At 43.0% G+C, this 60384-nt stretch overlaps 1 protein-coding gene across 2 annotated transcripts; it reads left to right on the top strand.

The window, feature by feature from the left end:
- Positions 1 to 4972: 4972 nt before the first annotated feature.
- On the top strand, positions 4973 to 54337 carry ZNF143 (zinc finger protein 143). Of its 2 annotated transcripts, none has more exons than XM_072619472.1 (16): positions 4973 to 5064; positions 21908 to 22027; positions 22822 to 22914; positions 24136 to 24219; positions 24717 to 24800; positions 26887 to 27083; positions 28403 to 28477; positions 30927 to 31049; positions 33075 to 33150; positions 33689 to 33814; positions 36812 to 36991; positions 38390 to 38617; positions 40612 to 40760; positions 44995 to 45156; positions 47022 to 47168; positions 53302 to 54337. In XM_072619472.1, exons 2-16 carry the CDS (start codon positions 21916 to 21918, stop codon positions 53383 to 53385), a joined length of 1920 nt encoding a protein of 639 aa, XP_072475573.1. In that variant the 5' UTR covers positions 4973 to 5064; positions 21908 to 21915; the 3' UTR covers positions 53386 to 54337. The 2 variants fall into 2 exon arrangements, with proteins under 2 accessions (XP_072475573.1, XP_072475574.1); XM_072619473.1 differs by having other exon boundaries at positions 4981 to 5064; positions 24720 to 24800.
- The last annotated feature ends 6047 nt before the right edge of the window (positions 54338 to 60384 follow it).

Raw genomic sequence — 60384 nt, 5'->3', positions numbered from 1 at the left:
ATTGGTGATATTAGCTGTATGAAGCAAAACATAATTTATAAGACACTTTAAAAACCTTTTATTGCCAAAACAATATCGCCTATAAAAATCTCTTTACATTTTAACTTCAGAAAATTTTTCTCGCTTGTTTAAAAAACTTCCAAGTGTTCCAAGTGTTCAAATACACAACTGGCATATAATAACTGATACCAAGTAAAATGCAACATTTCAGTTAAAACCCTTTACATATTGGTAGATGAATTTGAAAAAATGAATACTAAGATTCATAAGCACAGTCCATAATGCACTTTTCCCATTTATTAAGAGCCTACTCTTCATCAGGCAATATTCTGGGTACTAAGAATATTAAGATAAAGGAACAATTCCTATTTTCAAGGAATCTACTGGAGGGGCAGACAACATACACAGATAGATGATGATACTACAGCTTTGTCTAAGAGATGGAGGGGGAGGAAGAAGTGCATTTTGGGAATGGGGGATGGCCAGTACAGAAAGGAAGGATAGAGGGGCAGCCAGTTTAACCTGGATTCCAGAGTTTCTGAAGGAATAACAGACAGTGAGGTGGGAAAGATCCGCTGAGGCTGTGTGGGGTGTTGAGCTACAGTTTACATGGGATCCTAGAGGTAAGAGTTTACTGAGCAAGTAATTTGTGTTTAAGGAAAATCACTTTGGTAAGCATGCCAGGGAAAGGATACATTAAAGTAAGAGCTACAGGCACACCAAAATTTGGCAAGCCATTGTCATCATCTTTGCTAAAGGTGATAAAGGACTGAATGAAGGTTGTACTTTGTATGGGAAAGATGTTAGAAGGGAAAGGAGTCAAGGAAAATGCCAAGGATGCTATGGAAGAATGATGGTGCCTCTGAAAGAAATAGTGAAGTTTAGAAGATAGGTACTGACAGTCAAGATGAGTTCTCTTCTGGCCATGTTCCGTGTCTCTGGGATATCCAGTCTGAAATGTGCAATGGAAACTTGGGAGAGGGGGAGACTACTAAGGTCTGGATATATAGATCCATGAGTCACCTGTATAAAGATGCTAACTAAACCCCACCATGGGTGTTGATGAGGTCATCAAAACAGTATAGATAGAGAAGGCCCAGGTCAAAGTCTGGGGGAACATTTCAGGTACAGAATTATGAGATATGGACAATGGAGACTAAGAATAGGCAGGTACAAAAAGAACTAGAAGAAAAGTAGTGTCATCAGCAAACAGTATTCATAAAAAGGTAGACAGCAACCTGTCAAATACGGCAGAGTGAGTGAGGGCGGCAATTAAGAGATCATCCGTAGCGTTGGATAGAGCAAGTTTCAGTTAAATGAGGTCTTAAACCAGACTGAAAAAGGGTGGAAAAGAGAGGAAGCACAGATAACTTTTACTAGGATTCTGGCTGACAAAGGGAAGAGAAATAAAGAACAACGGTTAAAAAAGACAGTAGAGTCTAGTGAGTTTTTCTAAGGGTGAAGGAGACAGGCATGTTAGAAGGCAGTAATGGTGAAGACCAGAGAGAGGAAAGATGACTGAGGTTATACTGTGCTCTGCTATCAAGATAGAAGACACCCTGTTTTCAAGAGCTAAGGTCCAGCAAGCAAGCTGTGCCCTGAGCTTGGCATAACCACAATCCTTTGCACTCACCTTCTGGCAAAAATCACAATTACTGTATGGCTCTGAGCTTGGACAAGAAACTGCTGCAGTCACGTAGTTCTGCTATGAATCAAACTTGTCTCACTGCTGCTGTTCCCCCTCACTGTCCCGGCTACAGCTCACTTTGGAGCCATAGGTGTAAGTACTGAGATCTCCCCACACCTCAGGTCCCCAGCTCTAATAGGAGACTCTAATCTGCCTCCTGGCTTGCAAGCCTTTTCTCTCACTTTGAAATTTAACTTCTGTTTGATTCTTGCCTCTCCTGTTTCTACCTGCTGTTTTTGGCTCTGGTCACCCATAGGTGAGAGGCTGGTTCCATCCAGTTGACATCAGATTTTTTTATGTGATCCTTTTCAGCTGCACAGCCATTAAAATTTAATCTTTGAATCAATGTATCATGGCATTAAAACAAAATTTCAAAGTAATGAAGCAATAACTTTGCTCTCACTAAAAATACTACTGTAATAACTTAGTAAAAAAGGCTTTTATGCCATTGATAAACACAATAACCTATTTTTAAAATTCTTTTAAATTTTTTTATAGTGCACATATTAAGAGTGGTAAATGTATATAATTCATACATTTTATGCGCACACACACAACGTGCTCAAATAAAATAATGTCCTCTGCCTTCATTAACAGAAATACAAGAGGTACTAATCTTAAGAGTCTTAACTGGAGTAATATTCGTTCACAAAGCTACATTATAGGAAAGGCAGTGACAAGTTGGGAGTATGTCTCCAGGAAGGGGACCAGGGAGCTGTGTGACCACAGAATGACTGACAATGAACTTACTGCTGAAGAGTCTGAAAACACTTAGATCTTACAAGAATGAGAAGGGCTTTCAACAGGCATTTATTCAGTCTCTATCATCTTTATAGTTTGAGATGTTCAATCCCAGAGGAACTCATGTCTTAGGCATTCTATTCATGGCCAGTAGGAAAGAGGGTGATGAATGGCCAGGATGCCCTGACCTTCCAGAACTCCGCTGTTCTCCCTCTTCCTGCTTCCAAGTCCCGTCATCTCCATAAGCTTCCAAACATCTGCAGGCACAATTACTTCCCTTGTTTGAATCCTGCATCACTGAAAGTCTAGCCCCTTACACGGTTCTTTAATTGCTTCGTGTGTTAGTCATCTCTTCCCAGTAAAGCTCTGAGTTGTTCCATTCAAGCTGGTCAAGACCTTAAGAACTTCTCGGCCCAGTGAGCTCTGGTTTCTCCCACATTTCACAGAACATACCGTGCAGGGGGCTGAGGACATCGTGAAATACATACACATTATGCCTGGTTTGCCTAAAAAATGAAGCTCTGCTGTCCCGTCTCCGGACTTCTTAAAAGCCAGCGTGTTCTTGTGCAGGTAATTCGATGGTTTTCTTCGCCTCAGCGGGGCCAGAGGGGAGGCTAACAAACGGGCAACGTTCTGGAGCAGCAGTTAATGCTACTTGAACGCTGACGACTCCCTCCCAGTGGCTGCGAAGTACCACTCCTCTGCACGTGCGGGCACCTGCCAGCGCACGTAAACCCTCGATGCCCTTCCTGCTCCCACTCTCCCACTCCTGGAGCTGAGCACAAAGGCACCCGCTCCGCTCCTCCTCCGGCTTCACCTTCCAGAAGCCCCGGGACCTCTGGCCTCTGCAGGGGGCCGGCTTCCCAAACGCTGCCGTAGAAACCCGTGAAATCCATCGCTTCTCAGGACAGATCCGAGCCACGTCACCTAACCTCACCTAAGAACACCTCCTGTTTTAGCTAAACCCAAAATATCAGTGCGCCATGAGACTTCTTTTTGAACCGACGATCACTGCGGAAATGGGGAGGGCTGTGCGGGGCGTCCTCATCAATGAAAGTCAAGACCTTTACAACAATCCTTCCTTCTACCAACCCCGGGGCTGAAGAGATCCGACAGTCTGCCCTCCAACACCCTCAGGCGCCCGGGCAGGCTGCGGAGAACGCCGAGCGGGCGGCCTCCCGTTATATCTATGTACATCCATCTATCTTCTTCTATAACTTCGCTCCCTCTGGATGTACACGTGCATATATGTATATATGTGTGTAAAACTTCTGTGACTTCTCTATGTAAAACTTGCCCAAAGTCCCCCCCACGCAGAGACAACACCCCTGCACCCCGCTAAAAGTGCCCGGAGAACTCACGACGAGGTGGCTTTTCTTCGTGGTTCCTCACACCAGCTCCCCAAGAACTCGAGATCCACCCCTCGGCTTCCTGCCGAGCTCTCCAGCCCCCCAGCCTTTAACCTTGTTAAAAGCTCCCAAAGCGCCTCCCTGAGCACCGTCCCGCGGTCTACGCAGCCCTCCTTCTTCCGACTCTGCCAAAGCGCTCCGGCCCCCAGAACCGTGGCAGACACGACCGGGTTCGATCAGCACAAAGGCCACCAAAGGGGCGTTGTTGCCAGGGGGCTTTCCCCGCTGACACTCGGACGTCTAAGCCGGGTCTCCTCCGCCAGCCCGGCCCCGTCCTCAGGACGGGCTTTGTATCTCGTAGGCGCTTAATAAATGCTGCCTGCATTCCTGCACCGGCCTAGCTCCCAGGGGCCGCGAGTGAAGGGACTCAGACTCTGGCTACCACTGATTATTGTTCCTAATGGGGGCCGGCACGTTGGGCGGTCCCCTCCTCGGGCCGCCACCCCACAGCCCACCCCGCTGCCCCGTCCTGCCAGGCCCCCGGCTCGCCGCTCCCGCGAGGATCACCCACCGCTCGTCTCCGGAGGCTGGCCCTGCTCCCGGGCCCGGGGGCTCGCACTCCGAGAAAAGGCGGAAACGGGCCGGCGGGGAGGGAGCGGCCTTCGCTCGGTCAGGCTCGCCTCCGGCTAGAGCCCCCCGGGAGCTTCGGGAAGCGGCCGGCCCAGCTCCCCGCTCCTCTCGGCCCGGCGCCATCTTCACTAGAGCGCGGGCCCCGAGGGCTCGGCTCCCGGGAGGCGGAAAAGCCGCTGCCGGCAAGTCCACGGGGAAAATGGCGCCCGCCGCCGCTTCTCCCTTCTCAGCTAATATCAAATGCCAGCCTCTCTCCCTCGCTACAAAATGGCGCCTCCCGCTGAGGCCCCAGAACCGGCATAATTCACACTCCGGAGAGGTGTAGTCCGACGGGAGGAGACGGCTCTCCCAGCCAATCATCCTGTGGATTCTGTGTTCCGCTCCTTTGGTCAGCCACTCAGCGGCAAGCGCCCAAGCCTGGAAGTGTCTACGTCACGGGGAAGGGCCCAGAAGAGACCGCCTCCTTCCCGGTCCCTGCCATTTTGACCAATGGCAATCACGAGTGGCTTCGTGAATGACGGGGCGGTGGCCCAATGGAGTCTGGGGGCGGGCCTCGGGGGCTCTATGCGTGTTGCGGGGCCCTGGGGCCGGGGCGGCTGTTTCCTGTCCTGGTGCATGGTGGTCGGACGAAGGAATTGTTGGAAAATTTTCTCGGAGGTTCGTATATAAATGTGTTTTTACCCAGTGTGCATTATTCTCCACCCGGCCGCCGCCCTCAGCGCAGCGGCGCCGGCGAGGGCTCCGGCCCCGGTCCCCCGGCTCGGGAGCTGGGCCCTGGGGGCCGGACGCGGAGGGCGGCGGCCTGGGGCAGAAGCGGAGTTTATTAATAACTCGCGGCGGCGGGTGCAGCTCCGTGGGACTCCCGCCTCGTCCGCGGGCCGCTCTCGCGCCCTCCCCCTCCCCTCCCCCCGGCCCCGAGGGACGGCCGCCCGCCCGCCGGGGAGGGCGCAAGAGCGAGCGGGCGGGCGGGCGCGAGCCCCGGGGGGAGCCCGTGCCGGAGCCCGAGCCGCGGGAGCCCGAACGCCGCCCCGAGGCCTTCCCGCCCGCGGCTGAGGCGGCGGCTGCCCCAGCGGGCCATGCCCCCGGGGCTGTGCCGGGGATCGGGCCCCGCGGTGGGTGGGTCGGCGGCTGGGTGGGGGGCTCCGCGGTCCGGAGTAGCTGTTGATTATCACCGTAATTACGGGAGCCAGGCGCGCCGAGGTCCCGGAGGCATTAGCCCCAGGGGCCGGGGCCGCGCCGGGCACTGCCCGGGCGGGTCTGGCCAAAGAGTGGAGCCGACTTGGCTGTGGCCCTCCCGGGCGGACGGGACGGGGCCGGAGCCGCCACGCTCTCGTTTGTTCCTTTACAAAAGGAAGCCCCCCGAAAACTTGCCGCCCCCCACCCCTTCCCCGAAGCGTCCGTCCGCTGGGAGTGGGGGGCACGCTTCGGCACTGGAGGGGCCCGAGTTGGTTTAGTTAGGAGCTCCCGAGTGGTGACCGTCAGTCCACGTGGGGCCGGCCGGGAGGTGAGGTCCCCGAGGCTCGGCGCCTCCGCCCCCTCGGCCGGTCCTTCGTGGCCGGCAGAGAGGACGGCCAGCCGCCTGCGGGTGATCTGTGCCGTGCCTTCGGGCAGCGTCCGCACGTGGAGGTGACGATCGGCTGTGTTAGTCTGCGTGGGGGAGCTCCCGTCTGATCCCCCCTCCGGCCCAGGACGGACCCAAGGTCCAGCCCACTCACTCAGTCAAGGCCAGCGAACCCCACCATTTAAATGGGAATACTTCGTGTTAATGCAGAATGTGTACGTCAGGTGCCAGGGCTTGGCTCTGGGTGAGCTCGCACCCTGGCTAAGGAGATGGTGGGCACACGTGAGGGAAAACCATCGTATGTCCGAGGTGGTGCAAAGTGACAGAATAGATGGCCTAAGAGTCGGCGCTGACCCAGGGGCTGGGTGGTGAGCACACTGTGCCACAGTCTAAAAAAAAGGCTGAAAGTGACAGGCTGTGATGCTCTAGCAATAAAGAAAGCTTTCCCGCTGCCCTGACAGAGGCTCTCCTACTCTCTTATACGTGCTCTACAAAGTGCATATGAAGGAGGGAGGTTGTTCTCGGGTGGGAGAAGGTAGGCAGGCTGAGGAGCACAGGCGCGTCCAACGGGAAGAGAAGGCTAGCCGCGTGCCAGAACAAGTACCAGCCAAGTGCGTGGTGCGGGCCGGGCAGACCGGCCTGCCAAAGTTGTGGGCTCGGCTCCGTACTGTCCTCTAAAGGTCTGGACTGATTCTCCTCGTTACCTCCCGTGTTTTACTTTTGTGTGCTTGTTTGCATTGATCTGTGCGCATAACCCTTCAGTAACATGTAAATGAGAATAGGAGTGGTTTTTGTTTTGTAAAAGACGATAGATAGGGAGAGGTTTTGGGGTTTTTTTCCCTTTGTTTCTCGGTTGCTCTTGGCTCTTTGCTGGGGAGGATGACTTGATTAAAACTGTTTTGAAGCAGATAAACATCTAGGTAGAAAGAATGGGAATCATCCCTCTTTGCTCAGAACTGAAGGGTGGAGAGCTAGAACCAGGAAGGCAGATTAGGAAACCCAGTGGTACAGAGAAACAAAGTGGTGAACTGTTAGCCAATAGTGTACTTTATTTAATGAATGAAAACCAGAATAAGAGAGAGGTTTTTGATTTTTATTCTAAAGAGGTGAAAGAATTCGGTAATCTTGAGGGTACAACATGGGATATCACAGGATCAAGAAAACTTTGAAATTAAAAAAGTTAGAAAATTTGAGTAATCATCTAGTGTAATACCCTCCAGTTTTAAAGAACCTGAAGCACAGAAAAATAATTGGCTTCCTACAGTTAGCATAGTTGTTAGTGACATCAGGGACTAGAACCCATCTCCAAATCCTTTCATCCAAAGTTGCACATATAAAAACAGGGTTTGAAGATGAGGGTAGGAGCTATGTGATGAAATATATTGATTTGGCTTTTTCCTGTAAAGGTGAGTTCATAGTGATTCTACCACTTCTGTTCCCAGGGTATTTCTTTATTGTATATATTTTTATGATTTTATGTACATTGAAGGATACCCTACAAAATCCCAGATTTCCAATAAAATGTAAGCTCTTTGAAGGTAGGAATTTTCTTGATGTCCCTATATATAGCATAATACCAGTGCTGTATGTGTTCTAGGGATAGAACCCATGGATTGAATATAGGGAATTTATTTCTACCTTCCTTTCAACTTATAGAGAGTGGTCTAGAGCAGTAGGGTCAAACTCAGATAGAAATTTGATAGTCACATAATAACTTAGAAAACTACGAATTAACCACGTTTTTCTGTTTTTGTTGATTTTTGTTAAATGTTTCCCAATTACATTTTAATCTGGTTTGGGGGCATGCTCCTTAATTTTGCTGGTGCCTGCAGGGGGCAAGTGTAGCACTTCTGCTCTAGAGCTCAGAGAAGTCAAATGACTTGTCCAGGGTCATGTAGTAGGATTTACATTGGGGTCTGCTGGCTCTGTCTACCGTACCATGCTACTTCTCCAGTGAGGTATGCACCAGTCAAGGTCCACACCTGTCACTTCACTGGTATGGAGGACCTTCCCTGAGGAAACTCCCATCACCCAATGAAGATCAGCATTTGCTTCACAGCTTCTAGTCTTATAGAGTTGCCTGAGTAGTGAGGTGAAACCACCCGGTTTAAGAGGCAAGACTTGGACCCAACTATTCCCAACATCTTGATCCTGGCCACCTCTCCACCATGCTCAGTGTTTTTGAATTGAGCAAAATTTAATGTGAACATGTGAGCCATAGAAAGGTGGTTGTGTCGGCAGGGCAAGCTATTTTTGGAGGGTACTTATTTGATGACTTTTACAAGCAAGAAGATAAAGGTGTTCATTTTTTCTCTTCTGGACTAGATGACCAGAGATGACCCTTTCAGCTCCACACATCTGTGACTTGGGTTGTGGTCATGTTGAAAGGATGCTCATGCTGGATTACTTTTCTCCCAGAACTTTGAGGATCTGATGCCCATATGTGGGCAACAATTATGAAGGGATTTACCTTCATAGAATGGAAGTCCCTGGACTAAGAGAGTTTGGGGAACCAGGGGAGTCCATGACTCTCTTCCAGGCTCTGCTGCCACATGACTGGGACTTTTGGACAGTTACTCTCTACTTTTCCTGTTTCCTTGCCTGTAAAAAAAAAAGGTTGGATTCAAAAGACTCAAAGAAATACGTTAATAACAACTTGTTTTAAAAAATTCTTGTTGGATCAATAAGACTAAAATTAAAAGAAAATCATTTTAATGGAGTCTTTTTTTTAATGTGTCTGTAATGGAATCCCTAGCTCAGGGACCAGTTTATAAACTTATAGACTTAGGATCGCAAGAAGCCATCTATTACAACCTGAACCTAACTTTTACTCTACAACATCCCCCAAAAGTGGACATTTGGCTTACTCTTGAAGACCACAAGTGAAGGTCCTCCTAAGATATCCCCTTCTACTTTTGGTAACTCAGATTGGTACAAACATGTTTTTTTAGGGGGTGGGGGGATGGTACATTCTGCTTAAATGTGTCTGCAATTTTTGCCCATTGCTTTTAGTCCTCCCCTCTGGAGCCAAGCAGAAAAATCTCATCTCTTTTCCTTGTGACAATTCTTTGTGTGACTAGTGATTGTTATTACGCCTTCCCGCAAGTTTCTTGTCTCCAGGTCCTTTAACTGCTGCTTGTGTGCCATGTTGTCCAGGCCCCCTCATCATCTGAGCTGTCCTCCTGATGCTCTCCAGTTTTTCAATGACTTTCCTAAAGTAGGGTGTCTATAATCAAGCAGAAAAATATGATCTGAACAAACTGACTGCTCAGTTAATTGGCATCGAACTCCCATAACCTGCATATTCATCTGCATTCTACCTCAGACACCCACTGACAGGGATGGTCATACTTTGGATCTCATCACCACTAATTGTATTACTTCAGTGATGCTGAATTCTGAAATTCCTCTGCTCATAATTCCTTATCTTTCCATATTCCTCCTGTCTTCTAAAAATGCCCCTTGTCCCCACTCAGGCTACCTCTCCTGCCCTGTGACCCCCAGGTCATACCCCCTGTTTTGGCTTTATTTTCCTTCATTCTGTACATTGGGAGACAACATGTACAGAGGGAAGAGCATTGACTGGAGTCAGATGGAGTAGCTCTGACACAGCCTTGGGCAAGTCACTTCATTCTCTGTCCCAGGCACCCTTGGTTGTCATTTTTCTTTTGAGCTGAATCAATCAATAAGCTTTTATTAAGTGCCAGGCACCATGCTAAGGCCTGGGGACACAAAATAAAAATAAACTGTTCCTGCCCTTGAGCAGTTTATATTGGAGAAGACAACACATATATGTCAGAAGATACAGTATTAGTATGCAGAAAATAATGTAATGCAGTATAAATAATTATGACAAGCACTTTAAAGTTTACACAGTTCTTTGCATAGGCTAAATTTATAGGCAACCTTAGAGGAGATGGTACTAACTATTGGGAGGACCAGAAAAGGCTCTCTGGAACAAATAGCATTTGAGTTGAACCTCCAAGAAGGGCAGAGGTCCTAAAAATCAGAGGGTGAGAATTCCAGCCCTAGGGAATAGTCTATGCAAAGACATGGATGTCAGAAGTGGAATGTGCTGTGCAAGAGTAGCAACTGTGGCTGGATTGTAGTGTACATGGAGGTGGAACAGAAGGTAAGAAGGCATTTTTGGGTGCCCCCCCAAAAAGGAGGATTATCATATTTGGTAGGGAGCCACTAATGATAGAGATGGGAAGGGATGACTGCCTTTGACAGCAGAGTGGAGAATAAAGTGAAGAAAGGAAGACAAGGTATAGGACTAATAACTGTTAAGCATGATAGGATCAAGAAAGATAGTTAAGAATGGGGCATACAAGAGCATATCTATAAATACCTATAAGTGGTAGGAAAGGAGCCAATAGACAGGGAAAAAAAACAAATGAATTAGTGTATATAGGAATGAAGAGGGGACAATCTGCTGGAGAGGATGAGATCAAGGGTACATGTAAAGGGGTTGGCTTTGGCAAGCAGAAGATCAACCTTGTCATCAGAAACAGGAATGAAGGGATATTGGAGAATGAAGTCAGAGGAAAGAAGATGGCACTTTTGTTGAATGGCCTCCATTTTTTTTCTGTAAAGGATGCAATGAAGTCTTTAGCAAAGTCAGCAAGTATGGGAGTCTTGAGGAGAGAAGAAAAGGTTTGAAACATCTACCTAGGTGAGTGGTATAGAGGATCACTTAGGAGGAATAGGATTATTCATCCTATACACTTGTGCCAAAGTGATTTTCCTTATGTACAGATCTGACCATGAAGTTCTGTTCATCTGACTCTGGTGGGTTCCTATTGCATCTAGGATCAAATGTAAATTCCTCCATTGGGCTTATAGAGCCCTATACAAACTATCCCCAACCTACCTTTCAAACCCCACTGGATGTCACTTCCCCTCTGCAATCCAGCCAAACCCTACCTTCTCTCTGTTCTTCACTAGTGGCACTCCATCTCCTGGCCAAACGCTATAGCTGGAATGACTTTCTTTCTTGCTTTTACCTTGGAGAGAACCACTCTTTAAGATGCAACTCAAGTGCCATCTTGGGCATAAAGACTTTCCTGATACCCACCTGCTACTGTTTTCTCTTCGAACTACCTTATATTTAACTACTTTGTATATACTGGTATTTATTCACTATGTATTTGTGTTGCATTTATTTTTATATGTCCTTGTCCCCTCCATTATAATGTAATGTGAGTAGGGGATGTATTTATATCCCAGCGCTGACATATAGGTGCTTACTAAGTGCTTACAGACTGATTGTGTGAGCTGTAAGGTAGCTCAGTTAAGATTAGCTATTGTATGTAGTGGAATGTACCAGACACTGATAAAAAGACAAAGAGGACATAATAAGATAGACAGTCCTTGTCTTCAGGGACCTTACCTTCTATGTAGAGAAGTCCCTACAAAGTAACCAGTAGGGGAGTTGAGAGAGTGAGTTCAGGAAAAGTCTTTGGGAGGCACTCAGTCACTATGTGCCAGGCACTGTGCTAAGCACCAGGGATGCAAAGAAAGTCAAAAGATAGTCATCTCTGCCCTTGAGGAAGTCACAATCTATTGGGGGCAACAACGAGCAAACAAATGGGTTTAAAAAAAAAAAAAAAGCTGTAGGAAGTAATCACCAGAGGAGAAGCCGTGAAAAGCACCACCAGGGATTGGGAAAGGCTTCCTGCAAAAGACTGGATTTTAGCTGGACCTTGATGGTGGCATCTGAGCTAACTCTGGAAGGAAAAGAGCTAGTTTCTTCATCTACAAAATAGAAATGATAGCTATAATTTAATTATTACCTAGCTCATAGAGTTGTCCTGAGGAAACACATTGTAATTATTGAAGCACTGTAGAAATGTGAGTCATTAATACAGATTTTATGTTAAAAACAAAAAAAAGTCTAATTACCACTTTGTTGTGTGTAGTAGTCCCATTATCTACCGTTCATTTAGAAATTCCTAATTTCCCTTCTTGCCTCCTTCCTTTTTTGGGGGACTGGGTCATTTTATCATTTACGTTTTATCAGTTCATTTTAGCTCTCCCAGCGCTAGCCTGGTTACTTTCCACCTATCTAAGCCTTTTGGTAATGGGGTTATTGTAGACATCTGATCAGCATAACCTGCTAACAACTCAGAATTCGGAGCTCAAGAAAACCACCAGCCCTCAGCCTCTCAGGTAGCAGGAATTTACAGGCATGTTCGATCATACCCAACATTTTAAAATATCTTAGACTTCAAGTATTTTAGCACACAAACCTCCCTGTTTAAGGTCCTGTCTCAATATTGCTTTCAGGAGAATGACATATCTTAACATTGGGGGCTAAGAGATATGTGTAAAGTACTGAAAAAGATTCCTCTCTTCCTTTCCTTCTCTGTGTGCTCAGAGTTGACCCTGTGACAGAGCACAGTAGCACTAGCCCCAAAGCATGAAACCCAGTAGGAGTGTTCATCAGAGTTGGAGAATATCATGGATGACCAGGGTGATTATTTAAAAAAAAAAAAAAGACTAGCATATAGCACATGAAATGCCTTTTGGAGAAAGTAACATCCAAGTTTTGAATTTTCATTAAGACTAGAAATGTTGCATATTTAAATTGACTTGACCATGAAGCAGTTTCAAAGGTAGATGGCATCACATGCTATTCCCAAGACATCTTCTTTCTCCTCATCTCAATGAAAGAAAGCCAGAGGACATTACTTACCTTTACCCTCCTCTCTTGACCTCCTCATCTCTCCTAATTCTGGTTCTTGACATACCTGCTCATCATAGAACTTTCCCTCCAAAACCCTGGATTCTTCTCTTGCCTTGTGGTCCAGGATATTCCTTTCTCACCCATAAGCATTTGTCTTCAAGCTTCTTGATTCAAAATTGTACTTCCTCTGACGGGAGCTTGGAGCCCAGTTCCCCGTCTCAGCCCCTACCTGTGCTTTTCCTCCCAGGCTGTCACGTACATCCCAACTGCCATTCCCAAGCAGCAGGTTCCAGCTTCCCATTTCTAACTGCCAGCCTGTTTCAAGCATCCTGTTTCTGAAGGGTCCTAGAATCTTACACAGCCTTCTGGTTCTAATATTTCATCCTCCAGTTAAAGGGCCCCTCCCCAAATTAATAAAGAAATAAATCCACTGCTTGCCAGAAAATTAGGTTGTATGATTGTTTTCCGGCAGCTTGTTTTCTGGTGTCAGAGTCTAGTCAAGTCTATGGAAACCTTCTACTACTTCTGCTAGTGTATTCTCCTTTGCTGCTCTTGAGTTAAATTTCATCCAGGTGATGAAGGAACTTCCACTCTGTCCCTTTATATATTTAAATGTACTTAGGGGTTTTTCCTAACTCTGTCATGGGATGAGCAGTTGCTCCCAAATGAATGAATTTGTGCTGGCCCTCATTTCACCATACTAGGAAACTGATTCCTCCGTTCCTGTGTAAGAAAAGACATCTGCAGAGCTATACTCACAATTGCATTGTCATGATTAAGTTAGATATAAGAGAGGATTTGCCAGTAGTAAAAGCTGTAAAACACTTAATTGAGTAACTAACAGGTGGAAAGATGCACTCTGGCTAGACTGTGTGAGGTGGACAGCCTGAGGACCAGTGATGAAGCATTTTACCCGTCTCTGCCCACAGAGGTGATGGACTCAGGCAGCAGAATGAGACATAGATTATTTTGGCTACGACTGATACAGGAATTCATTTTGCTTGGCAATATGTATTTGTTACAAGGGTTTGGATACTTCTTTTTTTTCCTTTTTCAGTGGGGGAGAGGGTTAGCGATGAGAGGGTTAAAAAATAGATTTTTTTCATTGAAAAAATTCAAATGAAAAAATTTTGATAGAATTAAAATATAACTGTTAGAATTTTAAAATTGTTTAAAAAGTTGTTTGGGGTGGGGTGGAGACCAACAGAAGGGAAGGCAGATTAGGGGAGGTGCTAGACAAGTAAAACACTGGTGAGAGGGAAAGGGAGAAAGGAAAGGACTACCAGGAGGAAAAAGTGAGTTACAGGCATTGTGAAATGTAAAATAGATAATTTTGATTATATTAAAAAGCTTTTGTATAAACAAAACCAGTGCAACCAAGATTTGAAGGAAAGCAGAAAGCTGGGAAACAATCTTTATGGCAAGTGTGTGGTAAAGACCTCGTTTCTCAGATTTATAAGAATACGAGCCATTTCCCCAGTTGATAAATGGTAAAAGGATACAAACAGGCAGTTTTCAAATGAAATCCAAGCTATCTACAGGCATCCAAAAAAGTGCTCTAAATAATTTTTGTTTAGGGAAATTAAAACAACTCTGAGGTAGCACTTCCTATCTGTTAGATTGGCTAATATGACAAAAAAGGAAAATAATAAATGTTGGAGAGAATGTGGAAATTGGGACACTTATGCATTGTTGGTGGAGCTATAAACTGATCTCTGGAGAACAATTTGAGACTATGCCTAAAGGGCAGCCAAACTGCACACATACCCTTTGATCCAGCAAAATCACTCCTAGGTCTGTAATCCAAACAGGTCATAAAGAAGGGGAAAGGACCTACATGTACAAAAATGTCCATAACAGGCCATTTCATGGTGACAAAAAAAATAGTAATTGAAGGGATGCTTGTCAATTGGAATGGCTGAACAAATGTAATAGAATAATGTTGTGCAATAAGAAATGATGAAGACGCAGATTTCAGAACAACCTGGAAAGACTTGTACAAACTGATGCAAATGAAATGAGCGGAACCAGGAAAACACTGCACATGGTATCATCAACACTGTGTGAGGATCAGCTGAGTGACTCAGCTCTTCTCAGCAACATAGTGGTCCAAGACAAGTACAAAGGACTTTGGAAGAGCAATGCTGTCCACATCCAGATAAAAAATTGGTGGTCTCTGAGTGGAGATCAAAGCATATTTTTTCACTTTTTTCTTTTTCATTTTTTTTCCTTTTCTGTTTCTTTCACAACTGTGACTAATAAGGAAATATGTTTTACATGATAGCACATATATAACATCAAATTGTCTACCATTTTCAGAATGGGGGAGGGAAGTGAGTGAGAAAAATGTGAAACAGAATCTTTTAAAATGAATGCTAAAAGTCTTGAAAAAACAGTATTTTGAAAAATAAAAGAAAAAGGAAAAAAAAGGTTGTTCAGCCTGCCTGGTGTCATGGATCTGCACACAACCTTTCAACTTTATATTTTTCTAATCTTGTGAGTTAAGAAAGAGAGAGAACATGTACAAGAATGGTCCAAAATGAGATGTTGAGGTTCTTGTTTGAGGAGATGCCCGGGATGAGGTGGCAGAGTGTCACAGAGAGACTTGTGATTCTAAGGAAGACCTTTCAGGCTCTGGCTTTGCTGCCAGTGATCTATGGGGGTCACTCTGGGTACCCCTCTGAAAAAAGAATATACGTATTAATTAGGCAGAAGGCACTTTGTAAGTGGTCAATCTGTTTATAGACATGAGCTATTAATATATGTGATATGTTATAATGTAATGCAATAATAATGTAAGGGGGCCAGAGGCCCTGTTGGAATGGCAGAGATACCAGCAGAGGATTCATTAGTGATGCCCAACCTGCGGTGTTTTATCACCTTCTTGAGGCTTAACAGAACTTCAAGATAATTTTTTTTATGACATATCAATGAAGAGGATTGTGTGTTTATCCTGAGCCTCAGAAAACATAGACCAAATAAAAATGATCACTATCTCCAAAATAATGTTTTCATCACCTAGATACTCAGATTCATGATTCCCCTTCCTCCAGTAGCACAGATCAAAACTCTTGTCCTTGCCTTTTCATCCTGCGTGATTTTCTTCTGTCTCTGCATAAATTCTCCATTGGCAACTCCTCCAAATTGCCCTCAGTTATGTTTCTGCTTCAGGAGTAAGGCATAGTCCTTAGCCCTGTCCTCTGACTATAGGACCTTCATTCCTAGTCTTGTGTGTCTGTGATGATTTTATATTCTTATTAAGTCTTAAAATAGAAATCCTTCCATTTTTATTTTCTATTCTTCTGTTTTAGAGACAGCATGTTTGCCAGTCCTCTTGAAATGAGTTGTTGATCTGAGCCATAAGTTGCCTGGTACAAACAAAAATAACTTCATGAAGGAGTCATTATTCTCTGGCTTTTTTTCTCAGTCTTCATGCTAGTCTAGACTGTACTTTGATACAATGTAGTTGAATATTGGACCTTGGTCAGAGAAAGATGTTTCATCTGTTAAATTAAAACTGTTACCATTTTTGCTGTGGTTGTTACTAGGAATATAAATTAAATACTTAATTGGTATGATTGCAAGCTAGTAGTCTTAAGACAATTTGCAGAAAATAGCTGCAAATGAATTTGAAATTGATTTTAAAGCCAGTGTTGGAAATAGCATTCTTAAAAGTCCAGACATTTTGAATTGAGCCCTAGCAGCCATCCTGGCCACCAGATGGCTTCCAAAAATGCTATTTTTATGGGATGTGTCTCTAAAAATACTGGAAAATATATTAAAAATTGTAATGCATCAAATCTCACTGCAAACCACCAATTTATTTTCTATAACTCAGTGCTTAGATTTGTTCCAAAATGAAGGTTTAAGGGGGCAGAGTAGAATGACTCACATACTCTAGCTCTTCCCCCACAGCCCATAAAATACCTGTAAAGAAAGACTCTCAACAAATTCTAGAGCAGCAGAAACCACAGAACGATGGAGTGGAGGAGATTTCCAACCCACGGTGACCTGGAAGGTCAAGGGGAAAGAGCAGAATGCAGCCCAGCCTTGAGCAGCCCTGGGGGTGGGGGGGGCAGGGGCAGCAGTGAGGTCTGTTGTTCCATTGTTGGAGCCTCAGCTTGAAGTCCCTGGGGGAATAGACCAGCTGATCTGAACCTCAGCCCTGAATGATGACCCTGCCCCTGCCTAAAGCCCCTGGAGGCACTGAGTAGCTGACTTGAATCTCAGCCATGAGCCAGCCTGGGAAGTAAACTCCTCTCCCTTTATTGTGCCACCTTGGAGGAACTGAGAATTTACAGGTCCCCAGAGTATACCCTACTCTTGACAAAGGACCCAAAAGTCAAGTAACTGGTTGGGAAAGTGCACAAAAAAGGGGAAAAAAAATAAGACTATAGAAGTTTACTTTCTTGGTGAACAGGTATTTTCTTCCATCCTTTCTGATGAGGAGGAACAATGCATACCATCAGGGGAAGGCATAAAAGTCAAGGCTTCTGCATCCAAAACCTTCAAAATAAATATGTAATGGTCTCAGGCCATGGAAGAGCTCAAAAAGGATTTTGAAAATCAAGTAAGAGAGGTAGAGAAAAAATTAGGAAGAGAAATGAGAGCAATGCAAGAAAATCATGAAAATCAAGTCAACAGCTTGCTAAAAGAGACCCAAAAAAATACTGAAGAAAATAACACCTTTAATAATAGACCAATTCATTTGGCAAAAGAGGTCCAAAAAGCCAATGAGGAGAAGAATGCTTTAAAAAGCAGAATTAGCCAAATGGAAAAGGAGGTTCAAAAGCTCACTGAAGAAAATAGTTCTTTAAAAATTAGAATGGAACAGATGGAAGCTAATGACTTTATGAGAACTAAGAAATTACAAAACAAAACCAAAAGAATGAAAAAATGGAAGATAATGTGAAATATCTCATTGGAAAAACAACTGACCTAGAAAATAGATCCAGGAGAGAAAATTTAAAAATTATTTGGCTACATGAAAGCCATGATCCAAAAAGGAGCCTAGACATCATCTTTCATGAAATTATCAAGGAAAACTGACCTGATAGTCTAGAACCAGAGGGCAAAATAAATATGGAAAGAATCCACCAATCACCTCCTGAAAGAAATCCAAAAACAGAAACTCCTAGGAATATTGTAGCCAAATTCCAGAGTTCCCAGGTCAAGGAGAAAATATTGCAAGCAGCCAGGAAGAAACAATTTGAATATTGTGGAAATACAATCTGGCTAACACAAGATCTAGCAGCTTCTACATTAAGGGATCTAAGGGCTTGGAATATGATATTCCAGAGGTCAAAGGAGCTAGGATTAAAACCAAGAATCACCTACCCAGGAAAACTGAGTATAATACTTCAGGGGAAAAAAATGGTCTTTCAATGAAAGAGAGAACTTCCAAGCATTCTTGATGAAAAGACCAGAGCTGAAAAGAAAATTTGACTTTCAAACACAATGATCAAGAGAAGCATGAAAAGGTAAACAGGAAGGAGAAATCACAAAGGACTTTCTAAATTTGAACTACTTAAATTCCTACATGGAAAGATAATATTTGTAACTCTTGAAACTTTTCTCAGTATCTGGGTAGTTGGAGGGATTATGCACACACACACACACACACACACACACACACACACACACACAGCACAGGGTGAGTTGAATAGGAAGGGATCATATCTAAAAACATAAAATTAAGAGGTGAGAGAGGAATATATTAGGAGGAGAAAGGGAGAAGTGGAATGGGGCAAATTATCTCTCATAGAAGAAGCAAGAAGAAGCTTTTCCAAGGGAGGGGAAAAGGGGGAAGGTGAGAGGGAAAAAGTGAAGCTTACTCTCATCACATTTGGCTGAAGGAAGGAATAACATGCACGCTCAATTTGGTATGAAATCTTACACTGCAGGAAACTAGGGGAGAAGGAGATAAGTGGGGTGGGGGGATGATGGAAGGAAGGGAAATGAGAGGAGGGAGCAATTAGAAGTCAATACTCTTGGGGAGGGACAAGGTTCAAAGAGAGAATAGAAGAAATGGGAGCTAGGGTAGGATGGAGGGAAATATAGTTAGTCTTACACACCATGACTATTATGGAAGTCATTTGCAAAACTACATATATAGCTTGTATTGAATTGCTTGCCGTCTCAGTGGGGATGGGTGGGGAGGAAGGAAAGAAGAGAAGTTGGAACTCAAAGTTTTAGGAACGAATGTTGAGGATTGTTTTTGCGTACCACCGGGAAATAAAAAATACAAATAATGGGGTATAGAAATTTATCTTGCCCTACAGGACAAGAGAGAAGATGGAGAGAAGGGAGGGGAGAGATGTTAAAAGGGAGGGCTCATTGGTGGCAGGGTCGATCAGAATGCAAGGCATTTGGGGGGGAGGGGGGCGGGGAGAGATGGTGAGAAAATTTGGAACTCAAAATTTTGTGGAAATGAATGTTGAAAACTTAAATGAAAAAAAAGAAAGAAAAAAAGGAAAAAAACCAAAATGACGGTTGAAGTACAAATGTACTTGCTGGTAAATAACTTCTCCAGGGATTCTGAGAGGTGGAGGTGAGAAGGGAGGGCAAAGGTACAGAGATGGGAGATGAAACATAGTATGTAAGGAACAGCAAGGAGGTCAGTATGGCTGGGCTGTGGAGAAGAATAACATGTAAGAAGCCTGGAAAGATAGGAATGGGCCACGTTGTAAAGAGCTTTAAATGCCAAATAGAGTTTACATTTAATTCTAGAGATAATAAGGAGCCTCTGGTGTTCATGGAAGGCAGCTGCAATAGTCCCAGGTGTAAGGTGACAAGGGCTTGTACTAGAGGAGCACCTGAGTAGGTAGAAGGGGGCTTCCACTAGCTGAGTTCTGGAGAAAGACTACGCAAGAGTTGGCAACTGATAAATGTGGGGCGAGGGTGTAGAATGGCACTAAGGTTGCCTGGTCGGACCCAGTTGGATGGATGAACGGATGGACGGACGGACAGATAGATAAGATAGACTGATCCAATAGATGAGAATAAAGTAAAATGGAGTAATTTCAAAGAATTGATTCAAGGTACTGTTCAGAAAAGGTAAAGGTCACTTTTGGCCTGAGGTGAGAAAGTGCGCTGTCAGGAACAAGGATGACTTAAGAAGGAAGCATCAGATGTGAGCCTTGAAAGACGGTAGAGCTTGAGCAGGATAGATGGGAGAAAGACATTTTGATTGTGGGAACCATATTCCCTTCCTTTACCTAAAAAAAGTGTTTAGTAGTTTCTAATTTTATTAAAAGATCCAGTGCTAGGCCTAGAATCAGGAAGACCCAAGTTCAAATCCAGTCTCAGACACTTACTACCTGTGTGACCCTGGGCCAGTCACTTACTTCTATTTGTCCCAGTTTCTTCGTCTGCAAAATGAGCTAGAAGAAAATGCAAATCAGTCTAGTATCTTTGCCTAGAAAACCCCACACAGAGGTGGGATCACAGAGATTCAGACACAACTGAACAGTGGTTATATTAAAATAAGTAGCTTATACTTGGTAAATATTCTTTGTTTACTGTATTTTTTTAAAGTTTTATTCATGGTTTGGTATCAGTCATTTCCAGACACAAGTCTCCACCCCTGGCATAGAACTCTTCCAGTAACAAAGAAAAATAAAGCAAAACTAACCAGCACAATGACCACATTGACATGAATGCAGTTTGCATTCTGTACCTGTTGTCCCCCTCCTTTCTCCTGAAAGTATATCAAGGTGTGATTCATTATCTGTCCTTTGAGACTGAATGAGGTCATTGCAATTACTTAATTTAGTTTAGTTTTTTTTCCCATTTATATTATAGTAATCACTCTATTATCCTTCTGGTTCATTAGTTCATAGTTCATAGGACTGCAGCATCCCACGGTCCTCCCCTACAGGACTTCTCATATTTCTTTAAGTTCGTCTGTGGTTTCCTACAGTCTTTACTCCTATAAGCTTTACTGGATGCTTGTTCCATGCGAAACACTGTTAGGTACTGTGGATGTAGAAACCAAAATGAAACCACCCCTACCTTCGAGAAGCTTTGATTGCATCATGAAGACACGGTATAATATGTATTACACAGTAAATGCAAGCTAATGTATGTGGAGGGGGAGTGCTAGAAGTTGGAGGAAAGAGGATTAGGGAAGGCTTCATGTAGATGGTGGAACTTGAGGTGAACTTGGAAGAAAACTAGTTTTAAATGGCAGAGGTGAGAGAGAGGGAGTTCATTCCAAGGATGAAGGATAGATGGTCAATGAAAAGGTAGGACATGGAGTGTCACCTGTGAGGAAGAGTAGCGAAGCCAGGTCGGTAGGACTGGAGAATTCATGAAAGGGAGTTAAAGTGATAACCCTGAAAATGTAAAGTGGGACCAGGTTGTGAAGAGCTTTGAATACTAAACAGAGGAGTTTGTATTTGACCCTGGAAGTGAAAAGAGCCACTGAAGTATATGGGCACCCTCTGTAGTGGGTGGTTTGGAGCTGAGGGAGACTTGATGATAGAGAAAGGGGCTATGGAGGCTGACCTAATGGGTTCAAGCATCCAAGACGAGCCAGGCCATGGGGGGATGGTGCCATTAACAGAAATATGGAAATTTGGAAGTTTAGGGGGAAGGTTCTGTTTTTGACCATTACATTCATCATCATCGTTGTTACTGTAATTATTGTTTACCATGATCCCTTCTCCAGTTCTGGAGCTGCTGTAGCAGTGAGGAGCAGTGGAAAAGGTGGTTAGGGCTGCCCAGCTCATGCTCTCTTCTGCCTTCACAAATGGCTGGGGCCAGGCACTCTGCCTCCCCTCAGACCCTTCAGGCCCTAAGTGAGCCAGGAGTGCCATCTTTTTGGCCAAAGACCAGGGAAGCTTTTGGGGAACTTAATACCAGGGTGAATCCAACCATGGGACGAGACTGGTGAGGAAGATTTGGGGGGAAAGTTCTTGGGATCTCCTCAAGTCATGCTATAGGAGAGGCTTCTGAAGACTCAGCCCTGACTTGCCAGCCTAGTGAGTGTGAAAGGGAAGATGAAAATCTCTATAGATCTGTTGTGTTTAGAATATTATTTACAAGATCACTGGGTTTTGTTTGAGTGCTCCAAAAGAATGTGACCTGGGATTTGGGGCTCATCCGCGTAGCTTTGCATATTAAGCGAAATTGTGGGTGAGGTAAGAATCTTTTTAGACTTGATCGTTTTTCTCTTTACCTACATGTGTTAGTGTATATACTTTCCTCTTGCTCTTCTTTTGGTTCTAAGGTGACTCTTTTTATTTCAGAGTAAACCATGTTACTAGCCCAGATAAATCGAGATTCTCAGGGAATGACTGAGTTTCCTGGAGGGGGAATGGAGGCTCAGCACGTCACCCTCTGTCTGACAGAGGCAGTAACTGTGGCAGGTGAGTAATCTTGTGTTTAACATCTAATGCAGCTCAGTAACACAGACAGTACCAAACAGAAACAGAGACCTGGGGCAAAGAGATTGGCAGTTTGATCAGCAAAGTGCAGAAAAAGAATATGGAGACCTGAACACATTTCCAGATATAGTGAGGGGAGGGGGGGAGAGGGAAGGGAGATACTACTTATTCCAAAATAGTTGTTTAAAATGTTACACACCTAGTCCTCAGGACATCGGCGTTGCAGTGTGTTCTATGAGGTCCCCCGATGGTTAGAGTTTTTAGCCATGTCATTGCAAGTTGTTTATGGGAGTTCTCCCCTGACTCTGTTGAGAGATAATTCTCTAAGTGGATGAAGATTGCAGAACACAATTTCTGCCCGGTCCTTAAATGAGAGCCATTGTTATCTACTTAGAGGAGTACAACTCAATGTATCCTCAAATTTCAGAGCAAACTTAAGCCTTTCAGAGCAACTCTCCCTGGTTCCCAGGTGTCCCAGGAAGCTTCCCAGAGCTCTGCCCACTGTAATAAAACAGTGAATGGAGCTCAAGAGCTTGTGGTCTGAGCCATTTATTTTTTGTGTCCTTGGTGAGGTCTATAGACCCAGTTCCCCTGGTGTTCTCCAAATGAAATAACTGGATGCTGTTGGTTGTTTTTTTTTAATTTTAAATTTTTTCTCAATTACATGTAAAAACCAATTTTTAACATTTATTTTTTATAATTATTGAGTTCCATATTCTCTCCCTCACCCCTTTTTAAGAAGGCAAGCACTTTGATGTAGATGTTGTTTTTCATAGATGGTGACAATTTGGAGAACATGGAAGGTGTCAGCTTGCAAGCGGTGACCCTGGCAGATGGCTCCACAGCTTACATCCAGCACAATTCCAAAGGTAGGGGCAGCCTCTCACTGAGGGGCTAGCTCTGCAGGTTGGCCTCCATCAGGGGGCACTACCGGGCTTCTAGTTTCGTTGCCCTTTTGGTGGCAGCTTGATTTCGAATACTGCTTCAGATACTCACTAGCTGCGTGGTGCTGGACAAAGCATTTAACCCCTGTCTGCCTCGGCTTTCACATCTGGAAAATATGTACAATAACACCACCTACCTTAAGGGGTGATTTTTTTTTGCAGATCAAATGTAATAATGTGTAACGTACTTTACAAATCTTTAATTGCCATACAAACATTAGCTTTGTATTGTTGCCATTAATGTTGTTATTATTAATGTTTTCATGACACATCTCTTGCTCCCCAGTGGTACTGCATAGCATATGCATGGAAGTGGATTAAAAATAAATTTTGTTTTGAAAAAAGTTGTTACAACTTGAAGACATGCTGGGATATCAAAACACCAGGTTTCAGGAACTCTTTGCCATCCAGACATTTATGAGGGGGTAAGGCAGGGTAATCTCTAAGGTTCCTCTCAACCGCCAAGGTCCTGGGTATCTCTTGGATAAGATTATGCCTAAGAATATGACAGATAAACTTGAGCATAAAAATATGTGCAATTTGCCAATGTCTGGTTTTTATGGTACTGAAGACTAAAGATGATGTCTGTTTTGTGCCTCCTGAATCATGAGAGCCCAGTCTCCCACAAATCCTCCAGATCCTAGTGAGTATTCATAGAAATTCACCTAGGGAAGCTTGTCCCCTCTGTTATGTATGGGTTGATAGAAGGCCTTCAGTATTCCTGTAGCCCCAATGGGGTCACGGGGGACTGGCCCTTTCCAGCCCAGTGATTCCTGCCTCTGAAGGCCTGTTGGAGCAGAAGAAAGTTAGCAGAGGAAAGGTTTGTTCCTTCCCACTTTTCCACAGAGTGCATCCCTTTTTTAAAAATTTCATTTATTTCAATAAACAGAAATCCCCTTCTCTCCTTCCCATATACTCCCCCTATGTAAGTGAACCCCTTGAGCAGAAAACAAACAAACCAAAAGTCTTGTAACAAACAGCGTCGTCGAGCAAAGCAGATCAGTGCATTGACTGCATCCTCTGGCCTCTCATTCGCACTCCCACCAAATACGTTGTGGACTGCCTTGGAACTCGGGAGAGAAGAAAGGTGTGGTCATATAAACTGAGTGTGCATTTGTGTATTGGTGCCTGAATCTTGTGTTTCAGATGGAAAACTCATGGATGGCCAGGTCATTCAACTAGAGGACGGTTCTGCAGCCTATGTCCAACATCTTCCCATACCTAAAAGCAGTAAGTATTTAAAAAACAGTCATGGCCTTCTCCTGATGGTCAGATTACGCTTCTCGGCCTTCTCCTACCACTCCTGCATGAGCCAACGTCACCCTGTCCTTGTTGTTAACAAAACGAATAGGCGAGAGATATCACTGCACGTTGGGCAACCCCAGATCGAGGCCTCCCTCATTTCTGATTGAATAAAATAGATGGTGCTTCATGACCCTGGAGAGAAAGTGAACAGTTGTCCTAAAAATGTTTTATCCAAAAAAGGCTTAGATATTTGTCTGTTTTGGAGGGTTCTATCACTTATCCCCAGAAGGCTTTTCAGTAATTATGTCATGATGCCAATTGGCTTTAATTACTTCACCCTGGCATTTACAATTTAAATATGAAAGAGCTTGCAAGTAGAATATGTTATTTGTTCAGGTTTTTAATGCCCAGTGGTATGCTTTTCTCAAAAAGATTGTCAGAATGGGAAAATTGAAAGCTAAGTTTAAATATTTCTTCTGGAGCAGGGGACAGTTTGCGTCTAGAAGATGGCCAGGCAGTTCAGTTGGAAGATGGAACCACGGCTTTTATTCATCATACCTCCAAAGGTAAAATAGTTTGGGGAACATGTGGGATACAAGTAAAGGAGAAGGGGAGACTTGGGATGTATTTAATATTTGAGTGAATTATTTGAAGGGCTGTCATATTGAAGGAGGCCAGCTTATTCTGCGCATCTGCAGAGTGTGGGCCTTGGAAATGGACAGGTTTCCATTCAGTGTAAGGAAGAGCTTTTTATCAGTCAGAGCTTTTCAGCAGTGGAATGGGCTTTTATGATCTCTAAAAGTATGCAAGCAGAGGCTGAATGTGAAGTGTCTGAAAAGACAGGTTGGGACTCGATGTTGGTGGCTCAGAGTGAGGCGTTTGTGTTTTATCTTTATAAGTAATATATGTGGGGATTCTTATCTCCAACCAAGAACTTGGCCCCTGCCTCAAGAAGCTTATATTCTACTGAAGAGAATTTTAAGAGAAAGAGAAGGCAGTAACATCTCGGGCTCAGGAATGCTTCCCATAGTTTGGGGCACCTGAGTTAAGTTTTGAAGAAAGCTAAGAATTCCAGGGGTTGTTGGTAAGGAAGGATCTTCCAGGCATGGGGCACAGTGTGCTCAAAGGTGAGCTCCTAGAAGAGATGGGAGGAGACAAAATGCTGAATTCAGAGAAGAGCAGGTAGTAGGTGGCATAGCTGGCCTTCAGAGTGTAGGAAAGGTCATCTGGTGATGGTGAAAGACTTTCAGTGCCAACCTAAGGGGTGTGCTCTTTATCTTAGAAGCATAATGGGAGGTTTTGAGCACAGAACATGAGCCTTGGCAGAGTTATTTTGGCATCAATGTGGCTTTTAAAGCATTTATTTGTCAATTAAATTTAAGAAATGTTCATTAGTTACTCCATGCAGGGCATGTGCTTAGCACTGGCTATACAAAAGAGAGAAACCTTCTAGCTCCTGCCATCAAGTAGCTTACCATCTGGTGACGTTAGTTTGTATCATAATTCCTTGTGTTCGTATGGGACCCTCTATTGGACTATAAGCACATTGGGCTCATCGTTTCATACTCCAGAATGCTCAAGCCAGTGCTATACACATAGTAGGTGCTCAGCAGACAGGATTTCGGTTAGAAGAGCCTTAGTGGCCATTTATTTACTTCTTCTCAACAAATCCCTACTCAAAAGCAATCCCCGCTACAACATAGCTCACAAGGCCATCCACCTTTTGCTTGAAGACCTCCAAAGAGGAGAAACCAACCACCTCTTAAGGCTTCCGAATGAATGCCTTTAGGGTTGCTCTAATTGGTAAGGATTATTTTTTTTTAATATCAAGTTCAGTTTGTCTAGTTGTATATTCCTCCCATTGTTCCTCATTGTGACCTCTGGAGCCAAAGAGAACAAGCCTGGTCCCGCTTTAGACATAAAAACCTTTCAGAGGACAGTTATCCTGTCTCTGAGCCTTCTCCAGGCCGAACATCCCCAGGTCTTTCATCCACTTCTTATATGCCTGAGGGGAGGCCTTTCATTCTTCTGGCTGCCCTGGACATGCTCCAAGTTATCAGTGTCCTTCCAAGACTGTGGTCCCCAGTTCCTAAGCATAACACTCTCTATACGGCCTGATTTGGGCAGAGTACAGGGGCCTTCTTACCTTTTTGCTCATTGAATGAACTAATGAATGGGTTGGAATTAAAGTTGCCATGTGCCTTTTTCAAGATAGAAATTGCAACTTGAAAAATAGCTTGATTTTTTCACTTGATCATTTTTGCCTCTACCCTTGCCTCTTAACTCTGGAAGGTCACTTAGATACTGTGTAATCCCAAAGAACAGCTGAAGTTATTTGTGCCTGTGCTAGAAGAGTTAAATAATGTTAGTAAGATTTGCTTAATTACAGGTAGAAAGAAGGTCAACAGCTAATGTGTGAGTGTGTGTGTGTATGTGTGTGTGTGTGTGTGTGTGTGTGTGTGTGTGTGTGTGTGTGTGTGTGTGTGTGTGTGTGTTCTTTTAATGGTAAAGGCTAGGTCCTCTCCGTGTTATTGTGACCTGCGTGTTCACATTCCATCGTTATCTTGCATCTTTCTAAGCTGCAGTGGTTACTATTTATTGTTTGCCAGATTCTTGTCATCTCTTGTAACCGTATTTAATCTTGTATCTCAGACAGCTATGACCAGAGTGCACTACAGGCCGTCCAGTTGGAGGACGGCACCACTGCCTATATTCACCACACTGTACAGGTTCCCCAGTCTGACACCATCTTGGCTATTCAGTCAGATGGTACCGTGGCGGGCCTGCACACAGGGGATGCCACCATTGACCCTGATACCATAAGTGCTTTGGAACAGTATGCTGCAAAGGTATGAGATTCATTTGGATTGTGGGGGCTGAGCCATCAGCTCCATCACAGTAGCCTGAATTAGCCCCACTGAGTAATTCCTGCACCCCTAAAAAGAGATTTCTTTGAAAAGAAAAAAGTAGCATTCACTGAAAAATAACACAGATTTCTAAGCTGCACTCTGGTATTACACAAGCCATATTTGGGGGAAGATGTAATCTGTGCCAAGACTAGTATATTAAGAAAACTTCCTGTCTCCCTTTTCAGGGTTTTTTGTGTTCCTTTGTGCTTTTTAGTTTTCTAAATAAGAACCTACCTCCACAAACCAGGTCTGTGCTCCCTTTTCAGCTTTATCTTGCTTCCCACCCCTCTCCTCACTCTATGTGTTAGCCAAACAAGCCTCCAAACATACTCAGGACTTTACAGCTGGGGGGCCTGGGTTCACACTGTGCCCTGTACCTGGAGAACCCTCCTTCACCACCTTCATCCAATGAATTCCTGTTTATTCAAATCCAAATCATGCGCTGCCTCAAGAAAAATTTATGTCTCCTCAGGCTTCAAATAGTGCTCTTGTTTTGTACTTCTCTATCATCCACTTACCTCTCTTTTGTAACTCTTTCATTCACTTGCTGGGAATGGGCACTGTCACTCTGGCAGTATTTTTCCCCCTACTGCTGGCCTGTAAGCTTCCTGAGGATCTGGGTTCAGATCCCAGTTCTGATTTTTAACATTTGTGTGACCTTAGGATCTTTGGCCTATGACCATGTGACTGAGTATGATATCGGCTTGTTGCTCTCCAGAGTTTAGTGCTCTGCACATCATAGATATTTAATAAGCATTTATTATATTTAACTGTTTACATTAAAAATCAATGTCCAAGAGACATCACTTCTAGTGTGAATTTGAGAATGATTGGGAAGGTAAGCAGCTGGGGTTACACAAACAGAGGGACACTTCAAATCCTCCCAGCAATCTCGTTTGGCCTTCCTTGGTGCCTCTGGACTGAAGTGATTTTTCCTCTTGGGCATTTAATATTATATTTTAATACTTTATATTTTGTTCATTTATGCCTGTTCCCATATAGCATAAGCTTTATAAGGTCAGGGATTGTTTTATTTTATCCTCGGATTTCACAAATCTCTCGGAACAGGACCCTGCATGTAGTAGGAGCTCAGTAAATACTTGTTTAATTTTGAAATAATGTGATTAGAACCCATAATGGATTATGAATCTTAAAGAAAAATGGAGCAGTGTATTCAGAGAGCGTACAAAATGTGCACCTTAGAAGTTGCCTTGTTTTCTGAATTAAAAGATCTCCTGTTTCCTTTCCTTTATTTCTAGGTGTCTATTGATGGAAGTGACAGTGTAACTGGTGCTGGCATAATCAGTGAAAATGAGCAGGAAAAGAAAATGCAGGTTTGGAAATTTGCAATGATCTTGGCTTGAGTTCATTTGACCTTTCTTGCCAATGTGCCCAGTTCTTCCTGCCCTGCCCAGCACTGTGAACAAGTGGTTTCTTTGTTCCTTCAAGGCTTTGGTGGGCTCTGTGAGTGCATGGCAAATGTCCGTGGTTGAATAGCAGAACCTGTAACTTTTAGACTGATGATCAACTTCCAGCCTGCCCTTACACCTTACAGGAGCCAGTCTGTGGCTGGACCCAGAAATCACGTTGAAGAAACTCCTAATTTCTTGGACCTTTTGTTTTTAGAGCAGATTTCCCCTTATTAATGACTTCTATGTTTGTCCGTTTTCTGTTTAGCATTATGTATCAGAGTTCAAACTCGAATGGCACACGTAACAAATTTATACATGGCCCAAAGCTGGAAAAAACCAGCTACACATCATATGGCTGAGTTAAAATTTTAAAACATTTAGACAGAGTCTGTAGAACATTGGGATAAATTAAATCAAACAAAATTTAATAGGTACAAATGTAAAGTTTTATGCTTGGGTTTAAAGAATCAGCCTCACAAGTACTAGATGATGGAAGCGTAGCTAGAAAGCAGTTTATTCTGAGAGTTTTAGTAGACTGAAGACCCTGATACTGGAGCTAAGAAATGTGGTTCTATCTTAGACTGCCATTAGAGAGACTTGGATCCACAGCTATGGGAGGAGGTATTTCTCTCCCCAATCAGACCACATTTGGAGCGTTGTTCTCAGTTTTGGACATTACATTTTTAAAAGGATGTTGATGAGTCAGAAAGTCTCCAGAACAAGGCAGCCGTTTTGGTGAAGGGCCTCCAATCCAATTCATGCCGGATGAAGGTCAGTCAGAGGAACTGGGAATATTTAGCCAGGGGAGAGAAGAGTTACAGGATCATGTAATGAATTGCATCTCTTCTGGTAATTCCAGGGACTTCTAAGGTAGGAGAGTTTAGACTTGTTCTCCCTTTGACCCAAAGAGCAGGGCCAGGAATAACCAGTAGAAGCTGCAGAGAAGCAAATTTATGCTTCCCAGAAGGCAAAAAACTCACTAGCAGTTAGAGCTATTTAAAAGTGAATTGGGCAGCTGGTCCCTCTCCCTGGAGATCTTCTAGCAAAGGCTGTTGGATATCTTCTGCAGCATATAATGTACAAGAAATGCTCATCCAGAGATAGACTGGGCTAGGACTATTTTGGGGATCTGTCCCTTCCCACTAAAATGTTGTGAATGTGTTGTACCACATTGGGCTCTTTGGTTTCAAGGCCTGGAATTTTTTTGTTGCTCCATCGTGTACAGAGAATACGGGTGTTGGTGGCTTTAGCCTTGATAAGAGAGAACAGATATTACAAAGCTCACTTTATCTCAGCCCCCTAAGATGTAGCCCCCATAAAGGTTATATGCTCAAAGTATTAGTTATAGGTCAGAGGGGAGGAATTTTTACAGTTATTTTTCCATTTTAAATTTCTTTTAAAGTAGGGGTCCATAATATAGCAGCGTGTAATTGAAACCAGTGATCATCAGCATTTTTGAAGCATGGGGGCTGTCAGCCATAGAAGTTTTCCAGAAGTAGGCCTTACCAGGATTGCCTGTTTTGTCCATGTTGATCCAAAAGTTTGGTTTGCCTAATTTGGCTTATAACATTAGAGAAGAGATGTAGTTTCTGTGAATGAGGACCTTGACTTTTCCCCTATGAATTAGAAATAGTTTACAGAATTGGGGTTGAACCAGAAGGCTTCTGAGTCTCCTTCCAGCTTTACATCTAGAAAAGGAAGAAAAAAGAAAGGAAAGAAACAAAAGGGAAAGAAAGTATTTGTTAGATACTTACTATGTGCCAGGTACTATGCTAAACTCTATGTGAGACAAAAATTTATACAGAGACAGTCCCAGGCTCCAAGTTGCTTATCTTCTAATAAAGGTAATACATATGGCCCTTGGTCCCCAGGAAGGGATTTTTGTTCTGAGAAAGGACAGGAAGGAAAAGGAATCTCCCTAGCCACTTATCTGGCCATCCTTGTGCCTGGCACCTCCAGGACCAACGGTAGAATTGTTGGCCAAGGAGTAGAGCAAAATCAGAGTGCAGGTGGATTGGATCCATCGCCTTCTCCTTCGTGTGGTGTTTTAACAAACTGGGCTAACTGGTGAAAGGCCGTAGAAGATAAACAACTGGGTCAGCTTCTGTCCCTGGCACGTGCTGGCCGCGTGATACCAAGCTAATCACTTAGTCTCTCAATGTGCCAAACAGCTCTGAGGCTGGAAGCAACAGATCAGCTGCCCGTGGGGGAGACCATTCCCTAAACTGATGAAATCATGCGTTCAGACGTCCCCCAAAATGTTAACATTAACTTTATGTATCAAGAGATGGAATCAGAATCTGAGGCTACTTTTCATTTTTTCCTTCAAAAATTGTCACTCCAACCATTCCTGTGACGTCTTTTCCTCCAGATTGTGTTACATGGACATGGGACGACAAGAATTGGTGCTAAATCACAACAAAGTGGGGAGAAGGCCTTTCGGTGTAACTATGATGGGTGTGGAAAACTCTACACGACAGCTCACCATCTTAAGGTGACCTTGCCCTTGGCTTTCAAACTCTTACTCTGAAATCCTTAGCCCTGGTGGCACTTCCCAGTGATCATCCACTGGCAGACCCCTCCCTTGTAACGATGTCCAGTTTCTATCCCTGTGCCCCCACTCCACCCTTCGTAGGTGGCCCCTTCTTGACCTGAGATGTTTCTGTCACAGACGGTCTGATGCCCTTCGGGGAGCTTCTCCCATTTTTGTGGCCATGGCCCAAGTGGTTTGTCCAGGTCCTCAGTTTATATGACTCGTATAGTTGCCCTAAATCCTTCCTATTTGTTGTGCCATAATTAAATCCAGCCATTCCATAACTGACAGGCACCTACTCTGTTTCCAGTTCTTGGCTACCTCAGAACAGTGCTGCTGCTGCTGCGTGTGTGTGCGCGTGTGTGTGTGCGTGCGTGTGTGTGTGCGTGTGTGTGTGCGTGCGTGTGCGTGTGCGCGTGTGCGTGTGTGCGCGTGTGTGTGCGTGTGTGTGTGTGCGTGTGTGTGTGCGTGTGCGTGTGTGCGTGCGTGTGTGTGTGTATGTGTGTGCGTGTGTGTGCGTGTGTGTGTGCGTGCGCGTGTGCGTGTGTGCGTGCGTGTGCGTGTGTGTGCGTGTGTATGTATACATGTGGGTAAAATAAAAACTAAAGGCACCTCGCTGCCATAATTCTTGTAGGTGCTCCTGTTGACAGACAGCATCTTGTAGTTCGCTTTTACTGCAGGAGACTTTGGGAATGATCATTCTGACCTTGCGTGGAGAGATCTTTCCCAAGTGCATGTGAAGTCTCTACCAGGGGATGAGTCTTTGTCAGCCACAGTAACTCATAGTGATCTGCAAAGGAAGAGAGGGCTTGTGGTCTCCACCAGTAGCGGAGAATCCCCCAGTAAAAAAAATCACTAGCTAGGTGGTATAGTGGATAGGACACCCCACCATGTAGGTGGGAAGACCCAAATTCAAACACTGCCTCAGACACTCACCATCTGTGGGACCCTGTTTGCCTTTGTTTCCTCCTCAGTAAAATGGGGATAACAATGACAACTACCCCTCAGGGTTGTTGTGAGGGCCAAATGAGGTAATCACTGTAAGACAGCGCAGTGCCTGGCACGTAGTATGCCCTATGCAAATGTTAGTCATTATTATTAATTTGATTATTTATGTTCCTACTCAGACCCTTCATTTGTCCCCTGTCACCCATCTCATAAAGACTAAACCCAAGGTCCTGCACGGTTTGGTGCTGGTCTTGCCCTAATCCTTTAGTGCTGTGACCCAACCAGACCTTTTGCCATCCCTGGATACACCATATGGCTTTCCCACCTCCTAGGTGTGATGCTGTTCTCAGTCTCTCGAAGCCCCAGGCCCTCCCTTCCTCTCCCCCAGTTCTCGGTCTGTTGAAGTGGCTCCTGTCCTTGAAGGCTGAGCTCTACAGCTTTGAGATTCCACAGGCAGCAGTGATCTCTTCCTCCTGTGTTCATCATGGTCACACCTTTCATGGAGCTGCCACATTCTTTCTTGTGTTATTTGTGACTAGGTCTTATCTTCCCCAAGTTTGTGAACTCCAGGATGGCGTCTTATCTGTATTTGCCCTTCCCCGGGGTCCCCAGGAGGCACTTCAAGGCTTCAGTGAAAAAATCAGTCTCTTCCCTCCAGAACTCCCATTGGTTTCATTCTTTTCTTATTAACCTTTTGCATTCGGTCATATATTAGACTTGTCTGTCTGTGTTTTTTATCTCCCCCAATAGCTTGTAGAAGCAGGGACTGAACCTTAATGTGTCTTTGTATCCACACCCCACATACTGCTTTGAACCTGAAAACACACAGTATTTATTGAACAATGGCAAACATGCTGGGTACCTAAGGCAGTGTGTGTTTCTTACTAGATAAACTGTGGAGTACTTATTGTGTGAGGAAGGGGGTGGAGTATGGTTTCTGTTTCTGAAAACACCAAAATCTGAAGTGAGGGGAAATGCTACTGTTTTCATGGTGAGAATGTCTTGAGGAGAGACAGACTGACAGTCTTATTTTAACAGGTCCATGAAAGGTCACACACAGGGGATCGGCCGTACCAGTGTGAGCATCGCGGCTGTGGGAAGGCCTTTGCCACAGGTGAAAACAGCACCCTCTGACCTTCCGTCCACTTGTGTTCGCAGAGGCAGGCCTTGAGGCAGCATTTCTCATACATAAGAGAGGAGTAAAAATTCTCGTCTTAAGTTGCAATGTTGACCCCTCTGCCTTGTCCTCTTTCTGTGTCCCCTGTTCTCTTTAGCCCCTTCGCTCTGTTCCATTTTCTGCTCTCCTCCATTCCACCATTTAGATGAGAAAATGAAAACTTGAACAAAAATTTTTTATCCAACTCCTCTTCCTGTATGCATGCATAAATGTCTCTTTCTTGTCTGTGATGTAAGGTCTTTGAATGGAAAAGGTCACCTTGTACTGTTACAAATAGATCTAACACATTAGGAATGCTAATTTTAAAACTTTAAAATTTCCTGTGAGGTTATCCCAGTGACCCCTCTCTCAGTCAGATATGCATTTCAGTTGTCTACTCAGCTCTTCACAGTCTAATAGAAATTAAATGGCTTTTCATCTGTTTTATTCAGTGATTGAATCCTGAGGGCTTGTGTTTAAATTTCTTTTTTTCAAGGTTACGGATTAAAAAGTCATTTCAGAACCCACACAGGAGAAAAGCCATATCGGTGTTCAGAAGATAATTGTACGAAGTCCTTTAAAACATCGGGCGACCTACAGAAACACATTCGAACTCACACAGGTACTGGCATTGTGGGTAAGCTCACAGGACATTAGCTCTCAGGGATTGTTGAAGCCAGCCCCTTCATCTTATGCATGGGCAGACTTAGACTTAGGTCAGACAGCTCATTAGTGCCAGGGGCAGAGCAGCAACCCAAGCCACCTGAAATTCTAAACCTCTTGTTCTTTGATCTATACCCTGGTGCCTCTGCAGTGCATGGATGGCACGGTGCCCCTTGGTTGCCTCAACCTTCCCTTCTTTCATTGCCCTTGGGCGTCTATGCCTTACCCCCCTCTTAATCTCCTCACTCTCGGTTTATCCCACATCAGCCTTGTGGAACTAAACATCAGAAAGACAGCTTTTTCCCCTGGTCCTCAGCTCCGGGAGTCTTGCAAGTGGCTGATAACTGGTGTTGTTACGAGTTGTTGCCTAAGTCACACAGGACAAGCCCTGATTTCATTTATACTGTGCATGTAAGCAGGGATATTTTAAACATCATGTGACAGTTTTACCCACAGATATTGAGATTTCTGGTGCCTCTAATGGATTTTCTAGCCATCTTTCCCCCTGGCCATTAAAAAATGAATATTTCCCCTCAAGGGGAAACCCAGCTCTTTGAAGAGAACACATGAGCCATCCTCCCACTTAGTGTAGTTTACTCAGGAGTTCTTAACCTTTTTTTGGATCATGGACCCTGTTGACAATCTGGGAAGTCCATCCCTTCCCAGAGTAACATTTTTAAATGCATAAAACAAAATACATAGTATTACAAAGGAAACAAATTATATTGGAATACAGTTACCAAGATTTTTTATAAAAATCCAATTTCCCTAACTCCAGGTTAAGAGCTCTTGATTTAGAACAGGCCTGCACAACTTACAACCCATGTCTTACATCCTCTACATTTTGTGTGGGCCACAAGGGCACGGGCCATAAGCAGTGTGCAGCCCCTATGTTGTGCAGACCTTATTTAGAACAGGAACTCTTAAATAGTTCATATCCACTGGGACTACACTCCTAGCCTTTCCATCTTGATAGAACCTGCTAGAACTTGGGCTGCACTGGTGCGGCTTCGAACCACCCAACGTCACCTGCACATTCAGTGAAGGGTCAGGGGATAGCTTTTGTAGAAGGGTTGGCATGGATGGTTTCGTTGTGTGCCCCAAAACAAGAAGACACATCCTGTTGTGGGACACTTGGTTGTTTTAGCTTAGGCAAAGAGGCCACATGATGGCACATGCATCCATACAGAAAAAGAATTTGACTCACTAGGGCAAACCCACAGCCTTTAAGACTCTCCTTCAGCAAGAGTAACTGCTGTGCATCTGTCACATCTGGTCACTCATTATTTCTTGATAAATTAAAAACAAAAGAAGGAAATGACTAGAATGGTGTGTTCATCTTAATTGTGGAAGGGAGATGATGACACTGTCACTTGGGAGCCCTTGTGACCACTGGCATTTGCAATCCCTGACCCTAAAGGTATGACCCAGGAAAGCTATGATTCCCTCTTCTTCCTAAAATCCTGCATATTCACTTGAAGGTTTAAAATCTGAAAGCGTTTTCATGTATATGAAGCTGCTTCCAGTGTCACAGAGGGCATCAATTCCTATTCTCCAGGATGCTTTCTGAAATTTATTGTAAATAGAGAAGCAACAACTTACTGTGGAGGAAAGGCCCTTGAGCTTACAACCAGAACCCCTGGAATGGAGTCCTGACCTTCCCAATTGTTTTCTGGGTGACTGAGCAAATTACTTCTCTGAGTTTGCTCATCTCTAAAATGGGGGTGATAATAATAATTCCAGCTCTGCTGACCTCATGAGGTTATGAATGAGAGAAGCACTTTGTAAATTGAAAGTGCTATATGAATGTGAATGACTATTTTTATCATTATAGATGCAGTCAAGGTAACAGGTACACTATAAAGAAACCAGGCTCCTATATTCAAACCTTAGGTATAGAGGGGTTGGGTATTTTTTAACACACATGCATAATCTGAATAAGATGCTTTGGTCAAAAAGGCAGACCTCAGAAATCTTCTCATGTTTTTCCACAGTCTGTGAAGTTATTTTGCCTTTAACCTAAGGGAAAATAATCACTGACACTCAGATCTTTTGATCTATATTCCAGGATCGTTTTTTTTTTCCCCTAAAATTTCTTGTGATACTGAACTCTTCCCCTTTCTGGAACTGTATCTGCAGACATTTGAAAATTAAAAGGGAAGCCTACTTTCCTTTTCATTTTTGAAAGACAATTTACATCCCTTTTGCTTATCCCTGATACTGGGGAATTCGTAGAGGCAAGCAGACCTTGTAATTTTTCTTATACTTAATGTCAGCCTGCTGAAGAAAAGATCATTCTTTTTTCTGTGTAATAATGCCACAAAATGGAAGGAGGCTGATTTTCCTAATCAACCAAAATTTCCATAATTGATGGAAGGTGGTCCTAAGAAGGTTCTGATTTACAGCCTTATCATTTTCAAATTTGTCTTATTCAATTATCCCTCCTTTCCAGTCTGTCATTAAAATGTACACACTTGGTAATTCCTTCTGAGACTTTCATGTAATTATTGATGTGAGTTCTTATTTCCGTTCAGAAACTTTTCTTTGTCCCTTTACACCTGGCAATTTATATTTTCTTTAAATATTCATCCATCTCACTTAGATTGTCAAATTTATGGGCATAAAGTTAGGCAAAATAATTTCTAATTATTGTTTTAATTTCCTCCTTGTTGGAGCTGAGTTGTCCCTTTAAACTTAGAAAGAAAAACAAACTTTATGTAGAAAGTTTTGCTCAAGTGAGAGAAATTCAAATAGCAAAGCTGCCCATCATGGATTTTGCTTTTGCTTTTTATTTTTAAAAAATGTTTTATTGATGCCATTTCCAACTTTTCTGCCCTCCCTCCTACCTAGTGAACCTTCTGGTGGAACAAAGGAAAAAACAGTTTGAGCAAAAACCTCCAGATGCAGCTCGATGCCCCTTCCTGACTGTTTAATTTACCCTCCTCTCTATTTGCAGGTGAACGACCCTTTAAGTGTCCCTTTGAAGGATGTGGCAGGTCCTTTACTACATCAAACATCAGGAAAGTGCACATTAGGACACATACGGGAGAAAGACCCTACTACTGTACAGAGCCAGGATGTGGGAGGGCATTTGCCAGTGCAACCAATTACAAGAACCATGTGAGGATACACACAGGTAATCAGTCTCTGGGGTTGGGGTCTTTGTTTCTACCAGTCCTCCCTTGAAGCTCACTCAGCTCATCAGCTTCTTTTCCCAGCAACCCCTGTTACCTCCTTCATGTGTATAAATCTTACCTCCCAACAAGAGGGCACAAACTGTTGTGTTAGGCTTCTTTTGTGCCCCTTACCGTTCTGGGTATGCAGAGTATGATTATGGTTTTTGAGTGGTCTTAAAAGGTCAGGTGAGGTCACTAAAAGACATCTGTGCTTGAGTCCTTGCCCTGAAATGGCCAGCTATATTAAAGAGTATTTTATTATCCTTTCCTGCATTTTGGGAGCTATTTTGTTTTTTTGGTCCAGACCTTTGATCCATCTGTATAGGGTAGTGGTGTCAAACTCACATAGAAATGTGGGGCTCTAAACCACATGTAAGGATCCTTGCAGGCCCCATATTGACTTAGAAAATCACAAACTTGCATATGTATAATCTGTAACAAATAGCTTGCCTCTCAAGGAGAGAGGAAGAAAGGGAAAGAATATAGAACTCAAAAATTTTTTTAAATTTTGAAAATTCCTATTAAAAAATTGTTTTGATTTTAAAAGAAAACCTCAAATTAACATCATGTTTTATTGGATTTATATATATATATATTTACATATATACAGACGTACATGTGCGTTTATATGCATATATGTAGTATATCATATATTATTTAATTTCTTAAATATTTCCAGATTGTGTTTTAATCTAGTTCAGGCTGTGTTTGAGGCTTCTGATGTAGGGAATCCCCAAGGAGGAAATTCCCTTCCTTGGTATAGATAGACAACTCTTTTGTAACTCATAACTTAGAGAGTTGCCCAGGGCCCTGAGAAGATTCAGGGACTTGCCCAATGTCATACAAACAGTACCTGTTAGATGTGGAACTTGAACCCAGTTGTTTTAGATTCTGAGACCAATTCTGTAACCACCACTGGTGGCTAATCAGTAATGCTCCCAGGGTGCATTATTAATAGTAATGATGGCTATTTCTTTTATGATAGTAAATAGGGTTCAGGGTGTTAATGGCTTGTCTAGTTACAGAAAGCAGTAAATTAGAACTTCACAAAAGGCGTGACTTAAATTCATCAGAATCTAATGTTCTGCTATTTTTTTCTTTTTAAATTAAAAAAAAAAAGAAGTCAAATAGTCATTTTCTTTGAAGATAGGGTTAAGGTGCCAAAAGAGGTAGAATCCTAGATGGAAAGACAGTGGACTGAGCTAGAACCTTCTGAAGTAGGAGGATGGGGGCTTTTCCCATTGTTCTATGTTCTGTCCATACTCATGCTTTTAACTTTTATGACTTAATGTGTGACATGTCGACTGTGTGTGTGTGTGTGTGTGTGTGTGTGTGTGTGTGTGTTCTCTTTTCCGTAGGGGAGAAGCCATATGTTTGTACAGTCCCTGGGTGTGATAAACGTTTCACAGAATATTCCAGCTTGTACAAACACCATGTTGTTCATACTCACTCCAAACCATACAACTGCAATCACTGTGGGAAGACATACAAGCAGATCTCCACCTTAGCAATGCACAAGCGGACAGCTCACAATGACACAGAGCCGATCGAGGAGGAGCAGGAAGCCTTCTTTGAGCCCCCCCCAGGTGGGTCGCTGTAGCGGGCAGTGCTGAGTAGGAGGGGGACCTTAAGGGGCAGACCCCTTGCAGACTCTTGTTTGGAGCCATCTCAGGTGCCTTCCCAGCGGTAACCGGACCAGTTCGGTAACCTGTCCATCTTGCTTGGAAGCGCTCTGATTGAAAGCTTTCTGGTATTGGTTTTCCTTTTTGCCTGCACCTGTGACTTTGGTTGGCCAGCTTGGCCATTTAGAAACACAGAGAATAAGTTATCGGATTCATTCGTGGAGAAACATGAGGAAACTACTGACTATGATAATAACCCACATTCATAGTATGTATGGGTTACAAAGTACTTTGTTCCTACAGCAATCCTGTGCTGTTATCTCCATTGTACAGATGAGGAAACTGCCCTTCAAAGGGCTCTGACTTCCCTGGGATGGCTCCTGAGAGGCAGAGCCAAGGTCAGAATTGGCACAAGTCTCTCCTTTCTCTCGAATAGAATGTTGTTGTAGGTGTGCAAAGCTGTGACTTTTAACCTTCTGAAAAGGATATTCTCTGATCCTCTTTAATAGGGAAGCAACATGAGCGGCACAGTGGAGAGAGCACTGGATTAAGAGACAGTTTGGGTATGGGGAAGGGGCAGGGCAGCATTGTAGAGTGGAAAGTGGATTCAGCAGACCTGGGTTCGAATCTTGGCTTTCTGACTTCCTAGTGTGTCACCTTGGGCAGATCACTCAGTGTCCTTATTTGTCATATGGGAAGAAGAATATTCATATTTCATACCTTACAGAGTTGTTGAAAAGTACCTGGTAACCTTCGGGAGTTGTATAAATGGGAGCTGTTACTGCTGACATTTACAAAACACCTCTAGGTCAAGATGAGAAGAAATGGATTTGGGGAGACGAGAGAAGCAGTGGGTTAATGGGTTAACAACTATTCAGACTTTTCTTTTTTGGACACAGTAGACTTTTCAGAGGTTATACATGGAAAAATGTTGTGGAAACCCTTCCTCCCTATCCCCCAAATTTCACACCATATTCCTCAGTGATTTCCAGCTGGATGGTGGACTTAAATTTAAAAAAAAAACAAACTTTAAAAATGAATGGTGTGTGTATTTATCTTAGTTGTGGAAGGGAAATGAGGTAAGCGTTGTTGATATTATGTACACTCTCTCCCTCAGAACCCTTGTGACCGTTGGCATACATTTTACAAGAAGTTGATAGAAAGGAGAAAGGTTAATGGTGCCCCCTAGAGACTAAACGGATGACCCTGGGCCTTCTTAGCCCAGTGCTCAGCATCCACAGACTTCAGGCAACAGCTTATAACTGTAGGTCACCTTCAATTTCCTTTTAAAGTGAAATGAAGATCTTACTTGCCCTATTTCTGCCTTTCCTGAGAGTTAGAGAATGGAGAATGGATCTGACATGACCAGTCTGCCCAATTTGGCTCCTCCTGAGCAGGACCATTACAGCAGGGACAGTGGAATGCAGTGAGAGCCTCTTTGGCTTTTAGGAAATGATTAACTTGAACTCAGACAGTACACCTTTACACAATGGTGAATGTCCTTTCCTGGAGGGCCGGAGATCACTTGTGTTAATGAATACTTGTTAGCACCATTTTATTGTGTGTACAGACCATTCAGGTTGCTTTGTTGGTTAGTATTGTAACATGGTGAATCATTATCTCTGGGTATCTTTTACTCTTTTCTAAGCCAGTAAAACAGATAAAGTGAATGCATAACTAAATTCATATTTACTTTAGATTATTTTTGGAGACTTTATTTACCTATGTCTTCTTCACCACCCCCAAAATACACACTCTTTAACCATAAGGAGAAAACAGATTCGAGAACTTGGAACATTTTGTTGGATTTGGTGATGTTAAATTTGGGGGATGGGGATAGGATATTGTAGAGAATCACTAAGAAAGGGCTCTTTATGGTTAATCATTTAACACATAACACAAAGATCTTTTGTCTTTTTTCCCCTTAATTCTAATTTGTATATATTTTTCTTGAACAGGTCAAGGCGAGGATGTCCTCAAAGGTCCCCAGATAACGTATGTTACAGGCGTAGAAGGGGAGGATGTTGTGTCTGCACAAGTAGCTACAGTCACTCAATCTGGATTGAGCCAGCAAGTCACACTCATATCCCAGGATGGGACCCAACATGTAAGTGTCCACCATAATAAAAGTCAACTGAAGTTAATCCTGTAGGATATTCCTGTCAGAGAATGGTGAGAGACGGGACTGCAATTGAATGTTTGAACCAGACTCTGGAAGCCCCTGATTATCAAGCTAAGGAAACTTGACATTTGTCCTATAGGCAGCAGAGAACCTCTGAACATTTTTGAACTGCTGAGTGACTAGATTAAAACAGAGTTTTAGAAGTGTTAATATGAAAGTGACCCATAAAGTAGAGAGATTTTTAGGAAGCTGTTCCTGTAGTACAAATATGGGATGATTAGGGTCTGAGCTAGAATAGTAATGGAATAGGAAGGGGAGATGAAGGCAAGAGGTACCACAGAGGGTCAACAGATGAAGAAAAGGAGACGTGTGCTCTGAGCCATGTGCAGAATTAAGAAAGGGAGTGGAGCCTGTAAAGTGTCCCTGCCTGCTTGTATCAGAGCTCGTAGTTCTGCCTCCAAACATTCTCAGCCCCTCTTTGCTTCTCTTCTCCCTGGACTACAGATAGTCTGCAGCTGCCACTCTCTGTGATGTGCCTCTGGAGGTGTGATTGTAAAGCAGGTCCTTGTAAAGTAAATTGTCATATATCGGATTGTTTCCCCATGGGAGCTGTGTAATAATTAGGGACTCCAGGGTTTATAAATCGTAGACATCAATGCCAAATAGATAGCCGTTATAAACATTAACTTTCACTATTTAAAATAGTAAAATTATACTGCAGCTTCTGTAAAATAGATAGAAATGTACCTTGGTGATACAAACAGTACTGAGGTGTATAATACAGGATACAGACAGTAATAATAATAGTGCACATTTATGTGGCACTTTACATAGGTTGTCTCATGTGATCCTCGCAACAAGAAGTGTGACATAGGATCATATAGCATGTCAGCATCCGAGGCCAGATTTGAATTCCTGCTCCTGACTTCTGACACAGTGCTCCGTCCATTACTAGCTAGCTGCCTCAGCATTAACAAACCATTGATTCATGAATTTGATGTAAAACTGGTCTTCTCACTATATTAAACAATAATTATGCTTGCCTTCTTAGAATTTAGAATTAATTTTGTAAAAGATTATTCAGATGACCTAGGTCTCTTTCAAAATATGTTCTTGAAAATTTGAACTGATGCCTTTTTTTCCTTTCCCAGTAAATTTATCATAACCAGAAAAATTCAGAACCATTCCATTGACTTTAGAACTCTACTCCAAGTAGTAAACGCTTAATAAATGTTACTACTGATAATGGTGGTATTTGTCCTACTAAGAAACTTTTTTTTAAAAGAAGGGCTTATCCATGATTTATCCTCATTGTCCTTTATTACACTCTCATTTTATCCAAAATTACAAGTATGTCAAGTGTCTGACCCAGTCAGGGACACCAGGAAATAATAAAGGTTGTTGGATCACTTTCTGTCGCAGCCAACCCTGACAGGATGGTTCTCTCAAGCTGGTGGCACAGCCCAAGGTTCGGTCAGCTCACCCTATAAACTGGACAAAAGATGTTTCTTAGACACTTAAACCCAGAAGCTTTGCTTCTTTTACTTCAACTTGCTTTCTAACCTTTTCTCCAAATTTAAGCTGAATATGATGACTTTTAGCACTCCAAAAATACTTTCCATGGAGAAAACTCACCTCTTGATACAATACCCAAAAGTGCAGTTTGGAACAGGCAAGCATTTGACACTTTTATCCAAGCCCATTACTTTGGTTTGAAACGTCCCCAAAGCAGATTTCCTCATATGACTCCACAAAGAATTGCTGAGGCAGATTTGAGATGGTGTTTTGATCCTGCGTACATTGTGACCTGAAAGGTGTGGCTGAAGAATGGTGAGCTCTGGGCCAGAGATTTCCATGGAAACAAAGAACGAAAATCAGAGAGGAGGGCTGAGCCTTGGCCTTCCTGCTGATACTCAGCCGTTCTTCCAAGGCTGACTCGTTTTCTGCCTCCTCCAGGAAACCTTCTCTGAGTACCTAGATTTCCTTCCTCTCCCAAACACATGCAGCCTTCGTAATCAATACCACTTCTTTCACATCAAAGTGCTCCTGTTTTTCTACTGCTGCTATTTTCTTTATATGTATTTAAACATAGATTTTTATAATTATATACAAATTATATTATATATGTTTATATAATATCTAATTTATCTAAATTTTTATACTTCAATATATATTTATTCTTTTATTTTCTTTGTAAAGACTCGATTATCTGTTTTATATCTTTGTCTGACCCAAAGGGCATAAGTCCATACAATGCAAGTGGTGGTACCTGGACGGGATCTACAAGAGCTTTGGGATCCCTACTGGATCATGGACACTCTAACCCCAGAGTGTTATTTCATGTATTTCCTGTTGGTCACTAAGTGGTGATTACATAAAGACCTTGGAGCCAGTTCATCTACTTCACCTCCTACTGCACTGACCCTACTGCGTCATTGACAAAGAGTCAGACAGACACTGGGGATGAAAACCTCACCCTCATGACCCATCTCGGCAGTCCATTCCTTTTTCAGATGTCACTAAATATTCGAAAGTGTTAAGCTGAAATATGCCTACCTCGTTTCCACCCGTAGGGCCTAATTATTGGGTCAGTCAGTATAAGTCTAACTGTTCTTCCCTGGGCAACATCCTTAATTTCTTTAACCAAGCTTTACCCAGCATGGTTTAAACATCCTTTATTCCCTCACTATCCCGGTTACCCTTCCCTGGACACAGTCCAGCTTGTCAGTGACCCTTCTAAAATATGGTACCCAAGGACTGTACATTCTACTATCTTGTCTTCACTGCTAGGGCAGGAGCTCTCACAGATCATCTCTCTCATATCCCTTGTCGTATCTGGCACATAGTAGATGCCCACTGCATACTTACTTGGTTTGTGATACCTTAAAAACATGGAGTAGCGATATTTGTGACAAGGGTTTGAGGTTTTTGTTTTTTGGGGTTTTTTTTTTTCAATTTGTGGTGGGGAGGGTTTGGGAAGGAGAGAAAATAGATTTTTTTTGTTAGTTGGAAATAATTAAATTTAATTTTTAAAAATGGACCAGTGCAAATTTTTGTAGAGGAACAACTGAACCCTGGAAGGGATAGCTTAGCCCCATCATTAGGCCATTCTTGATTTCTGTTTTCTTGTCAGTCCAGTAGTTGAATTATTTTCTTGATATATTTTTTTTTTTGATGCAACAGAATCTTTCACACAAACATCCTTACTAATTATGTTCCTTGGAAAATATTTATCAGTGGTTGACAGAAAGGAGGGCTTGCCCTCTCACTTTGATAGTGTGGTACCATTAACCCTCATTCATTTGATTATCAGGCATTTATTAAGTGCCTGTTGCATGCTAGGCATTGAGAATTCAGAGACCAAAATAAAAACAGTACCTGTCGTGAAGGTACTTACAGTTTAGCTGAGGGAGGGAATGTGTGTGGTATATGTACCATCCATAGAAGATAATCTAGTGGGAGGAAGGGACTAGCTATGAGGGGAACAGAAGAGGTTTTTGTTGAAAGAAGGTAGCATGTGACTTGGGCTTTCAAGGAACCTAGAGATCCTGAAGTAGGGATGGTGAGGGAGTGCCTTCCAGACATAGGGCACAACCAGTGTAAAGTGTGGAGAGGAGATAGAGTATCATGTATAAGGGACAGTAAAGAGACCATTTGGCTTGATTTGTAGAGTATGTATTTCTCCCTCTGCCACCGACTTCCTTTCTTTCAGCTTTGGTGTATGTAAGGGAGCAAGGTACCAGGATGCAGAAGTAGCAGATTGGTATAGTCCCCAAAAGGAAGGGTTCTGATTCTGGCTCTGTCCCATGACCTTCAACAATTCACTTTCTCTCTTTGGCAGGAGGTTAGGTTCCATGATCTTAGGTTTCTCCCAGCTCCAGGTCAATGGCTTGCAGGCTCCACCTTCCACACAGTGATTCTGTAGCAGGTACCAGGCAGGGCCTTGATGAACCTAAAATATATTTTCTAATATAAAATATTTTTCAGTTTTCTGGACCAGACTGGCTAAGCAAAAAAACTACCCTTAGATGTAGTGTCCAAGCGAAGTGTGTTTGCGTTTGCTGGCCACTTGGGCTTTTGGTGGCCTAAAAGCATTTCTTAGCATCTAGAGGAAGATTCGGTTCAGTCATTGTCAGTTTATTCACTGAAGGGTTGGGTCCAAATGACCCAATGTACTTGAAGCATTTCTGATTTGTCTTTTAAAAATGTCTCATTTCAGGTCAACATATCTCAGGCAGACATGCAAGCCATTGGCAACACCATCACAATGGTGACGCAGGATGGCACCCCAATCACAGTCCCCACTCATGATGCAGTTATCTCTTCAGCAGGAACACACTCTGTAGCCATGGTTACTGCCGAGGGTACAGAAGGACAGCAGGTAAAGAAATGCCTTTGTGTGCATATGTATGACATGGAAAACATGTCCAGAGCCAGCTTGGGAGAAAGCATGGTATCACGGAAAAAACAATGCATTGGGAGTTGGATGATGCAGGTTCCAAACCTGGCTCTTCCCTTTTCTGAGGCTCAGTTTCCCCTTTGTTAAATGAACAGTAGCACTGGGTGCCTTCCCCAGCCCTGTGTCGCCCTGATGTTCTGTAGTCTAAGCCGAGACATCAGTGCCATGCAACATTGCTCTCCAAGGTCACTCGTCCAGTGGTCGTCTGGAAATAGCAGATTCAGCTCTAACTCTCTAAAAGGAGTTGGTGCTGTGGCTTATTGTAATTCTCTCAGCCCATTTAATAATGGGGTCAATCCAGAGGAGCAAGGATATCATCTCTTCCCTCTGGCTCTCTTTAGAGTGGCCCCATTCAACCTATCTCTCATCTTTCCCATGGTCCCTGGATATTTTTCCCATGGGTACCCTGTAGTAGGCAAAGAGGCAGAAATTCTAGCAGGTCATGTGACCATTAACTGACATAGTAAACACTTATCTAAAATCTTGTTTCAAGAAGTGTGGAGCACAGAATCCTGAATTTAGAGTTATGGGGACCTTGAGCCATTTACTCCAGTCTCCTCATTTTATGGATAAGGGAACTGAGATCCAGAGACCTACATGATTTACCCACAGTCATAGGGGTAGAGAGTGGCAGAGCCTGGATTTAATCCCATGTCTCCTAACTACAAATCCAGTGAGCTTTCTTGGTTAGAGCATCTGTAAGAAAAAGCATCATGGATCAGTAATGTCACTGGGAATGTCATTTATGGTTTGGTGCTCCCTTTCCTCTGCCCCTCCCCCTACCACTGCTATATATTCACTTCCATATTCAAAATTGAAGGACCCTGGATCGACCCTATCATTAGGTGGCCTGAAATAGTTTCAGTAAACTCTTAACAGAATCTTTAGCACACAGGCAGATATCCGCTGGGGAAATGTTGAAATCTCACCTGGAGTGCTCTGATCTTACATGGACTGAAGCCTGCCACTGCAGAGAAGGGGGTCACCTGACTCTTCCCTGAGTCCACCTTTTAAAGAGAGGCCAAGGCGACCTGTTTCGGACACACTCTCTAATGCAGGCGTTGGAAAGCATGATGGCTTAGCAGCCTGCAGATGGTTTTTCTTTCTACTTCATAGACTAAAACCTGTGATTATCCTGTCTTGAATTTTCTAGTGGGTTAAAAAGCAAGGATTTGTTAGTGGAATTGAAGCCCAGAGTACTGAACAGCAGCAGCCAAGCTCTGTGACCCCTCTGCATTTGGTAGAACTCATTCTTTCTTTTCCAGCCTCTCCTTGGGTTGCTTCAGGACAAGAGGTCAATGCCTTTTGTCTACTCATCAGCTATGTAGGAAAGGCAGTCTTGTGACTCCTGAAACAAACACATTCAGTACCCTTTCGTTGACATTTGGAGGGGAAAAGTAAAGTGAGTGTGTAACATCCAAACTTAAACATTGTATTAGATATCACACTATAGTATATTGGTCCACTAAAGATGTCCTAATTATACAAAAATGTGGTTTTAAATAGTTATGGATTTGAATAGAAGAAAAGATGTTGCCCAACCTTTACCTAGACCCAGGAACAAATAGATGTTTAAGAATGTTGACTCTGTGCTTGTGGGCCAGCCTGGCTGCCTCCTAACTAACCACTTGGGGGCAGCAAAATTTAGGGGCAAGGACGGCTTGCCATCAACTGAAGACAGGCTCATCTAAGGTGGTGGTAATGAGCTCACTCTGTCAAATTGGCCTGAGCACCCTGAGGTCTGAGGATAAACCTCACACTGAGTATCTCTGGTTTCGGTGTTGCAGGTTGCAATAGTGGCCCAGGACTTAGCAGCATTCCACACAGCCTCCTCAGAAATGGGGCATCAGCCACATGGGCATCACCTGGTGACGACAGAAGCCCGACCACTGACGTTAGTGGCCACATCCAATGGAACACAGATTGCAGTGCAGGTAAGCCCACGGATGTGGCCAGTTTGGCCACACTAGACTCCCCACTCTACCACTTTTACCCAAGGGACTGTTTCTGGTCCTCATGGCACGCAGCCAGAACCTCAATGCACAAGCATTGGCCAACCCAACACTCAGTACCCCTGGAACTTTTGGCACAGATATTGATGTCTCGATCTCCAATTCCTGTGCTTGCTACAGAGAAAGATACAGAAAAAGAATAGACAAAACATTCATGGCTCTGTATCCCAAAAGGCTATCACATGACCCCCAGGTTCCCCAAAAGCCTCCCATAGATGCCCATCCAAACGTCCCTTCCAAATTGTGTGATTTGGTGAATAAGAGCATCTCCTCGCCTTTTGCTTTCCAGCAAGGCAAAAAAGGGACATAGATCCGTCCAAGTCAAAACCACATAGGACTGACAGTGTTGGGGGTGGGTTAGGCTAGATGGTATTCCTGATTCCTTCTCAGCCTAGGGTTCTCTGATTCCTCGGCCAAGACCACTGTGTTCCATGCTCCAAGACTGTCACCTTCAATGTTAGGTGCCAGTTCCTCTCTTGTCCTGCTTAATTTCTGTAAACTGTGGAGAGGATGACTGACTGGACATAGTGCCCTTAGCTTGGAACTGATCCTCTTCCATGTTTGTTTCTGAGGGATAATATGTTTCAACTTAAGAGAACCTTTCCCAGGAGCATAATGTGCTGCCTGTACAAGTATACACCTGCCTAGGTACATGTCTTCCCCTCACGGGCCATCATGGTCTTCAAAGTCTCTTAAATGTCTCTCAAAGGACTTTGTAAAATAAATGTACCTCATACCTAATCAGTAGAGCACAGTACAGGTCATGAAAGACTACCCAGCAGAGGCAAAGAAAAAGACCCAGGGTCTTATTCCGGCTGTTAGCTTCCAAGGGTAGCATCTCGGGCACTTCACTTCAGGAAAACTAAAGAAAGGCTTGACTTTCCTCTTTCTGTCAGAATGAGAGGATGAAGTAGATTATGAAGACTCCTCCAGTTTCTATCTACGGTCTTGGGATGGTCAGATGAGTCCTGAGAGTAACCAGCAACACTGATGGAAGGAAATGCTTATAAACCTGAGAGAGAAGCAGACAGATAGCTGGAGACAGACTGAGGGATTGAGGCATGCAGATATAGCTAAGGTCCATGGATTGTGGTGGAGAAGGAGAGCAGAAGGGACACAGCTTCCTGAGGGGACCAGACTTTTTTTAAAACTCTTCAACTCAAATACCAGAACTCAAATATAGAATAGAGAAAAGGAAAAAAATCTATCATAAATTCAAATATTGAAATTTAAATACAAAGTAAGAAAAAGGGGAAAAAAAAATGTGTCATGTGCGTAGCAGAACGAGAAGATTCAAAGTGCATAGCGACAGATTTTCATTTCCAGAGAGCCTGTATGGTAAATACTACACATTGTGTTAGAACTGGCCTTTTCACTTGCCTTATATGAGGCAGCCATATGTTTTGTGGGCTTTTTGGGGGAGGGTGAGAGTACATGCACATGTGTACATACATATATACACACATATTAAGAACTTAACATTCATCAGTAAACATGAATATTTCAATATACAAAGGAGAACAAGGAGGATTGCCTCTGAAACCATGAATTTCCATTTTGTGAACTTTTTAAAAAGTATAAATTAAATTTAACACAGTACTGACAAAATCGCCCTATTTGTATTCCCTTCTAAACTACTTTGTTTCTTATGGTATGTTTTTTTAATGTTTTATTGATCTCTCCCTCTTCCCTTCCCTCCCTCCCCCATAACCTTTTCTTTTCTCCTTCCCTTCAGCCTTTGCTTTGCCCTTCACCGTCCCTAAGCAGTTTGACAGACATACATCCAACTGTGTGCCCTCAGCTGGTCATCACCATTCTCAAAATAAAACCTCAATCATACTGCCATCTTGTTATAAAATTAAATTTTACATTTATAGATCACCTTATGGTCACAAAGTACCTTGAACACATCGACAGGCCTGTGAGGTAGATGATGCAAGTAATATTGTTTCCATTTTATAGAAGAGAGAACTAAGGCTCAGAAAAGAGATGTGACTTGTCCCAGGTTACTATAATTAGACTCACCCCTTGGAAGAGAGGTGCCCTTTCAGCAAGACAGCTGATTGATTAATGCTCAAAGGCTCCTGACGACATCTCGGTCAATTCAGCAAACATTTTGTGGAAGCTGAGTGTTTCTGCATAACTCCCTGTAGTGGATGCAGAAATTAGGGCTAGGACAAGACTCCCGACCCAGAAGGAATAAATAGTTTAGTGGGGAGATAAGACAGATACATAATAGAACTATGGTATGAGGCAGAACTCGATGACTGCTCCGGAGAGAGGCACCCACCTCTTGTCTTACAGCAGCTAGGAATGCTGGGAATCATGATGGAGATCTAGAAGGGTTTCTGGTGTGAAGGGCAGCATGCCCTATATTGGAGAGATGTGAAATAAAGATGCCTTTAAAAAATGCTTTTACAGACACTTAACTTGAAATGATCATTAGAATATAGTTCAAGAAAATGAAAGCCAGCTCTTGGTGTGGAAAACTGCTGGAAGAAGAGGCCTATGGAATGTCTTTATCCTGAACTTTCAAATGAAGGAATTTCCTTTGGCCCTTTTGGTGTAAAGGCTTTATCAAACACCCAAAGAAGCTGCACCTAATCTGTCCCCACCTTCTTCTCCCCTCACATCACTTAGGTAGATATCTCTGGCTGTGCCCATTCATTCAAAGCCAAATACAAAGAACATTTCTTCAGCATTTGTTGTGTTCTAGGAAGAACTGGGGACCCATGGGCAAAAAGTGAATATCCCTGGACTCTTGGATAAGAGACAGATAAGAGGGCACAAATTAGTCAGTAAAAAGCATATACAAACTGATAGCATGTTCTTACCTTCTCAGTGGGTAGGGAAAGGGTTGGGAGGGAGAGAATCTGGAACTTAATTTTTTAAACTTTTTTAAATATTCTTATTTATTTAGGATTTTATTTTTCCCCCAATTACATGTAAAAACAGTTTTAAACATTTGTTTTTAAAATTTTGAGCAGAATTCAATTTTTTTTACAATAGCCTTCTCATTTTTTAATTTAAATTTTAATTAATTTATTTATTTTTCGTTTTCAACATTCATTTCCACAAGATTTTGAGTTCCAAATTTTCTCCCCATCTCTGCTCTCACCATGCATTCTGATTACCCCTTCCCCCAATCTGCCCTCCCTTCTATCATACCCCTCCCTTTCCTTATCCCCATCTTCTCTCTTTTCTTGTAGGGCAAGATACATTTCTGTACCCCATTGCTGTATTTCTTATTTCCTAGTTGCATGCAAAAACAATTCTCAACATTCATTCCTAAAACTTTTGAGTTCCAACTTCTCTCCCTCCCTCCCTCCCCACCATCCCCATTGAGAAGGCAAGCAATTCAATACAAGCAATACATATATAGTTTTGCAAAAGACTTCTATAATAATCATGTTGTGAAAGACTAACTATATTTCTCTCCATCCTGTCCTGCTCCCCATTTATTCTATTCTCTCTTTTGACCTTGTCCCTCCCCAGAAGTGTTTACTTCTAATTACTCCCTCCTCCCATTTGCCCTCCCTTCTATCATCCCCCTCACCTCACTTATCCCTTTCTCCCCTACTTTTCTGTAGTGTAAGATAAGTTGTCATACCAAATTGAATGTTCATGTTATTCCCTCTTTAAGCCAAATACAATGAGAGTGAGCTTCACTTTTTTCCCTCTCATCTCCCCCTTTTTTCCCTCCATTGAAAAAGTTTTTTCTTGCCTCTTTTATGGTAGATAATTTGCCCCATTCCATCTCTCCCTTTCTCTTCCCAATATATTCCTCTCTCACCCCTTAATTTTATTTTTTTAGATGTCATCCCTTCCTATTCAACTCATCCTGTGCCCTCTGTCTATATATATGTGTGTATAATCTCTCCAACTACCCAAACACTGAGAAGAGTTACAAATATTATTTTTCCATGTATGAATGTAAACAGTTCAACTCTTTCTTGTTTACCTTTTCATACTTCTCTTGATTCTTGTGTTTGAAAGTCAGATTTTCTATTCAGCTGTGGTCTTTTCATCAAGAATGCTTGAAAGTCCTTGTTTCACTGAGTGACCATTTTTTCCCCTGAAGTATTATACTCAGTTTTGCTGGGTAGGTGATTCTTGGTTTTGGTCCTAGTTCCTTTGACTTCTGGAATATCCTATTCCATGCCCTTAGATCCCTTAATGTAGAAGCTGCTAGATCTTGTGTTACCCTGATTGTATCTCCACAATATTCAAATTGTTTCTTTCTGGTTGCTTGCAATATTTTCTCCCTCACCTAGGAACTCTGGAATCTGGCTACAGTATTCCTAGGAGTTTTTCTTTTTGGATCCCTTTCAGGAAGGAGGTGATCGGTGGATTCTTTCAATATTTATTTTACCCTCTGATTCTAGAATTTCAGGGCAGTTTTCCTTGATAATTTCATGAAAGATGATGTGTAGGCTCTTTTTTTAATCATGGCTTTCAGGTAGTCCCATAATTTTTAAATTGTCTCTCCTGGATCTATTTTCCAGTTTTTCTAATGAGATATTTCACATTGTCTTCTATTTTTTCATCGTTTTGGTTTTGTTTTGTAATTTCTTGGTTTCTCATAAAGTCTTTAACTTCCATCTGCTCCATTCTAATTTTTAAAGTACTATTTTCTTCAGTGAGCTTTTGAACCTCCTTTTCCATTTGACTAATTCTGCTTTTTAAAGCATTCTTCTCCTGAATGGCTTTTTGGACCTTTTTTGCCAATTGAGTTGGTCTATTTTTAAAGGTGTTATTTTCTTCAGCATTGGGTCTCATTTAGCAAGCTGTTGACCCACTTTTCATGATTTTCTTGCATTGCTCTCATTTCTCTTCCCAATTTTTCCTCCACCTCTCTTACTTGATTTTCAAAATCCTTTTTGAGTTCTTCCATGGCCTGAGACCATTGCATATTTATTTTGGAGGTTTTGGATGCAGAAGCCTTGACTTTTATGTCCTCCTGATGGTATGCATTGTTCTTCCTCATCCGAAAGAGTGGCAGAAAATACCTGTTCACCAAGAAAGTAACCTTCTATAGTCTTATTTTTTTCCCCCTTTTTGGGCATTTTCCCAGCCAGTTACTTGACTTTTGAATCTTTTGTCAAGAGGAGGGTATGCTCTAGGGACCTGTAAGTTCTCAGTTCTTCCAAGGTGGCACAATCAAGGGAGAGGAGTTTACTCCTCTCCTGACCTGCGCTTTGGTCTCAGAGCAACCATAAGCACTCTTCTGCCCAGGATCTGTGAGTAGTATTCCCTGTCCAGAACCTTCACCAGCTCCATCAGCCAGTGCTCCTCCTCACCCCAGGACTGCCATTCAGGGCTGAGACCTAGATCCTCTGCTTGATTCCCCCAGGGTCTTTAGGTGGAGGGCTCCAAAAATGGACACTGCAGCCACCTGGGGTCAGGGCTAGGACAGGACCTTACTCCCTTCTCACCCAGGTGAAAGAGCTTTCTCACTGACTTTTGAAGTTGAGTTTGGCATTTGTGGGTTGAGTAATCTGGATACTACAGCTGCTCCCTGTGATTCCACCCCCAAGGCCTGCTCCCGTCCTGTCCCTGCGTGGCTAAGGTTGGGCTGGGCTCTGTGGGCTGCATTCCATTCCAAGACCCGTGCAATAGACCTTTCCTGTCAGCCTTCCAGGCTACCTTGAACTGGAAATCTCTTTCACTCTGTCATTTTGTGGCTTCTGCTGCTCTAGAATTTGTTTAGAGTCATTTTTTTACAGGTATTTTATGGGCTGTTGGGGGAGAGCTTTTATAGTTCTGTGCTTCTACTCTGCCATCTTGGCTCCACCCTCAACCTTCTCATTTCCAGAATTCAATTTTTTAGAAAAATGATAAAATAAAATAATGTACATATTTTTTAAAAATTAAATAAAAAGTCCATACAAAGTAGTGTAAGAGGGAGAGCATATTTGATTCCAGCAAGCCAGGTTTTCCAAGAGAAAGTGAGAAAGATTTGGCTCTTGACCTGTTTTTTTGGTTTAATTTATTTTTTTTTGTTGAAAATTTGTTGGGTGAAACTCTTGATCTTTCTCACACCTTTATGTTGCAGCTTGGAGAACAGCAGTCTTTGGAAGAAGCCATCAGAATAGCCTCCAGAATCCAGCAAGGAGAGACACCAGGCTTGGATGATTAACCTGGACCTCGGAACCATCCAGCAGAGAACATTTTCTTTTCAGACAGCAGAGACCCCTGCAGCCAGAGTCGAGAACACTTGGAACTTTCCCATTCCCTGATCTTCTGCACACATTTTTATGCACAAGTGGGCGTCTCACACTTGACCCTTAAAAGAGACTGGTTGGACTCGGTGACCACCAAGGTCCCTTCCAACTCTGCAAATCAGCACCTCTCGATTTCCAGCCTGACCCCTTGTGTATGCAGAAATAGGAAATTAGGACTAGATGGTAGATTTTCCTGTTGTTACTCTTTTATCAGCTCTCAGACTACTGAGGTCTACCTGCATGGCTGGTGCAGCCATAGAATTCTGCCCCAGGATGAATTTTAACTTCAAGTACATGATCAAGGCTGTTCAGATGCTTTCAGATGTCTGAAAGGTCCTTACAATCATAATTCCAGAAGCCATTTCAAATGACAAAAGGATGCAAAGCCTTTAAATATGTTCCTCAATTAGTGGGGACCCTGCAGATTTTGGTTCTATATTTCTCTGTTTTGATTTCTGTCCCAGGTAGCTGGATGACTGTTGTCTTCCCCATCCTTGTTAAATACAGCCTATTCAGCTATTTCCATTAGCTTTAATTAGATTATGTAAAAACTGAAAAGCTTTGGTTCAGAATTAAAAGGTTAAAATCCAATACTTTGGTTTCCTTAAAGGTTTTACCTTATGAGTTTGTTTTCAGTTTGGTTTGGCTTTTAACAATTCCAATTATGATCAAGAAAAATGTGACCATAGTGTCCAGGGAAGAAGGCAGGGCCATGATCTGAAGTGAATTGACTCTGGGATGAGTTCAGTGTAACCTATTTATTTTTGTTTAACATGTGTTATATCCTTGTTCCAAAGTTTATTTATCCTGTAGCTCATTTTTAATTGAATCTAGTAGTTCAATAAATGATAATTTACTTTTATTAAATTGGGTGAATAAATTGCTGAGGAAAAACAGACCAGAAACATAGTGGAGACAACCACCAGGACTCTTTGGAGGCCTGTCACAACAGAATTGAGAAGATTTTTTTTACAGATCAGTGGTTCAAATTCTGCTTCAGTAGAAATTCAAGCCAAAAAGGCAATTCCTCCTCATCCGCTAATTCCAGCACTATACTGTTCTTTGTACAGTTAAGAAGCCCACATATGGGAATGTTTCATTTCAGTTTGTATAGTTAAAAAGAAAACTTTCCTGTTTTGTTTTTTTATTATTGAATATAAATGCTGTGTCTTATCTGTTTCTCTTTGAAGTTTCTACCGAAAGGAAACATTTAAAATAGAAGTGGGACCACTGTTGCTCAGGTTCTTGCTCTAACAGGCAATCCCAAGATTCACAAACCCTTTCCTCTTCTTTTACTGAATATTGGGGCTCAAGGCTAGACTCTCCAAGGAGAAAAGAAGGGTGCTGAGTCAGAGGAGATGCCCACCCATTTTCCTTTTTTTTTTAAATTTTTAAAAAATTTAATTAATTTATTTGTTTTCAGTTTTCAATAATCACTTCCATAAGTCTTAAATTTTCTCCCCCTCCCTTTCCTCCTCCCTCCCCAAGATGACTTGCAATCTTATATGGGTTCTACATATATAATCTTATTAAACACATTTTCACATTAGTCATGTTGCATAGAATTAAAACAAATGGGAGAAACCATGAGAAAAATTAAAACACAACAAAACATAACACAAGAGAAAATAGTCTGCTTCATTCTGTGTTCTGATGCCACAGTTCTTTCTCTGGATGTGGATGGCATTTTGCTCAAGAGTCCTTTGGGGATGTTTTAGGTCCTTGCATTGCTGTGAAGGGCTTAGTCTATCAAAAGAAGGCTTTGAGTACTATGGCTGTTACTGTGTGTAATGTTCTCCTGGTTCTGCTCATTTCACTCAGCTTCAGTTCATGTAAGTCTTTCCAGGCTTTTCTGAAGTCCTCCTGATCATCCTTCTTATGCACAATAGTATTCCATTACCCATCTTTCTTTATAAGGAAGCTTTTGTACCTGCCCTATCAGGCCCTACCTGTGCCCCAAATGGTTTAGGACAGGTCTTGCCCTTAAATTGTGGGCAAGGAGAGAGAGGCCACCAGGGTTACACTCAAAAAACCTCTCATGAATCACTTGGAATTCACTCTTCAGCCTCAAAGTTGTCCCCTCTCATTGTGCCACCAAATCCCAAAGTTGACAAACTTTCTCTTGGGTGGTTGCCCCTTGACATTTGGGCAAATTTTTCACAGCCGATGTTTCTTGATGCTTTCCTATATGTGTGGCTTTTTGCCAGTATTCTAGAAGGAAACCATTTGCACTGATTTTTAGGGACTTGTTTAAAACAAATGAAAGGGGATGAGGAGACTTGTAAGCTCTAACTGTCTGGAGTAATGATCCCCTGTAATGTATTCAGGCACTCAAAGGTTTTCTTTCTCCTTGCCTTTGGCCTTGTGACTTACCCCTAGAGAAGGAGAAATATGACTAGCTCATACTGGTCCAACATTCCTGGGAGTTGTTAAAGCAAGAAGTTCCCAATTCCTTTTCAACAGGAACTTGGCTGAGCTGGAGAGAGACCTGATATGACAGACTGAAAACAGCCACTAACTTTTGTCAGAGAAACACGTTTCCATCCCAGAAAATCAGTCCTACTTACCCCCTACCTGTTATCTCCCTCTTTCTCCTTTTGTCTTTCTCCTCTTCCTTTCCATCCCTTCCCCTACACATTATTGCCCCTAGCCCCAGGGAACAGCTAAGAGCTGTCCATAGGCCACTGGCTTCCCCCATGGGGTGTGTAAAGTCTGCCCTGCACTGCTGAGAATACCCTCACAAAGGTCCAGTAACACAGCTCGAGTTCAACCCACTGTATACAAAGCAGGTGTCTGACAAATGACAGAAACAATCCTAGTCAACAAACTTGGTTGGAAAAAGGACCCAAGGGTCCTAGGCATCAGAACTTCTGTTACGAAGCCACTGGGTGGCCTTGGACACCAGGACACTTCCTGGGATGCCTCACCAGAGCATTGATTTAGAGTCAGCAGCAACTTTAGGAATCATCCAAACCCTCCTTTTCTGTAACTGAGGGGAAGGGACTTACCCAAAGCCATACAGGTGTTATTAGTAAGAAAAGCTGGAATTTGAACTCAGAACCTAGGACTCAGGCCCCCAATCCAACATTTTTTCCAGGCCTTCCCAAATCCACTTTGCTTTTCATTAGCCTTAAAATGAGGGGATAGATGCTCCTGAGGACCCATCCAGCAGGGATAAAAAGTTAGTGCATTAAAGGTATGGTGGGTCCTGTGGTAAGACATGACATCTCATCTGTATCCCTTTTCCTCTCTGAGGTTTGGTTTCCCCATCTGCAAAATGAACCTTTGAAGGTCCCTTCCATCTCTAAAACTCTGACTAGGTGTGGCATCTTTGTCCTAAGACTTCTTTCCCTTCTCCCCCACGAGAGAAAAGACAGGTTCCTTCAAAGCGGTAGCTGACTTTTTCCCTTAGTAATCCCTTGGGAATTAAACGGTCACTCCAACTTCACAAAGATGTCAGCCTGCCTCACCAAGGCTCCTGGAAGACTAATCTCATTTGGTCACTTGTGTTTGTATGGGTGTGAGTCATATTCTTCATCTTTGATCCTGGACCCTTTCTTGGAAGCATCAGGTTGTTTCCATCTGCGACTGAACCCAACTGGATTGAGAGATAATAGGGAGAGGGATGGTATCCCAGAATGTCAGACAAGTTAGTCTGTGAATCATCTAACATTTATTAAGGGCCTACTGTGTTCCTGGCACTATGGTACATGCTGGGGATACAAAGAAAAGGAAAAAACAATTCCTGCCCCGGGGGCTTAGTCTCCTTTGGCTGTCAGCAGCTCTCCTTTCCATAGATTTAAAACTGGCAGGAACCTTAGAGGTCATTCCGGGAGAATGAAGTCATCTTAAGAACAAATAATGCCTTATTATCTGTATCCACACCATCTAGCATAGGCTGGCACAGGGGGCAGCCAGGTGGAAAAGTGAATAGAGCAGTAGACCTGGAGGCAGAAAGTCCTGAATTCATATCTGACCCTTAGACACTTACTAACATGTGACCCTGGGCAAGTCACTTAACCTCTGCCTCAGTTTCCTCATCTGTAAAATGGAGGGGGTATAATAATAGTACCTGCCTCTCAGGGTTGTCATGAGGATCAAGTGAGATAATAATTGTAAAGCGTTTAACACACTTGCCTTGTAAATAATAAATACTATCCTTATTAAAATGAATGAATGTACCCCAACCCCTCATTTTACAGATGAGGAAACTGAAGCCCAAAGAGGTTGAGGGACTTGCCCAATTCAGCTGAAGGAAGAGGAAGCAACAGTAGCTACTACCCTGCACACCCTGGCACCTGGGATAAGACCCTGATGACTCTGTGGAAAGGGTGGAGTTACTGAGTTGCATGCCTTTCTATCTGTAGGGGAATTATTCCCAGCTAGCTTTGCCAACCACACTTCCCCAGGGCTATGGGGCTTTTTTTTTCTCCCTAAAATAAGGGTTAGACTGGAAATAAAATAGCTCTTTTTCTCTAGTAGACAGAAGCATCGTCTAGGTACCAGGGAGGAGTTGCAGATGTTAGAAGCAGAAGGTCCCTCTGATCTGATAGGAGATGCTCCCTGAGGACCAGTCTTGGCCATGAAACCGATTCCTTTTTGTATTCTTGGTTTAGGAGGAAATCTGAGCTCTTCTTTTGGAGTCAGGAATCAATCTTAGAATCATAGATATCAAGCTGGTGTGGACCCTCCGAAAACCATCTGGTCTGACCCTCTCATTTTTTTAGATGAGGAAACAGTTCAAATGACTCAGGAGACAGGATTCGAACCCAGGTCCTCTGACTTCAGAGCTCTTCCCCATTGCCTCGTACTACTCCTGCTCCCAATCAACCAAGCAAACAATCTACTGCATTTATTAATTACTAGGAGTCAGACAGTACTGAAGACAGAAGGACAAAAACGAAACCACTTAGCATCTCAAATCCCCCCCGAAGTGCATGATAGCCAGTCACTTACTAGCTGTGTGACCCTACGCAAGTCACAGCCTCTCTGCCCCTCACTTACCTCATTTGTTAGATTAGGAAATTACTCTTAATTGCTTCCTATGATTCTAACTTTAAATAGGTCATTTAACCACCGTGGGCCTCGGTCTTTTCATCTGTGAAATGAGTCTTCCTTTCTGCTCTAGACTCTGAGGACCCTAGTTATGTGACAACTCCCCTAATTTCTTTGTGCCTGTTTCCTCATTTTACCCATGTGGGAGGAAGGAAATAAGCATTTATAAAGCACCTACGATGTTTCAGGCACTGTACAAATAGACTCTTGACAAATGTTATCTCACTTGATCGTTACAGCAACCCTGAGAGGTAGGGGCTAGTATTACCCCCATTCTACAGTCGAGGAAACTGAGGCAAACAAAGGTTACGTGACTTGTCCAGGGTCACACAGCTAGTAAGTGTGTGAGGCTGGATTTGAACTCAGTCTTCTTGACTCCAAATCCAGGACTGTGTGTCACCTAAGTGCCAAGGGGGCTAACAATAGTTTCATTCCCTCCCTCACAAGTTTATCATGCAGAAATAGCTGTTAAAAGTGTCCAGCGACATGATTGTAAACCATCATATCAGCTAAGCGCTTCTCACAAAGCTCTATCTCCTCGTTGAGTCCCCAGCACAACCCTGTGAGGTGGGTTATTCCCATTTGGCAGATGAAGGAACAGATCAAAGAGTCAAAGCAACTTCCTTGGGGATGCCCAGCTCACAAGCAGCTGAGAATTTCATTAGTCGGAAAGGGTGTGTTTGCCCCCAAAGCTCTGCCCTTCTAGGGCTCACAGCACCTCAGATTTAGAGGTAGAAGGGACATTATAGACCACTGAGTCCATATCTTTATTGTAGAGCCTCATATCCCGTCTGGTGGTAGAGTGCCTCACTTGGAATTAAGAAGACCTGAATTCAAATCCTACCTCAGATATTTAGCTGTAAGATGAGGATCATTGAGGTGTAAAATGGGGTTCTGAGATAATATCCATAAAGCAATTTGTAAATGCCAAAGCCTTATGTAAATGTTGGCTACTCCTATAATTTTACAGATGAGGAAACTGAGGCCTGGTTTCTCAAAATCACACCTAGTAGAAAGTGGCAGAGCCAGTAGAAAGACACATCTCTGCCTCCAAACTCATCACTCTTCTCCTTTCCCCACCCTTTCTGGTGTAGGAGACACAAGAGCTTCTTGCTTGGGCAGGTCCATCCTTTCGAGAGAGTCCATCTCAGGACTCCATGACCTGCCAAGCATTCTTCCACAAGAGCTCTGAGATGGGAACTTCCCCTCAAGACAGGGCATCCCAAAAGTCTTAGTGCAGTTGGGCTTTTGGCAAACTCCATATAATCCCCATAGGCCACCATCTACCATCCCCATGCCTTTTAGATCATCTATCACCCGTGCCTAGGATGCTACACCTCCTCAGTCTGGCCTCATACAATCCTTCAAGATTCAACTCAAATCCTATCTTTTATAGGAAATCTTTCCCTGTTTCCCCCTTCCTCCCACCTTTCCCCTTTATGATTACCTTCCATCAACTCCGTATGCATCTTTCATGTGCCCATTTAGATACACGTGTTCCCTTGCATTAGAATAGAAGCCCCTGAGTGCAGGGACTGTTTTTGTTTTTTCTTTGTCTCCCCAGTGCCTAGCACTTAGTAAGTGATTAATGATCGACTGAGTCTTGTGTCAGGTGCTGTATTTTGGACCAAGATTTTCTCCCCCATAAAGCTGAATGCTGGGGAGCTGGACTGAAGTCTCTTGCAAAGCCTGGAAAAACATTGTGAGAATTCACATGCTAATAGGCAACGTGGCCTGTTCCATCTGCAAATCAAAGACCCAGCAGGGTATCCAAACCCTGGAAATTTGCCTTCTGAGGTACTCACTCCAAATCGTAGATTAAGATCTGGAAAGAGATTCATGGAAATCATTTACTCCAA

Source organism: Notamacropus eugenii, chromosome 6, assembly GCF_028372415.1.
Source record: "Notamacropus eugenii isolate mMacEug1 chromosome 6, mMacEug1.pri_v2, whole genome shotgun sequence".
Lineage (NCBI taxonomy): Eukaryota > Metazoa > Chordata > Mammalia > Diprotodontia > Macropodidae > Notamacropus > Notamacropus eugenii.
The sequence above is the reverse complement of the archived record's forward strand: the minus strand, read 5'-3'. Positions and strand labels throughout refer to the sequence as shown.

Coding starts and splice junctions, on each gene's coding strand:
- ZNF143 (XM_072619472.1), top strand. CDS start 21,916: ATGTTACTAGCCCAGATAAATCGAGATTCTCAGGGAATGACTGAGTTT. Junction 33,815..36,811: donor ACACATTCGAACTCACACAG/GTACTGGCATTG, acceptor CTCTATTTGCAG/GTGAACGACCCTTTAAGTGT. Junction 45,157..47,021: donor AGGGTACAGAAGGACAGCAG/GTAAAGAAATGC, acceptor TCGGTGTTGCAG/GTTGCAATAGTGGCCCAGGA.